Source organism: Coffea eugenioides, chromosome 9 (genome assembly GCF_003713205.1).
Source record: "Coffea eugenioides isolate CCC68of chromosome 9, Ceug_1.0, whole genome shotgun sequence".
Classification (NCBI taxonomy): domain Eukaryota; kingdom Viridiplantae; phylum Streptophyta; class Magnoliopsida; order Gentianales; family Rubiaceae; genus Coffea; species Coffea eugenioides.
The window spans coordinates 35,965,084-36,037,172 of NC_040043.1; the positions used below are offsets into that span (position 1 = coordinate 35,965,084).

Below are 72,089 nucleotides of genomic sequence, written 5' to 3' on the forward strand. Positions count from 1 at the left end.
GCCATCTAACTCATCTGACTCTGCATTGCTTGCATCTGTCCCATTTGCACTGCTTGTATCTGACCCATTTGACTTTGCAAGTCAGATTCCATCTTTTGTTGAAATTGCGCTTGGCTAGCAATTAACTGCTTCATCATTTCATCCAAAGACAGTCCTGAGCTTGGAGATGGTGGTGGTGCTGGCCAAGATTGGTATTGCTGATGATACCCTTGCTGTCTGATCGGTGCAAAATTTGATCGCCTATTCCCTCCATAACTGAGATTAGGGTGATCTCTCCAACCCGGATTATATGTATTCAAGTACGGGTCATATGACTTTCTTGGCACGGGCACATGGCCAGTCATGTTTACTTGCTCCGCACTCTCTTCTTGAGTCAATGGGCACATCTCTGTAGAGTGACCATAGCCGTGCAAATCCCTCACACCTTGGCTTGTGGGGCACTTCCTGTACCCAATTGCCTAACAAATGATGTTAACTCAGTCAACTGTTGTTGGATAGAGGATGTTTCTACCTTATTCACTCTACGTGTTGGGACATCCTCTCTTGTACTGAACTGTTGCGAGTTCTCAGCCATCCCTTCGATTAACTCCCACGCTTCTCAAGGAGTCTTGTTCACCAACGCCCCTCTACTTGCAGCATCAATTATACTCCTGTCTCTGAAAAGTAACCCTCGTAAAAATACTGACAGAGCAACTGCTCACTTATTTGGTGTTGAGGGCACTTGATACATATTTTCTTGAATCGCTCCCAATAATCGTAGAGAGACTTCCCCGGATGCTGTGTAATGCCGCATATTTCCTTTCTCAGACTGGCGACTCTTGACGCAGGGAAATATTTTTCCAAAAACCTCTTCTTTAACTGTCCCCAAGTTGTTATACTACCTGGTGGCAGATAGTAGAACCAATCTTTTGCCGCATTCTTGAGAGAAAAGGGAAATGCTCACATTTTTATCTGCTCCTCAGTAATCCCCAGAGGTTTCATATTTGTGCATACTACATCAAATTCGTGCAAGTGCCTGTAAGGATACTCACCCGAAAAACTATGAAAAGAAGGTAAAAGGTGAATTAGACCAGACTTTAATTCAAAAGGAGTTTCTTCATTTAAATTTGAAAAGGTAATGCATAATGACTGTTGATTTAAGTTTGGAGTAGCCAACTTCCTTAAAGTTCGAGCATTAGCCATGGCGTCGTCTTCTTGATCAGAATCGCTCGAGCTGACATTATGCGCAGTCTTCTTTATCTCATGGTCAAAAATTAACTCAGCTGCTCAAGAGGAACGGGGCATACACTAGAAAAGTACCAGAAAATTAAAACGAAAATGAACTTAAAAAGAAACAAATTAACTAACGCCAGTCGTCGGCAACGCGCCAAAAATTGACAGGTTGTCGATGCCTGTACAATAATAAAAATAAATCTAGTTGCCAACAAAAACAGTTTCGAGTCAATTCTAGTACTGAAGCAGGGATTCTAAATGTGCAATGGGTTATTCGATTCACCTTAGTTCCAAAGAGTTTACTAAATCTGATATACCAAAATTTATTCCCGAGAACTTGTTAATTTGTATATAGAGCAAGTAAGGTCGAATCCACAGGGACTGGAAGTAATTCGTTTCTACTAAAGTTCAAGTTATGAGGAGATTTTAGGGAAATTAACAATAAGCTACGCTAAAGAAATATTGCAGTTGAATAAGAAATAAATAACAATTAAATAGCAATAAGGTAAAAACTCAAATAGTATTAAACAGCTCTAGTCAAGAAGCAATTTCGGCAATGGTTCAACTAATTGATCATCAATGCAGAGATAACTCCAATTATTAAATAATAAATAGGTTATAACTGTCAAACAAGTGATGACAGTCAACTCCTCCTTACTGTATCGATGACTAAGGTACGCCCGTTAATCACTACTCTAATCGAGAAATAATTCTAAGTATGCCCGTAAGATTTAATTCTCCAATTACCTTACGTATTAGAGGAGCCCTATTCTAACCAAATAACACACTACCAGGGTTATTTTAGATTAGCCTGCGTATTCCCCTGACACAAACCTAATCATGCCAGTTGTCACTATTTTAGAGCAGTTAAACAATTACGCCCCAATTGACATTAGGTTGCTAAATTAATTCAACGTCCGGACCTAGGTATTCAATTAACAAAACAACCATAAACACTGCAAATAGAGAATATGCAAATACCAGTAAATAAGAGGAATAAATAAAATTAATTCAATCTCACAATTTTTAGATGAACCAAAACCTCCGTTGTTCCTTGACTAGAAAAAAGGATTTAGTTCATCCTTGATAAGAAAAACCCACACAAAGCTGTAGAACCAGTCGCAGCCATTGTCCTTGATCGAGAGAATTCAATTTGTACAAATTACAAAGGAAAGCAAGCTACAGCGAATGATTCATTGGTTTCTACTTGTCCCTGACATACGAGGGAAGAAAGCTACTAAAGACGAAAAGGAAAAGTCAAAAGCTAGAGACTCCCAAAAGTCCAAATTGTCTGCTATCTTTTCTATCTACCCTCTGCTACTTCTACGATGCGGCTTTCTTCAGGAGAAAAAGAAGACTCCTAGTCTCGTTCCATCTCTTCTCTCATCGGCAATTACCAAAAGAGGAAAAGTTCCCCTTTTTTAAAAGTGCCCCTGGATGCCGTATTTTTCCCCTTTTTATGATATTTGCATTCCACTCCCTGTAATAAATACAAATTACCAAAATGAGTAGAATTTGACAAGTAATCTACATCGGGTAAGGTAATAGGGGAAATTAATTATAAAATAAATGATAAAATTGCAACCTATCAGAGACTATAGCAAAATTATCCATCAATTGTTTAGAGGAGGAACGAGTCCTTACCTTTTCAGATGGATCACCTATAATAAGCTCTTTGGGATGATTTTGAACAAACTTTCAAACTTTTGAAAGATCTCTAGGTGTACCAACATCCTTATCATTTTCTTCCAATGCTTGATTCTCTTGAAGATCATCTTCCTTTGAATTTTCTTCTAGTGCAACATTGTCTTGATCATGAATCGTGAGTTTCTTGAATCCTTCTTGAACACCTACATCATCATCCTCACAACAACTCTTGAAAATATCATCATTAGATTCATCAAATGTAACATGTATGGCTTCTTCTATAACAAGCATATTTCTATTATAGACCCTAAATCCTCTTTTGTTTTCACAATAACCCAAGAAAATACCTTTATCGGATTTCTTATCAAATTTTTCAAGATGTTCCTTGATATTTTAAATAAAACATTTGCAACCAAAAATTTTGAAATATCCAACAATTGACTTTTTATCAAAAATCAACTCATAAGAGGTTATATTCAAAATTGGTCTCAAGAGAACTCTATTCATTGCATAACAAGCCGTATTTACGGTTTCGGCTCAAAAATATTTTGACAAGTTGGATTTACTTAACATGGTTCTTGCGACTTCTTGAAGAGTTGTATTCTTTCTTTCAACAACACCATTTTGTTGAGGAGTTCTTGCAATTGAAAATTCATGTGTAATTCCATTGTGATCACAAAATTTTAAAAAATCATAAAATTTAAATTCCGACCCATTGTCACTCCTAATTTTAACAATTTTCAACCCAATCAGATTTTGAACTTTTGTGAATAGGGAAACAAAATATTTGAAAGTATAATCCTTGTGCGCAAGAAACATCACCAAAGTGTTTCTAGAATAATCATCAACAATGACTAAGCAATATCTCTTACCACCCAATCTCGCAATTTGTGTAGGACCAAACAAATCAAGATGTAAAAACTCCAAAGATTTTGAAGTAGAAACATATTTTTTGGGTTTAAAAGAAACTTTGACTTGTTTTTTAAATTGACAAGCATCACAAATTTTGTTTTTTTCAAACTTAATTTCTGGCAAGTCTCTAACAAGATCCTTTTTGAAAATTTCTTTCAACAAATTCATGTTGAAATGACGAAACCTTCTATGCCACAACCAAGGATCTTCATTTGAAACTTTAAGACATTTAAAGTTAGAGGAATCAACATTTTCAAGAATAACTATATAGATGTCATTGATTCTTTTTCGTTTGAAAATGATATTAAATTTTGAGTCAAGAAAACACTCATGCCTTTTGAATAAAACAAACAAATTTCTATCACATAATTGACTAACACTTAGAAAGTTATAACTCAAAGTATCAACTAAAAGAACATTATGAACAAAAGTCTGACCATTCTTACCAACATCTCCTACTCCAATTGTTTTGGCTTTGTTGTCATTTCCAAATGTCACTTTTTCACTTGATTTTGGCTTGAGATTGATGAATTGTGATGGATCACCGGTCATGTGTCTTGAACATCCACTATTTATGAATCATTTTGATTCCTTAATGATATTCACCAAATTTACATACACAAAAGTTCACAAGATAACATTTGGTACCCTTTAATTTTTGGGTTCTCGAGAGTTAGCATCATATCTAACTATCCACATGCATTTTATGCCTTTTCGCATGTTCTTCCTCACATATCAATTACTTTTCATGTGACCTATTTGACAACAAAAACTATACATAGTCAACGAGTTACTTGTATGGACACGTTTAACAAATTTTACTTGCCTTCTCTTATAAATAGTAAATTCATTGCACTAGAATTTAAATTTTTCTCATGAATGCCAAGATGAGGCTTTGAGCTATTTCCTTGAAAACAGGTTTGTTTTTTGTGTTTGAACAACTCATTTAGATTGTCCATCTTTTTTTCAAATTATCTTGTTCCTTTTTGAATATTTCACAAAACTTTATTTTTCTATCAAACTTAATGTGTAGATCAGTCTCACCCTTTTTAAAGTAGTCATTTTCAGTTTTTGACTTTTTATTTTGTTGAAATAGATTGGCATTATCTTAAAGCAGAAAGTTAATTTTCTGTTTTAATTTCTTGTTCTAGCATAAGATTCTTTCAAGTTATCATGTAGTCTCTCAATGAAGGATTTACTAATGACCATGAAAGTCATTTGAACAGATTCCTCTTCCTCATCAACGTCACCATCTGAATTGCATTCATTCTATGTGATTTGAAAGTTGTTGAATTTTGATTTTCGTTCAACTTTTCCTTCTTTCTTCTTCTTCATTGGGCACTCACTCATATAGTGTCCAAGTTGGCCGCATTCATAGCGTTTGTCAGTTTGCTTTTAATTGGTTTCTTGCTTTTCTTTGTTTTTTGCATTATTGAATTGATTTGGAAATGAATTGCTAGGTCCTCTTTTTCTAAATCTCCTTTTGTTGAGAATTCTCTTGAAACTTCTTGTGATGAGAACAAAATCATTGTCGTCAACCTCCATGTCTTCTCCATCCAAGGAAGTCGAGTCATCTTCTTCTTGAGATACTTTTAGAGCAATGCTCCTTCTTATCTTTGCATCTTATTTTTCTTGTACCTTAGTTTTAAATTTCAGCTCATAAGAGGTTAGAGAATTAATAAGAGATTTAATAGGCATAGAATTCAAATCTTTAGCCTCTTCAATAGCAGTCACCTTACTCTCCCAATTCTTGGACAAAACATTCAAGATTTTTCTGTTTTTCTCTCCTAAGGAGTATTCCTTTTCTAACACCTCTAGTTCCTTAATAAAATCATTGAATTTATAATACATTTTATCAATATTTTTATGAGATTCCATCTTAAACGACTCATATTTAGTAACCAAGATAGATTTCTTTTGTTATCTAACATTTTCACTACCTTCATGAATTTCTCAAGATAGTAAATAATAAGGGAAGAATAGCAAACCAATTTGACTTTCAAACTCCTCTTGAGCTTGAATATCACTTTATAGAACAAATTTCTTCAAATTGATGAAATACAACAAATTTTTGTGTAGAAAGGAAGGATCAATTCCTCCTTGCCCCAAGTTACACTCGGTCAAGTTAAAAAGTTTTACTATCACTCAAGATAACCCTCACAAAACTACCCTATTGAAGTATTTTTCTCACACAAGAAAAGTTTACACAAATTTTATACAACACAGAGTACAAATCTTCCGTGTAGAGTGTTTTCTCCATAAAACTACTCTTAATCTTTCGTATTCTCAATGTGCAAAAGTTCTTTTGAAATTGTTGACCATGCACTATTTATATGAGACCAAAAAGTGCCCCATTAATGCTTAACGGATAGAAGGCAGTTGAAGAGTCAACTAGCCGTTGGGATTATCGGACGTCCGGTACTTCTGATACTTACATCTGACAGCAGACAGTGAATTTGAAAAATCTTTTTCATTTCTTTCGAACGTCCGGTATCTCTGATGCTTGCGTCCGAAAGTAGATGGTGAATTTGAAATTTTTCTTCAATTCTTTCGGACGTCCGGTACCTCTAATACTTTGCGTTCGAAAGCAGACAGTGTGTTTAGAGGGAATATCTTAATTCTTTCGGACGTCCGGTGATGGAGTTATTCATGTGTCCAAAGTGCTGGATTATTTATCGGACATCGGATGTTGTTTTCGCGAGATTCCGACAACTTTCAACTTCCTTTATCTCTTTCAAATGTTCTTGTTATTTGAATCAGATTTGCTTCATAGTAGAAAGTATTTTTTTGAAGAGATATTAGTATCATCCAATTGTTTTATAAACATCAAAAGTTAGGGACCAAGATCAACATTCTTCCCCTTTTTGATGATAACAAAATAATGGATGGAAGAAAGAACAAAAGATTGAGCATAAGCTCCCCTCACTCATTGTATCCAAAATTTTTAAGTGTCAAACTTATAATTTCAGAATAACTCTCCCTTACACAGAGCATCCATTTCTCCCCATTTTTGTCATCATAAGATGAGAGTAAAATCCAGTAACTATAATCCATAACAGAGAATCTAAAATACCAATAAAAAATAGAGAATCCAGAATTCGGCAATCACCAACATACTAACATTTAGCAATCATCAGCCAAAACCAGAGAATTAATACCAAAAGAAGTATCAAACAGAGAAATATCAACCAAAATACATTAGCAATTCAACTAGAAACCATCAATGTTAACCAAGATCCGTTAGTACAGAGTACTTGAAACATCAAAAGAGAAAATACAAAAGATGCATCCTAATATGAAGTGCAAATGCCCCTAGAGTGCCTAAATGATGATCTTGGATGATCCAGGCCTTCTTCTTGCCAGATGAAACTGAGATGGATCCAACTCATCTTCAGTTTTTTAATCATCTGCTTCACTAGCCTCAGTAGTTGGAGTCTTGCCTTTGTCTAAAGTCGAGGGATCATGAGGAGTAGGCTGAGAGTTCGAGGCATGGATTTCATGATTGGATGAGGTGGGTTGAGTAGAGGATCTTCTAGGATGAATGGAAAAGGGTGAAATTACGTGAGACTGTGTGGAAGGTCTAGGAGTGACTGAGGCCTCATGACGACTCTGGGTTCTAGACTCCAAGATAGATTCCTTATAACACCAGTGACCCTCAAAAAACCTAATACTTTTTCTCTCAAAATAAGTTTTGATGAAAATGGATGATAAAGATTCTTTTGGAGAGATTCCGGTGAAAGGAATTTTGAAATGAACAAAAATTGAAGTTAAAAACTTTTTATAGGAGAGTTTCCTACAGTTATCAGTGTTGAGTTTGAGCAAAAATTTACACATGTCAAAGCCAAAATCAATTCTGATTTTTTCAACAAAGCAATAGAACAGATAGAGTTACATTTTGTTAGCATGAGTTCTGTATCAATCAGTAGGAACCAACAAATTTGAAATGATTGTGAAAATAATCAGATTTTAAGGACTGCAATCCTCCAATTTGGTCTCAACAGGTGTGTTAAAGTGATTTTGAAAGTAGGCCATCAATTTTTCAAGATGAAAATGGTCATAAGTGGTCGGATATTCTCCATAAGAGAAAAAATTTACAATTTTACTCCTACAGCCATCTTCAATTTTGATTTTCAGAATTAAATTGACAATATCAAGAGTGAGTACAATGTCTACTGAATTGACACGCGAGATAAGTTCAGTGTGGGAACTACCCTTTCTGAAATTAGCAAAAAACTGGTATATGTGAGGACTCACAAAAATTTATTATTTTAAAATTCATTTCGAGGTTATTTAAATATTTAATTGCCCATTTATTCCGAATATTATTTTCTAACCTTTTTAGACTTAAATACATGGATTTATAGTTTCGTTATATTTTTAAAGTGACTCGATTCAAAATTTAATTTTTAGAAACTCGTTAATTGAAATTAATGAATACGCGTTTGGAGTCAATAATCGATTCGAGAATACAATGAATTTGAAAAATTAGAGATTTGCAGGATGGACTTAAAATAGGTATTTTTATATTTAAATACTCCAGTGAAAGTTATTAGTACTATCGATATAAGAAATTCTTGGAGGTTTCGCTTTATCGCGCTTAAATTGGAAATACGCGTTTTCACACGCGCGATTTAATTGAGGGACTTTAGACCCTTATTTTGGGATGATTAAGAGTGAATAATATTTATATGAATAGGGGTGCATTAAAGGTTTAGTGCACTAGTGAAATAAACTCGAGAGAAATCGAACACAAAACGCGCGCTACGCGCACTATTTGCGGTTGACTTTGGTGCACCAAACACTTAACCTTTAAGTTACCTCTAAGGAGCTAGTCCATCAGATTTTTTTTGCCCTCTCTTCCCTCTCTCATCAGCCGAGCAACACAAGAGAAAGGAACACTCCAAGCTCCAACTTTCTTCTTCAAATTCCTCCATCAAACTTCCTCCAATTCACTTCAAATTTTAATCACATCTAGCTTAACTTGGAGAGTTCAACTAGCTAAGAAAAGGGGGAGCTTTTCACGATTTTTCTTGGCCAAGAGAGGACCGAAAATTCTGCCTTTGTTCATCACACAAGTAGGTAACGATCCGACCATCAAATTTTGGTTTATGGAAGTAGAATTACACGTATAAACTCTTGCATGCATGTGGGTAGTCTTGTTTATGATGGATTTTTGTTTGGTGGGCTCTATGAACTCCCACCTTTGATGGAAGGACTGATTTGGTGATTGATGATGAAAATAATGTTGGTTTAGTGCTTATTATACTAGAAATGAGTGATGCTATGAGTAAAAACTCAAATGAGGTGCAATGGGAAAAAAGTGACCATTTTACCCCTGGTTTGTTCGACCACTTTTGTGTAAAATTTTGAGGTTTTAATGGCTTGTTTATGTTGTTTACATGTTATATTGATTGTGTAAAAATTTTTATGGAAAAATAATATGATTTGGTTGGTTAAATGAAGTGATTTCCAAAGTTTAGAAAACTGGAAAATGATTCCCGTCACTACCCAAACAGTCATCTTGTTTCGGCTATAATTCATCGCTTCGATGTCGGAATCCAGTTCCGTTTATGGCACTGGAAACTAGACATTCCCAGCTTTCATTTGGTATAAAATACACATTCTGGTTCCTCTCGAGTGAGCCAAAGCATTCGTTTAAAAATTGCTGTTCTGTTTGTTTTTCACTGGGAGGCAGATTATGAACTGCGATTTGATGCTCATGTATGAGCTGGTTATGGACAGATTTTGAAAGTGGTTTCTTCTGAGAAAATATAGCCTTATGAGTTTATTTTCTAACGCCACAAACCACGCTCAATTCTGAGTTGAATTGAGTGATTTATGATCAAAATTCAAAACTGACTTTGTGAACGAAAACAGTGTTTTGGACAAATTTGAAACTAACTATGGTTTGGGACTTGTTATCCGAAGCTTCTTAGTGTAAATCATCTATTGAATGTATCTTGAACACATTTTGGACATTTTCTACTGGAATGACCATGTTTGAGATGTCCCTTGACCAAATGTTTGGAAATGGCAAAATGGAAGTTCAAAGGCAGCTTAGCCTTAGAATTTCTTGTGATTTCAACGGTTTTGTTAAACCACTTTCCGTGCTTATTTCTCCATGAAATTTGGTAGAGGAACAACCCTTATATGATAGTATTATACTGCTAATTTTGGTGTTATTCCGAGGCCGTTTCATGATTCAACTAAATTTCCAAAGTTCATGACTTGATGTTGGAAAACCCTTGTTTAGCAAGGAAATTTGGGTAACTTTGAGCTACCGTATCTCGGTGCTCAAAACTCCGATTTTCATTCCGCTTACTTTGTTTTAAACCATGTTTGTAACTCTAATTGAGTTCCAAATTTCAAAGGCTGGTTTGCAATGGGTGAATTTTGCCGAATTTCCAAAGTTGGCCAAAAACCAATCCCGAAAGCTGTCTTCATGTTCAAAACAGCAACTTTGAGCCAATTTTTGAATACTTTCCGTATGAAATCATGAAAAAGTGTATTCTATAAACTTTTAGTACCTTGGAAGAAGTTTCCAACGGTATCAAGTTTTCCAATTTTTGACTAATGTATCATATCAAAACTGAAATTTTTCCGAATTCCAAGGAAATGGAGTTTTTCAAGTACTCCTTATTTCTTCGATATTACTTGAACGTTTTATACTTGATCTCCAAGATGAAAACTAAATTTCTCTTGTACTTTGAAACCCCACTTGAGAGCCTCGATTTAGGATAATTTAGGCTTGTTTCACGAGACTTTCTAAGATTGTACTATAGTACCTTTAATAGTAGGGGTTTGTGAATGATAGTCTATTATTATTTGCTCAGGCGCACACGAGGACCTTCAAGAGGATCCCACAGTGAACGACTAAAGCTCCGAGGGACATTTCTTCCTCATTACTTATATTGGTGAGTGTCAAGTGTATGAATACTTGATACAAATTTAATTGTTATGATTGTTTGGAGATTTTGAAAATAGAGGCGAGTGTGTACTTTACCGCACTCGTTCTTATTTGAAATAAATGACTCATGATTCAAATGTACTAAATGAATTATGAATGACTGAATTGAATGAAATTAGATGATTGAATGATTGAATGAAATGAAATGGTATGCTATGGCTGCATACGTCATTGGAGTGAATCTCCTCGACTCTCAAATGTAAATGGAGGACGCCCAAACTCATAGGCCGACCCTGGACTCGAGCCGGCATGGGTTTGGTCGGGAACCTTGGTAAGCCATGAGATAAATAAGCTCGACCTAATGAGAGGTCTTGCTTGGCATACTCGTGGAGTATCGCCTTATAATTGTCTTGCGGGCCCGGGAGGTGCACGGTGGACGGAGGGAAGTAAGTGGTGATCTACGGAATAGAATACCGACCCGGTTGACGGAGTGTCATCGCGGGAAGGTATACGAATAATATTGGCAAAGCAAGTGGAAATTAGCTCCTGAGAGCTCCAATATCCTTGAATTGTTTCTGTTTACTTTTCCGCTTGGATTGTTATTTATTGCAATATTGTTGCTTTACTTGTTAAATTTGGGTTGTTACTTGAACAATGTGCTTGCATGTGTGTTCTTGGCCTCACGACCGTTTTGCTCACCCTGTAGATTTGTTTTCCTTAACAGGATTTGAGTTTGGAATGAAATTCGGAGGAATTTCTCTTTTGTGTACTCTTGTAATAGGGTTCCAACTCTTTTGTCTAAACTTTTGGGATATTGTATATTTTGGACTGTATTATGGAAAACCGATGTAAGGATTAGATGATTGTTATATTTCGTTAAACTTGAACGCTTCCGCACTAATTGTATTTATTTTTTCTGGTTGTTGACTTCTAGCACCGCTATAAGCTTGAATGGTGATTACTTGAGCCCTGGCGAGAGTTGGGCAGGCGTCCCGCGGATACCCTTTGGTTCGCCTTAGGGAAAAGTGGGGGCGTCACAGTATAGCATTTCAGGGTAGTATGTATTTGGCAAAGACAGAATGTGAGATCACTTCTGAAATTCAAAAAGCTTAAGAACAGGCTCCAAGTCAAGCTTACGGAATTCGGAAGAAAGGATAGTTCTTTGAGTGATTAAGCCTTTTTGTGAAATCAACTCAAATTTGTCCCTGGCAGCGTCATCAATGAACTTGGGCAGTGTGGTGGATTGCTCCTCAGTTTGATCAATGCGTTTTCTTTTTCCACTGCGTTTCTCAAACGTACGAGTTGATTTTCTTGGTGAAGGCACAACAGTTTCTTCATCTCTGAGCCTGGTTGTGCGTCCGGTGCCGGCAGATCCTCCTCTCAAGTAGACCATAGTGAAATGTGGAATGATTTGTGTGCAGAATATGGTGATAATGTGTATGGAATGGACTACTTTTGCAATTTAGACTAAAATGAATGCTTGAATCTTCCAAAATGGGTGAATTTGAAGTAGTTAGGGTTTCTGATGCAATTTAGAATCGGTGGAATGGTTGACAGTTAGAAGAGTTTGTGAATGTCAATTAGTTCGCAAAGGAGTTGTGAGACAAATTGCAGAATCAATTTATAGACATTTGTCTTGAAAGGGCACGAATTTGAATTTTTTGCAGTTGGTGATGAAGAAAGGGGTGCGTCCGAAATGAAGGTGTGTTCAGAAGCAAATGAGAGAAAAGCTTCTTTATAACAGACTCTTTTTGAGTGTCGGACGGCCGAACGAAGAGAGCCGTCCGATACTACAGTCTGATAAAAAATTTTTTTGAAAAATAGTTTAGAACACTGTCGGACGTTCGTTTATCTGGTATCGGACGTCAGATAAAACTTGACTAGAGAATTTTTAGAGATTCTTTTCCAAAACGCCCAACTTTGTTCTGAAAAATATAAACTAATCCAGAAGTAAGGCTTTTGTAAGAATATCAATAATTTGATCTTTTGAATAAACATATTGTACACAAATTTCACCTTTTTGGATAAGATCACGAATGAAATGATACTTTATGTTTATATGTTTTGTCCTAGAATGTTGAAAGAAATTTTTTGTCAAATTTATGGCACTTATATTATCACAATACATTGGCACACAGTCATACACTAATCCAAAATCATTTAAGGTACTTTTCATTCACAACAATTGAGCACAACATGCACCGGCGGCAATATATTTCGCTTCGACCGTAGACAAGAAGATAGTACTTTGTTTCTTACTAAACCATGACATCAAACAATTACCAAGAAAGTGACATGTGCCACTAGTGCTTTTTCTATCTATTCTACATCCACCAAAATCAGCATCCGAAAAATCACATAAGCCAAATTCATGACATTTTGGATATCAAAGACCATAGTTCAAGGTTCCATTCAAATATCTAAAGATTCTTTTCACAGCAATTAAGTGGGATTCCTTTGAACAGGATTGGAAAAAAGCACATAAGTAAACAGCAAACATAATATCAGGTCTACTTGCGGTTAAATAAAGTAAACTACCAATCATACCTCTATACTTCTCAACAATTTTTATACTTTCTTCATCCTTGTCAAGTTTGGTAGATGTGCATATAGGTGTTCCAACTTGTTTTGAATCCTCCATTCCAAATCTTTTGAGAAGTTCTTTTGTATACTTATGTTGATTAATGAATGTACCTTCTCGGGTTTGAACCATTTGGAACCCAAGGAAGAAATTCAACTCTCCCATCATGCTCATCTCAAACTCATTTTGCGTAATAGTGAAAAAATCCTTGCACAAACACTCATTAATAGCACCAAAGATAATATCATCCACATATATTTGTACAATTAGAAAATCATTTGAACTTTGTTTTGTGAAAATAGTGGTATCCACAATATCTCTTTTAAAACCATTCTCAACTAAGAAACCACTTAACTGTTCATACCATACTCTTGGAACTTGTTTTAATCCATACAAATCTTTTAAAAGTTTAAACACATGATTTGGATATGTCTCATTTTCAAAACCGGGAGATTGATCAACATAAATCTCTTGATCAATAAAACCATTTAAGAAAGCACTTCCATTGGGAACAATTTAAAATCCTTGAAACATGCAAATGCCAAAAATATTCTAATTGATTCTAATCTAACTACGGGAGCAAATGTTTCATCAAAATCTATTCCTTCTTCTCGAGTATACCCTTTAACGACAAGTTTAGTCTTATTTCTTACAATTTCACCTTTATCATTCATTTTATTTTTGAAAATTCATTTTGTGCCAATAATAGGATGATTTTGAGACCTTTCAACTAGTGTCCAAACATTGTTTATTTCAAATTGATTTAGTTCCTCTTCCATGACTAAAATCCAATTTTCATCTCTCAAAACATCAATAACATTTTTAGGCTCAAAATGCGAGACTAAGACAAAATTATCCATCAATTGTTTAGAGGAGGAACGAGTTCTTATCTTTTCGAATGGATCACCTATAATAAGCTCCTAGAGATGATTTTGAACAACTTTCAAGTTTTTGGAAGATCTCTAAGTGTACCAACATCCTTGTCATTTTCTTCTAATGCTTGATTCTTTTGAAGATCATCTTCCTTTGAATTTTCTTCTAATAGAGTATTGTCTTGATCATGAATCGTGAGTTTCTTGAATCCTTCTTGAACACCTACATTATCATCCTCACAACAACTCTTGGAAATATCATCATTAGATTCATCAAATGTAACATGTATGGTTTCTTCTATAACAAGAGTCCTTCTATTATAGATCCTAAATCCTCTTTTATTTTCATAATAATCCAAGAAAATACCTTCATCGGATTTCTTATTAAATTTTTCATGATGTTCCTTGATATTTAAAATAAAACATTTGTAACCAAAAACTTTGAAATATTCAACAATTGGCTTTTTATAAAAAGTTAACTCATAAGAGGTTTTATTCAAAATTGGTCTCAAGAGAACCCTATTCATTGCATAACAAGCCGTATTTACGGTTTTGGCCCAAAAATATTTTGGTAAGTTACATTCACTTAACATCGTTCTTGCGACTTCTTGAAGAGTTCTATTCTTTCTTTCAACAACACCATTTTGTTGAGGAGTTCTTGCAATTGAAAATTCATGTCTAATTCCATTGTGATCACAAAATTCTAGAAAATCATAGAATTTAAATTCCGACCTATTGTCACTCTTAATGTTAACAATTTTTAACCCAATCAGATTTTGAACTTTTGTGAATAGGGAAACAAAATTTTTGAAAGTATCATCCTTGTGCGCAAGAAATATCACCAAAGTGTTTCTAGAATAATCATCAACAATGACTATATAATATCTCTTACCACCCAATCTCGCAATTTGTGTAGGACCAAACAAATTAAGATGTAAAAACTCCAAAGGTGTTGAAGTAGAAACATATTTTTTGGGTTTAAAAGAAACTTTGACTTGTTTTTCAAATTGACAAGTATCACAAATTTTGTCTTTTACAAACTTAATTTTTGGCAAGTCTCTAACAAGATATTTTTTGGAAATTTCTTTTAATAAATTCATGTTGAAATGACGAAACCTTCTATGCCACAACCAAAGAACTTCATTTGAAACTTTAAGACATTTAAAGTTAGAGGAATCAACATTTTCAAGAATAACTACATAGATGTCATTGATTCTTTTTTGTTTGAAAATGATATTAAACTTTGAGTCAAGAAGACACTCATGCTTTTTGAACAAAACAAACAAATTTCTATCACATAATTGACTAACACTTAACAAGTTATAACTCAAATTATCAACTAAAAGAACATTATGAACAAACGTCTGACCATTCTTATCAACATCTCCTACTCCAATTGTTTTGGCTTTGTTGTTATCTCCGAATGTCACTTTTTCACTTGATTTTGGCTTGAGATTACTGAATTGTGATGGATCACCGGTCATGTCTCTTGAACATCCACTATTTATGAACCATTTTGATTCCTTAATGATATTCACCAAGTTCACCTAAACAAAAGTTCACAAGATAACATTTGGTACCCTTTAATTTTTGGGTTCTTGAGAGTTAGCATCATATCTAACTTTCCACATGTATTTCATGCATTTTCTCATGTTCTTCCTCACATATCAATTACTTTTCATGTGACTTATTTGACAACAAAAACTACACATAGTCAACGAGTTACTTGTATGGGCAGGTTTGACAAACTTTACTTGCCTTCTCTTATAAATAGTAAATTCATTTGCACTATAATTTAACTTTTTCTCATAAATGTCAAGATAAGGCTTTGAGATATTTCCTTGACAACAGCTTTATTTTTTGTGTTTGAGCAACTCATTTAGATTGTTCATCCTTTTTTTTAAATCACCTTGTTCCTTTTTGAATATTTCAGAAAATTTTGTTTTCTATCAAACTTAACATGTAGATCAGCCTCACCCTTTTTGAAGTAGTCATTTTCAGTTTCAGTTTTTTGTTTTGTTGAAATAGATTTGCATTATCTTGAAGCAGAAAGCTAATTTTCTGTTTTAACTCCTTATTTCTAACATAAGATTCTTTCAAGTTATCATGCAGTGCCTCAATGAAAGATTCAATATCATCATCAAATTCATCATCACTAACAAGTTGAGAGTTGCAAGTAGTTACCTCATCATCACCAATGGCCATGAAAGCCATTTGAGCAGATTCCTCTTCCTCTTCAACGTCACCATCTGAGTTGCATTCATTCCATGTGATTTGAAAGTTGTTGAATTTTGGTTTTCGTTCAACTTTTCCTTCTTTCTTCTTCTTCATTGGGCACTCACTCATGTAGTGTCCAAGTTGGCCGTATTCATAGCATTTGTCAGCTTATTTTTTATTGGTCTCTTGCTTTCCTTTGCTTCTTACATTATTGAATTGATTTGAAAATGAATTGTTGGGTCCTCCTTTTCTAAATCTCGTTTTGTTGAGGATTCTCTTGAAACTTCTTGTGATGAGAGCAAGATCATTGTCGTCAACCTCCACATCTTTTCCATCCAGGGAAGCCAAGTCATCTTCATCTTGAGATGCTTTTAGAATAATGCTCCTTCTTACCTTTGCATCTTCTTCCTCTTATACCTTAGTCTTAAGTTTCAACTCATAAGAGGTTAGAGAATTAATAAGAGATTCAATAGGCATAGAATTCAAATCTTTAGCCTCTTCAATAGCAGTCACCTTACTCTTCCAATCCTTGGACAAAGCATTCAAGATTTTTCTATTTTTCTCTCCTAAAGAGTATTCCTTTTCTAGCACCTCTAGATCCTTAATAAAATCATTGAATCTACAATACATTTTATCAATATTTTCATGAGGTTCCATGTTAAACGACTCATACTTAGTAACTAAGATAGATTTCTTTTGTTCTCTAACATTTTCACTACTTTCATGAATTTCTCTCAAATTTCCTTAGCTGACTTACAGCCTTTGGCCCTAATAGATTCTTTGAGTCTAAAGCACTATATAACACATTCATAACCTTTGTCTTTAAGGTGAGGTGGGTTCTATCATCACCAGTCAATTCATTTCTGGTCTTTGGTCTTGGTCTATGAGTAAGTTCATCTATTATAAAGGTATCATATGGACATTCATTGACAATAAATCATAATTCAATATCAATCGATCGCAAGAAGATAATCATTCTTTCCTTCCAACTCACATAATTGGACCCATTAAATATTGGGGGTCTAGTGACAGATTGTCCTTAAAAAAATATGACATTGTTGGTTGTCATTTTTACTCCAAAATCGCTTGAGCTTAATCTCTAGGAGACCAAACTCTAATATCAATTGTAAGGATCGAAAACAACCTAAGAGAGGAGTGAATTAGGTTATTTAAAAACTAATCAGGTTATGAGACACTTTTTTGTTCAATATGAAGTTTACCCTCTTTTCTAGGTGACCACTCAATGAAATAATTTGTAAGAGAGCAAGATTGCTTGAGAGTAGAAGAGATAAGCAATTTAGGTTCACAAGATAGTAAATAATAAGAGAAGAATAGCAAACCAATTTGACTTCCAAACTCCTCTTGAGCTTGAATATCACTTTATAGAACAAGTTTCTTCAAGTTGATGAAATACAACCAATCTTTGTGTACAAAGAAAGGATCACTTTCTCCTTGCCCCAAGTTACACTCGGTCAAATTAGAAAGTTTTACTATCACTCAAGATAACCCTCACAAAGTTGCACTATTGAAATATTTTTCTCACACAAGAAAAGTTTACACAAATTTTACACAACAAAGAGTACAAATCTTCCTTGTAGAGTGTTTTCTCTCTAAAACTACTCTTGATCTTTCGTATTCTCAATGTGTAAAAGTCCTTTTGAAATTATTGACCATGCACTATTTATATGAGACCAAAAACTGCCCCATTAATACTTCCAACAGATAGAAGGCAGTTGAAGAGTCAACTAGCCGTTGGGATTATCGGACGTCCGATACTTCTGATACTTGCATCCGACAGCAGGCAGTGAGTTTGAAAAATCTTCTTCATTTTTTTCAGACGTCCGGTATCTCTGATGCTTGCGTCCGAAAGCAGATGGTGAATTTGAAACATTTTCTTCAATTCTTTCGGACGTCTGGTACCTCTAATGCTTTGCGTCCGAAAGCAGACAGTGAGCTTAAAGGGATATCTTAATTCTTTCAGACGTCCGGTGATGGAGTGCTTCATGCGTCCGAAGTTTTGCATTGTTTATCGGACGTCCGATGTTGTCTTCGCGAGCATCCGACAACTTTCAACTTCCTTTATCTCTTTCAAATGCTCCTGTTCTTTGAATTAGATTTGCTTCATAGGTGAAAGTATTTCTTGAAGAGATATTAATATCATCCAATTATTTTGTAAACATTAAAAGTTAGGGATCAAGATCAACATCCTTTGTCTCTTTAAAGCCTCTGAATCATCATCCTTTGGAGGAGGAATTTCTAGAAGATCTGGGTTCAACACATATGCCACCTTCAAGGCTGTCAAGAAGAAGAACATTTTGTCCTTCCACCTATTGAAATTGGTTCTGGTTCCATCCAAGCGGTCCAACTTGACAAAGTCTTGATTCATTATCTTGATAACATATTCTTGAGTAGACTCCATACCAATCTCAAATAACACCTTAAGATTGTTAGAGAAAATGAGGATTACAAGTGTATGGAACCTACTACAAAACTATTACAAGAATAATTTCAAGAATTGACTAAACTAATTTTTTTGGAGAATTCAAGGTATGTAATCACTCTCCTTAAGGTATTATTTGGCCCCACTATCTTGCTAACTAGGTTGAAATGACAAATTAGCTCTAGGATACAATGGAAACAAAAATTAGCCTATAGCAAGTTTAAACCTAGTTTTCACAAGAAAGGGATACAAGAAATTGATTTTGCAAATCTAAAATACCTTAAGCACAAGTTGCCACAAGAGAGGTTTAGACTACCTTTATTTATAGGCAATCTAAGAGCAAAAGTACATAAACTTCACTTAATTTCCATTTATGAGTATAGTACACCAAATACATGAACTAATGAACTTGAGAAGATGCAACAATGTATCTTCACTTAATAACCATTCATGAATTTAGTACTTCAAGTACATGAATTGAGTAGTTCCATGAACCAATGAACTTGAGAAAATACATCAATGTATCTTCACTTATTATCCATTTATGAATTTAGTACACCAAATGCATGAATTGTGTGGTTCCATAAATGAACAAATGAATTTAAGAAGATACATCAATGTACCAATGAATTGTGTAGAAAATTCATAAATCAAACTTCTAGATATGAAAAGAAAGATCATGTCACAAGTCATGATCAATTTTTATACTACAAACTAATTTCCAACAATTTGCACCAATGTACTTTTCTTGAATTGGTGTTAAGTTCATTTAGGACGAGACATGATCTAGTGCAATTTAATTTGTCATTAAATTTCAAAATATTTGCATTTGCATCGCAAGAAAGAATCGTTATTCAGGAGCTGGTGGAAAGTTGGAGAAAAATGGAAAAGGAACAAGTTGAATTAAAATAAATTGTACCTCAACATGAATAAAAAAAAAAGTTGCCAAGTTACATAATAAGAAAGATGAGAAGGAGAGTCAATGATAAAGATAAACAATGATAATCACGTTTAGATATATGATGGGATCAGACACATTTAAGGTAGGATGGGACCTTTCAAGTTTCATTTCAGATAAGTTTATTCTTGAATGTAACTAAATTGAGAGATAGTGTGCAGAAATTTAAACATGGTGTAATTAAATTCATATTTGGCATAATAAAATTGAAATGACCATTTTACTATGAAATGGAGTAAAATGGAACCTGTGATGCCCTGGATCATTGAGTCAGTAGATGCACATACTGTAATTCTAAAAAAATCAAAGAAACAGAACCAAGGTAGGTCAAGATGTGTCCGACGAGTAGAGAAACCTTAACTTCCACTTAAATACACATAGCAGCCTTTCACAACAAAAGTTGCCTGTGACATTGCAAGAAGCGAGGCATGTGTCTCGTACCATAGCAATTGCCAAGTCTCGAAATAAAATTGTTTCAAATGGCAACCAAGAAGGCAATGAAGGAAAAGATTATGATCCACAAAGCTAAACAACATTGAGCTCAAGGAGCCGAAAGGTTTTAGGCCATGTTTGATAATCCAATTTAGCACTTAAATTTAATGGCTTTAGATCTATTGAGAGGCGTTTAATAATCAGAACAAGAACATCTAAATTAATCAAATAGCACTGAATTTTCTAAAAAAAATTGCTTCAAACAATAAGTGATGAGCAACTCACTTATTACTAAATATGCTATACATTCAAATGTATCAGATTTAGTACTTAATAATTCAATAACTTAATGAATTCAAATTTCAAATTTCAAATTTTAGATTTCAAATTTTAGTTTTCAGATTTTAGTTTTTATCAAATATACTCTTAATTTAGCAATTAAGGTTGAGACTCTATAATTAGAGATTCTAAATTTAAATCCCTCTTTTCCTTCCCCCTTCTTAATTTTCACCTTTCTCTTATTAAAAATAAAATAAAAAGGAATTGGGCAAGGGCAGCACCCCTCTCACTCAAAGTTTTCTAAAACTTATATTGGCCCCATAAAATTTTTAAGACCAACATATGGAGTCTTAATTTAATTTTAAAATCAAATTTTATCACTTTGCCTCGACATTTAGCATTATTGCTGGGGATTTAGCTGCAACACTAGAGTTAAAGTAAGTTTTATTAATCTAGACTTTGTTACTTTCTCTTTATTTTGCTAATTTTATAGTTTCTATCTTTTAGTTGTAATTTTTATTATTTTTAGGTACTAAATTCTTCACCAAGAAAAAATTTGCCTTCAAGAATTAAGCACAGCGAGATGAGAAGAAGATGCACCCAACAAAAGCAAATTGAGGTGAAAAATATAGGTAAAAGTTTCGTTGAAATAGAGGAGCAAAGGCTAAGACTTTTGAGGGATTGTGCCATGCCAAATGAATCGGGAGCACAAACTAACATTGCAAGATCGGCAATTAATGCAAACAATTTTGAAATCAAGCCCTCACTCATCCAAATGGTTCAACAAAGTCAATTTGGAGGAAATACAACGGAGGATCCTAATACTTATCTAGATAATTTCATGGACTTATGTGGTACAATAAAAATAAATGGACATATGTGGTGCAATTAACTTAAGATTGTTTCCTTTTTCAATTTGTGATAAAGCGAATATATTGTTTAATTTTTATTCACCTAATACTTTCACTTCTTGGGGTGAGTTGACAAAAGCATTCTTAAATAAATATTTTTCTTCCGAAAAAATGGCTAAACTTCGTATAGATATCACAGGTTTTATTCAACATGAAAGTGAGTTGTTATATGAAATTTGAGAGAGATTCAAGAATCTTCAAAGAAGATCTCCCTACCATGGTCTCTCTGATTGATTGGTTATTTAAAATTTCTATAATGGACTCAACTACCCAACCAAGATCAACATAGATACTGCCACCGGTGGAGTTTTGATGAAAAAATCAACCAAGAATGCTCAAATTTTAATAAAGAAAATTGCCTCTAACAACTATCAATGGACAAATGAAAGAGATAATTCAAGAAGAGCAACTGGTATATATGAAATTGACACTCTCAACTTGTTAAGTGTTAAATTAGAAAATATATTTAATTCTCGTATGGATAACATTGAGAGGTTTCTAAGTAAACAAGGAGAAGGTGGTTCAAATTTTCATGTAAGTGTTGCTTATTGTTCAACATGTGGTGGTAATCATGATAGTGCTAATTGTTTTCATATGGAATAAGTTTATTGTGACAGCCCCACCTCACCCTAAGGCGAACCAAAGGGTTCGGCGGACCGCCTGCCCAACTCTCGTCGGGACTACGGATCGGGAACAAACGTAAACCCTACCAACTGCTCAAAGGAACTTCGAGAAGATGAACATTTAGAACCCAATTGAGCCGAACTAAAAGATACAATCAATCTTTGGTACAACGTTCCCACGAGAAATCAAAACGAAATGGAAGTGCCGCTGCCACGTCACAATTTGGCCGGAACCCAATCGAATACAGATAACGTTATATAACTCTAGAGAATAATATTTCCAAACCAAATAAAATGCACGAACATGATTAAACAATTTTATATACATACGTTTGTAATTTACAAATCAAAAGGGAAATATTTGGATTAAGGTACGTTTAGGATTTTCCAACTCCCGATGAGCTATACAAAAGAGTATTTATACTAGCTCATTTCATTCTTCAAAACATCGAAGTTCCAAAAGATGGTTCCCTGTAAGGAAAACAAGGATAACGGAACGGGGTGAGAAAGAAGCTCAATGAGGTACCAAAAGTATAAACAGTAGAAATCATGAGAAAACACTTTTAAGGCACATATACACATTAAATAAGATAAATGAACGAACACCACAATTTAAAGGATACAAGTGCCTCTCAGGAGCCAAATCACCCGTTGCAATACTTGATCCAACCTCGTTGACCCTCCATCAACGTTTAATGAAACACACATGTCCGTAAACCCCGCTTACGCCAAAATTCCGATCACCAAACATACCCCTTTCCGGGCCTGAACGCCAAACAAGAACAGGAATTGCAATACTCGAGTATACCGGAAATCTAGAGTCTCCAATACGCAAAGATTTCCCAAGAACAGGCACCCATGGATTGTCAAATTTTTCGACCAAGCCCTTGCTGGCTCGATCCAATTGACTCCCCATGAGGTTGAGCTCAGATTTAACAGGAAGGTCGTTGGATGCACTTCCAAACGACATTATAACAGGCGCAGGTAACAGATTCAAGTATATACATGAAACAAGTCACACAGGCCAGAGAACGAGTGCGATAAAGTACACACTCGTCTCGTACAAAATAAACAGTCGGTAAGGACATTCAAATAACAATTTGCAAGTACAAATAACCAGTTTAGCAATAATTCAGGGGAGTGGTACACTCACCAGTTAAAGCAAGGATACTTCAAAAGTTTCAACTAAAGTAGGGCTCTAATCACCAAGAAACCCTAGAATAACCAAGATAAACAATTATGGTTCCCACAGCCACAAATCCAGTAAATAAAATGCACAAATGAGGCTCGACTACAAGTCGTAGATCTCGCCAAATAATTACTCATGCAAGTGTGCAAAACATGATTTTGGGACGAAAAGGTAACATGAAGACCTAGGGCTCGAACAACCCCAAAAGCCCTTCTTATATATATCCCAAACCAAACCAAACTCAAAGAAATCCAACACTCCCAAAGTTTGGACAGCATATTCCCTACATTTCCTTACTTTTCCATCCTACAAGCAACACCAATTCATCTCAAATCAACTACATACACATCATAGACTATAAAATACACCTTTCGGCACAATAAGCACAACTGTAGCTACACTTATCGGATTGAAACGAATCTTATGGAGTTTCAAAGCCAAAACATATACCTACATTTCCTATGAAGGTCTCCAAAGCCAAATCATGCATTTTCATGGTAAAAAATGGAAATCCCCACGAAAACAGAAATCTGTCTGTGAAACAGGGCTCATGGGCAGTCAAGGGTATTTCGGTCATTTCACATGGTACAGAGCTCAGATTGAGCTGAAATTTTTCAGGCATCTAGTTAACACCATTTACTACAACTTTCATGTTTTAACCTAAGCCTGATTCGGCCTCTAACATGCACTAATAAAGCCGATCAGAACAAGGCAGATTGGAACCCTAAAACTGAAATTTTCCACACAAAACTGAAATTTTCCGCAATTAATGCACAAGGGATCCATTTAACACAATTTAGAGCTATCAATCCAAGGCCAAACATAACCATCATATGAAAATAGAAAAATCCCAAAAAAATCAGAAATTTAGCTAACTCCACTTTAATCCATGAAATCTTCCATAAAATAACCTAGTTAGCTACCATAAGTCACCAATTTACCATGATTAGGAACAAAGAGTGAGTTTCCAAGAAAAATACCTTAACTCCTCAAGAAAGGTAGTAGCTTAGGGGTTTCTCCTCCAAAACAACTCCACCAAGACCTTCAATCTTCCTTAGCAAGTCACTTTTGTGGACAAATTCAAGATTTAATCGGTTGGATTTCAAGATTTAAGCAAGAAATGGAAGAAGTAGTTGAAGCTTTCTTTTCTTTTCTCTCAAGGAGAGGTTCGGCCAAGAAGGGTACAAAATGAAGATGATTTGGGTCAAAATTGATCTATTAGTAAAGGTAAGAAAGTTAGGCAAGTCAACTTGAATAGGAAGGTGACACTTGGCACTTTGTTTTTGCTTAAAATTATCTTCTTGTCTCCCCATGGTTAATCCATCTAGGTAACCTCTAATTATTTCCTAGCACCTTGTAAAATAATATCTCTTAATACAAAATTCAATTAATCGCCAAAAATTTTATCGTACTAAGCGCACTAGCGGGTCCCACGCCTCTAATGCACTTCAAATTGAACGTACACTAACTTATTTTAGAAAAATGATTTAAAAACTGTACTTACTTATAACATATATAGAAAATGTAATATTTTAAAGGAAAGTAATAAAAATGTAGGCAAAGAAATAAAATAATGCCTGTAAAATGTGAAAATTTTCAGGTTCTCATATTTATAATATTAACAACTACAATCGGCCACTACAAAATAATCTTTTTTGAAAATTTACAATTTCAGTTGGAAGAATCATCCTAATTTAGCGTGAAGAGACTAAACAAATTCACAAAAATCTATCAACCTATCCAATTTTTCAACAAGGCCACTTAAGTCATGTTTTTTTTAACTTTGGAGGCCAATTTTGAAAAACATGTTTATGAAATAAAAGAAGATTTGATGATGTTAAAACAATCATGAACAGTATGATGACCGTGATTAGAGATATAGAATACCAATTGAGTAATATTGCTAATTCTATTAATTTGAGGTAACTAGACAAATTTTCAATTAAAATTGAGGTGAATTCTAGAGAACATGAGAATGCAATCACTCTTAGAAGCTGTAAATAATTAGAGGATAATCACCATAGTAAAAATGGAAAGAACGATGAAAATGGGGGTAATAATGAATAAGAAGGTAAAAGGGATCATGTTTCAAATAAATTTGATATGTTTTCTTCTCATATTTCTCACAAGAATACTACTAATTCTATTTCTTTTTCCAATAAGTTGAAGCGAAGCAATAAGGAGAAGGAATTTGAGAAATTTTCTAAAATGTTAAAGCAAATTAGAATTAATATTTCTTTTGTTGATACTATCTTACAAATTTCCTCTCATGCTCGTTTCTTGAAAGATATTATGTCAAGAAAGAGAAAAATTGAAAATCAAGACAATAGTATTAACGAAAGAATGCTCGGCATGCATTCAAATTAAACTTCCAACAAAGGTTAAAGATTTGGGAGTTTCACTATACCTTCTACCATTGACCATTTGAATTTCACTAATATTTTATGTGATTTAGGTACAAATGTACCATTGATGCCACTTTTCATTGTAAGGAAAATTGATTTGAAGAAGATGAAGAATACAAATGTTACTCTTCAATTGACGGATAGGTTCATAAAGCGTCCGATTGGTATAATTGAAAACGTCATCATTAAAGCGAAATCATTCTTTATACTGGTTGACTTTGGGATTGTTTCAAATATTTTTCTAAAATTCTTATATACATTGTGATCATACTAACTCTTCTTTGTTTGATGATAAGAATGATTTGGAGATAGGACAAACTCAAAACATGGTAAATGGAAAGAGAAGTTTTAACTCTTGAGAAAGAACTAGTTCTTTTTTCCCTCCAAAGTGAATTTTAAGAAGAAACACTTTTGAATTGAACCAACGACTATAAATAAAAGAGATAATTGGGAGGCAACCCAATGTTTTAAATCATTTCTTTTATTTTAGTGTGTTTTCATGTTTATTAGATGTATTAAGTTGTATTTATTATGTTTATTTTATAGGTTTCAAAAGTTGATGCAAAAATGACTTTTTGAAGGTTGGCGAGGAACAAGAAACATGAAGAACTCAACCCCTCAATTTGTGATTTAGATGTTTTTGATTCGTTATGAAGGGTTAGATTGCATGTTTAGATCATTTTAAACTTGTTTGAGGTATTACATTTTGTTAAACAATAATTAGATTCATGTTTTATAGAAGTTGAAAGTGTAGAGAGTAGTGAAAAAATGCAGAAATCTGCTCTTTAAAAGAAAAAATCCACAGATTCGTAAGGCTACCTCACGAATCCCTACACCTCACAGATCCTTGAGTGACTGCTGCAAGTTAATTCTGCAACTTGCACTGGTTTCACACTGTTTTGTGGACAAATTTTTCTCATAAAATCCAATTGAATCCAACTAAACTTGAGTTGAAAAAGTTAAAAATAACTTTATGATCACATGATGAGCACATTTTTTTTCACAAATATCTATAAATACCCTTTATATCTCATTAATTTGAGCATCTTGTAGCATCTTATAGTATGAAATAGAATAGAGTAGAAGTAGTTTTAACTCTAGTTTAGTATTGAGAGTTTCTTTCTTAGTTTAAAAGTTTTGGGAGGAAAGTGAGAGCACTCTTGTACCAATCTTATTTGAGAGATCAACTTGTGAAGGAATTCAAGAATTCAAGCTTCAAGACATTTTGTCTCGAGCCATGAATGCTTTAGTCACACAACGCCGATTCACTCCGTTTAAAGTCCCTCCTCGTTGTCCGGTCATAACGCACCTGGCGTATGCAGATGACATGATCATCTTCTCTAGTGAAGGGCGTCCCTCCCTAGATCGGCTCAAGAGGAGGCGTCGAGTCAACGGATCAACGCCCAAAAAAGTTGTTTTTTGACTCACCCGAGGTTTCCGCCACAGAAGGCTGCAGCAATTGGCCAGTTCCTTGGCTTCCAGAAGCGGGCCTTTCCAGTACGCTATCTCGGTTGTCCTTTGTACGTTGATAGGAGGAAAAAGGCCTATTTTGCGGATTTATATAATGCGGTGGCAGCTCGTATTCTGTCTTGGAAAAATAAGCTTTTATCAGTTGGAGGTAGAGTGGTATTGATTCAAAGTGTGCTGTCTTCAATGCCGATTCATTTGCTCGCTGCTTCCTCTCCTCCAAAAGGGACTCTTGTGGCCTTGGAAAAGTTGTTTGCGGACTTCTTATGGGGGTCATCAGACTTTGGCACTAACTTCCACTGGATTCGGTGGAAGGACCTGTGTCAACTGCGGGAAGATGGGGGTATTGGCTTGTGGGGTCTGAAAGGGGTACATGACTCGTTCTCGGTTAAGCTCTGGTGGAAGTTTTGGCAGCAGCAGTTGCTCTGGGTGGAATTCATGTCAAGGAAGTATTGTGCAGGTTTGCACTCGTGCCTGGTGGAGGGGAATCAGTGGAGCTCCCACACGTGGAAGAGGATGGTAACAGTGCAGCAAGTAGGGGACGACAACATCGGCTGGGTCGTACGTCAGGGGTCGATGGATTTTTGGCATGACAACTGGATGGGCACCGGGGCGCTCTGTGGCAAGGTGGAGATCTTCTCTGACCATGTGGTAGCTGATTTCGTGGCTGGGGGGACCTGGAATGTTGTCATGTTTCGTCAGCATTTGGACGCAGAGCTAGTTGGGCGAGTGCTGCAGGTTGCTCCTCCAACCTTTCGGGGGCCAGATCACATGGTTTGGACTCGTACAGCTTCGAGCACTTTTTCCACGTCCTCGGCCTACTCCTTAGTTCGCCAGGGCAATAACCGATCTTGGATCTCTGCTTATGTCTGGCAACTGGGCCTCCCCATCAAGATCTCTTTCTGCATGATGAGGTTGCTGCAGGGCAGGCTCTCTACCATGGACAAACTAAGGAGGTTTGGGGTATGTGGCCCCTCGAGGTGTTGGTGCTGCCGGGATCCTCAGGAGGAGGATCTGGACAATGTTTTTGGCTCAAGGGAGGGGGCAAGATTAGTCTGGCGGTATTTCAAGATCCGCCCAGAACGACTGCTGCTACCACACGTGGAAGAGGATGGTGGCAGTGCAGCAGGTAGGGGACGACAACATCGGCTAGGTCGTACGTCAGGGGTCGATGGATTTTTGGCATGACAACTGGATGGGCACCGGGGCGCTCTGTGGCAAGGTGGAGATCTTCTCTGACCATGTGGTAGCTGATTTCGTGGCTGGGGGGACCTGGAATGTTGTCATGTTTCGTCAGCATTTGGACGCCGAGCTAGTTGGGCGAGTGCTGCAGGTTGCTCCTCCAACCTTTCGGGGGCCAGATCACATGGTTTGGACTCGTACAACTTCGAGCACTTTTTCCACGTCCTCGGCCTACTCCTTAGTTCGCCAGGGCAATAACCGATCCTGGATCTCTGCTTATGTCTGGCAATCGGGCCTCCCCATCAAGATCTCTTTCTGCATGATGAGGTTGCTGCAGGGTAGGCTCCCTACCATGGACAAACTAAGGAGGTTTGGGGTATGTGGCCCATCGAGGTGTTAGTGCTGCCGGGATCCTCAGGAGGAGGTTCTGGACTATGTTTTTTGCTCAAGGGAGAGGGCAAGATTAGTCTGGCTGTATTTCGAGATTCAGGCTGGAGAAATGGAAGGAATGCACACGGTACGTCACCTGGTATGGTTTTGGTGGTTGAGGAGAGGGAACAATATGTTTTTGAAGTTCTTGTATAGGATTCTCCCATCAGTTATTTGTTGGGAATTGTGGACGGCAAGGAATAGGGGGTGTTTGACGGACAGAGGTTGCGGGTCAGGAAGTCGGTGAATCGGATCATCCAATGTTTGTTTGAGATCTTTCAAGCGCAATTCCCGAGAATGCGGTGGTCGCAAGGTTCGTAGGAAGGGTTACTACGTGAGGTGGCTAGCCATAATGAGAAGTTGACCCTTCAACCTGTGCGATGGGTGTCGCCGCAGGTTGGGTGGAAGTTAAATTCAGATGGGTGTTCTCGAGGGAACCCGAGGTCGAGTGGAGGGGGAGGGCTGGTGAGGGATTGTCATGGGGACTTTGTATTTGGCTACTCGAAGCATTTTGGTATAAGGAATAGTTTGCAGGCTGAGTTCCGAGCGCTCCTGTTGGGAGTCAAATACTGCATTGCCCGAGGTTATTTGGTTTTACACTTGGAGGCAGATTCACTGACCCTCATTCGGATCATTCAAGGGGCTTGTGCGTGTCCGTGGGAGTTGCAGAGGGAGCTAGACGAGTTGCTTGTGTTTCAACAACATTTTCACACGATCTCGCACTGCTACAGGGTAGCGAATTCGCCGGCAGATCGTCTAGCAAATGTCGGTGCCGAGTCGGAGGTAGGACAGCTATTTCATAGATTCTCTGATCTTCCGCGGCTAGTCAGGGGGGATGTTCGCATGGATAAGCTGGGTTTCCCATCGTTTCGTAGAAGGGTGGTTGGATACGGGTGATATAATGTACGCATGTTTCATTTTAATAAAAGTTTCTTTTAATGAAAAAAAAACCCTAATTATAAGAACTATGAAAATCGGCTAGAGAGAGGGGGAGAGAGAGAGAGAGAGAGGGGATAATTTTCTCTCTCTACCTTCTAATACAATTCTTGTTATATATAAAAAAAAAAGCTTCAAGACATTGAATAAGAATTCTTCTTCCTAAATTTGTCTCTTGTTCTTATTTCTCATGCTTTGTTACAAGTTTGTTTCATATTTAGATGTTCTTAATATGATATTTATCTAAACTTCTTTTTCATATCCTAGGGTGAAGATGAATTTGTTGTAGTTTTGATTTGAAATAATTAGGGAATGATTATACTTTTTCTTGATTTGTTATTTTAAAAACTTGTACTTATACTTTGTAGTTGCTTGGCCATCAACTATGAATGATTTGATTATTGTTGAGCAATGAAAGTTGCCTTCAAATAGATCTAAATTCTTAAACATTAGTTTTATTCTCATGAAAGTCGTGTTGGTTCGATTCATGCAATAAATTCATTGAGTTTATTTAACTTGTTTCTTATTTGTTTTTATATGAAAATAGGTGAGGGATGATTCAATGAGTTAATGTTCATTGGCGAAAGCGATGACATACATTTAGAAGTTATTCTTTGACAAATCATGAAAGCATAAAGTATAATCACTTTAACTAATTTCTAATCTTGACACAACAAGGGATTCTAATCCCTAGGATCCTCTTACTTAATTTTAAAAGTAATCCTCATCTAACTTGTTCTTTACTTTTATTTATTTTCTTGCAACATAACGCTTACATGGTTGGTTTTACCACCTAATGGCCAGTATTATATTTATTACTTATATCATATGACTGATTGTACTGTCTAAACTAACATCTTCTATGATCGGTTGTACCACCTAGTTAACTTTCTTGATTTTTACTTCCTTAAACTTTTATTGTCTAGATAATAAAGCAAGTAATTAAATTCAAGCGATTGCCATATTCTAACTTCCTGTGGGATCGACACCTATTATCCCTATACTCAATAAGCGAACTGTGCACTTACGAAAATAGGGTAATAAGATTTTAAAATTTGTAGTGTAGTAAGAATACCTTATCAATTATCATTTTTAAATATCAAATAAGAGACCTCCTTTAATTTCTTTTTGTAACAACCAACTCTTAACTTCTTTATATTAGTTTACGATACAAAATTAATTTTACTATACAATTAGTATTTAATATAATTTTTAATTATCAATGAAGGAATTATCTTTAATTTCTCTTTATAAAAATGTAATATAGCAATCCAACTCTTAATTTTCTTGTATTAGTAAATAGATCATGATTAATTTAATGTTAGTATACCATTAGTAGTTAGTATAACTCTCAATTACCAACTAAGGAAATACTAATTTCTTTATTAGATATTAGGGTAAAATACAAGGAACCCTCTTATGGTTTCGCGAAAAGACACCTTACCCCCCTATCGTTTAGAAATATGCACATAAACACCCTAAACTTTATAATTAAAGTGGAAATTACTTTTTGAACCGGCTGAGTTACCGGCAACACGTCGAATACCCAAAATACCCTCATTTATAATAGAGAGGGAAAGAGAATCAAGAACTGACTCAGCTTATTAGCTAGATTTGACAGAGTGGATCGCCTAGGCTCTTTGTTCTGGTCTTGTCTTGGGTTAAGAGGAAATTTCTTCGCCGGAATTCTCTGTGGTAGGTGGACAAGCCTAAAGACTCTGATTCGGTCTTCGTATATGATCCGAATCAGAGATGATGTAATGGATACAATTTGCTATCAAATTGGAGACGGAACCTCGGTAAGTTTTTGGCATCATCCTTGGCTTACGAATGGCCCCTTATCCCTATAGTCGACTGCAGTATAAGGTCTATCTCTCGTATTCCAGAAGCTGCTCGCCTTTCGGACCTTCTTGGTAAGAAGAGGCGGATTCCTCCTCAAGTAAGAAAAGATTTTCTGGAGGACATATGGCAAGTGATTACGGCATTGGAAATTCTCCCAGTACCTTTGCGACAGGATCTCTGCACTACTCCTCCTCTTCCTCCTGTGTTGCAATCGGAGATTCTTCAATCATGCATCGTACAATTAGCTCATCGGGTTCACTGATAGAGGAGGCTCGGACGAGCTCGACAACAAGCACGCTTCACATTATAGGCACTAGCTCCACCTCCACCTCCTCCACCACCACCACCACCAACTCAGTCAACAAAGGTGGAATCAATGATTCAACAACAACGGCAAGTGACGATGATGACGGTGGAGAGGGAGACGTGAACGAAGTGCTAAACCCTGAAGATTTTATCACAGTTTTGAAATATTCCGTCAGCCCTTATGATGATTTCAAGAAATGATTGAAGTACTAAACCATGAAATGATTGACGCAAGACTGCATCACAATGGGAAAATTGATTAGGAATTCATGGAAGAGCTCTTGTTTTGCTACTTGAACTTAAATGATAAGAAATCATACAGGTTCATCCTCAGAGCATTTGTGGACCTGATTGTTGTCTTACGTGAAAATTCGAGTGGAGCCCCTGCAAAGTCGAGGAGTGCTCGATCCGATAGGAAAGAAACCGAAAGCGAAGGTTTCCACCAGCCCCACCCCACACCCCACCATCCTCATCATCATCATCCCCACCATGCCCATCACCAGTTTTCACCAACTTACTCTTTCCGCTCCCCCCATCCTTCCGGCTACCTCCACGTCACTCCACCTTCTCATCATCATCACCAGAGGCCCTTACCGCTTCCCTCGACTTCGAGGGAAGACAAAGACGTGTTGAATCCTAGTAGTGGCGAAGGAGGAGGTGGAGGGGGCAGTGGAGGAGCCGGGGGATCGAAGAAGAGATTTAGGACCAAGTTCACTCAGGACCAGAAGGAGAAGATGTTGGCCTTTGCCGAAAGGCTTGGGTGGCGCATTTAGCTGACTAGTTGACTAGTTGAGCACCTCCTATTTTCATCTTTCTTTGTCTCTTAATGAGCTGTTATGGTGCGTGCTAATTTCATCATTCAACTCAGTCACTTCAATATATCAACTGAAGGGTAACTTGGGAATGAAACTCAAGGTCTTTTCAAAGGAACCTCGCATACCCATCGTCAGTAGATTGCACATCCGGTTATAGGTCAATTTCCACTTTAGTTATGAAGTTTAGGGTGTTTATGTGCATGTTTCTAAACGATAGGGGGGTAAGGTGTCTTTTCGCGAAACCACAAGGGAGGTCCTTGTATTTTACCCTAGATATTATCACTATAACTTCAAAATAGTAACCAATGAAATATGGCAGTTACAATTTATTGATACTAAATTAACTTGAATTTAAATAAAAAAAGAAAAGGAGTATTAGTCAAAAATAAACACCAAAAGTTTCGTCATTTGTCTCTGACTAAGTATCGATCTTCCCTAACTCTATTGTACCTAGCTCAAACATAGATCTTCTATGTAATGATAGTGCATATACTATCGCCCATTAGATATATGAACGATCTAACTTTGAATTTAAAATTTAAATTTTGCAAATGTGTGATGCATCTTACTCTAATAATGTATAAATTGTTAATATATAAGTGTAGACAAAAGTATTCGCATATGACACCAACATGATAGGCTAGTATCATAGAAACCATAGTTATTAAACTCGATCCGAAACTTGACTCGAAGAGTTGACCGGGTCATCTGTTCAATTGCGGATTAAGCGATTCAACCACGGATTACACAATAATTATATTATATGATATAATAATATGTTTTAAATTATAAAAATAATAAAAATTCGATGGTTCAATTGGTGCTTTTTTTTATTCACCGTTAAACCACCAGGTCATTGACTGGTCAATGGGTTTCTTGCTTGACCGATCTAATTAGCAACCCAACTCGATTCTATGGCCGGTTCACCGAGTTAACTAATTCGATCACTGGATTAGGTCAGGTTTTATAATTATGATTGAAACTTGATTATATTTGCAAATTGAAATTATGTATGGTATAAGTTATTAAATTCATATGCAAATTTGAGTGTCTTGTGTATTTATCCATAAATTACATTTATAATCTAAAACTATAACAAACTATAAGTAAATGAAGTTATATTATATTGGTACAATCTATATACATTCATAGCTTGAAGTACAACTAATTCATACTCTATAGTTTGTAGTATAAATTTTAATTAAAAAATATGTTTAATTTGGTTATTATATCTTGAGGTGTGCATGTTACAAAATCGGAACCTTTGATATAATGAAATCGGTGCTATCAGTTATTTGAGCCAATTATGTACTGAGAGTGCAATTATGTATCAATGCATACATCAAATAGCAATATAATAAGATTCAAATATTGAAAGTTAACATGACATCAATTTTCAAAGAACCCATCAAGATTATCCTAATTGGTTGATGAGCTTCTTGCTACCATGAAAAGCAAAAGCTCTTGTGATCCCACTTAGGAGAGATTGGCAAGTTTTATCCTAGTCAATGGCCAACTACCGGACAAGTCTAATAGTTGGTCATTGACCAATGAACAAACTCCAAATAGGATTAAAAGACTTATCATTTTCCATGTTATATGTATTTATTTACTAATAGTGGACTTTCACTTCCTTTCTTTTCATCCCAATTTTAGGAAGAAAAGTTCTTAAGTTTGGAGAGATCTGCAGCCATTCAATTCCTTGCTTTTCTCTCCTACATATCCAAGCCTAAAATAAATAGGTAAATTTGGGCAAAGGGAAGGGGGAAGATTTAAAAACTGAGAAAATTTGTCAAAATAGTCACATTTTTGGGAAAAAATTCTTTTAGTCATTAATATTTAAAATCAGTCAAAATAGTCCCTTAGATATAAAAAAATGTATCTATTTGGTCTTACAGCTCATTTTGTTAAATCTATTCTCCAACCAAAAAATGCAAGCTTACCTCACATACCCACAATTTTAAGGGTAAAAGAATTCGTTTCCCACCAGAGAAAAACCATGTGATATCTTTGTAATATTACATAATACATGCAGCAAATCATGATATTACACTATATAAAACAAGATTTTTACATTGTACATTTGTTTATCAAAGTGTTGGAAAAACTCACCATAATCAGATAGATTGAAGCTTTACTTTCCTTCTTCATTTGGCATTTTGTAAAATTATCCAATAAGGTAATTTCTTAATAGTTGTTAATCATTCTTTAATCTGATCCCCACACCCTCTTCATCGCTCTCATGCAGGTGACCTTGCTCTTTTGTGTTGGATTATGAGTTTGGTGGATAAGAATTAGGCTTTCCTACTAAGGAGGTAGTCCTGTGTTTTTTCTTTTTTTTTAGGGAAATAATTATGTTCCTATTTTGTCCTTGAAATTATGGGCATGTGAAGGAAACATGCATTTTTAGGCTTGAAAATTGATTAAAAATGAGCTCCGAGACCAAAGGGGCACCTTTTTTTTTTTTACATCTAATAGGCTATTTTGGTTGATTTTGAAAATGAGAGACTAAAAAAGTTCATTAGAAAATGTGGGGGATCATTTTAACAATTTTAAGGAGTTCAAAGTTGAAAAACACCTATATAACTATTTTTAAAAAGTTTTGTTGAGTACCTCAAAAAATATCCAAGACGTTATAGTTTTCCCTCATATGTTTTGAGGTAACTTACTTCAAACCGAAAACAATTTACCACTTCAATCTCCCATGTATACTTTGACTATTATGCCCATTCTTTTGCCAAATGCAATCAAATCTTGTTTTACTTAATGTAGTTAACCATTGGAGTATGTTTGTGGATCAACTGAATCCAAATAGTTATTGCTTTTCAAAACTTTTTGTCTTATTCTAATATGATTTTATTTTGTATAATAGTTTGCGATGATTAAGCATGAAATTAGTTAATTAGGATTTAGAACTTTTTACATGAAATCTCATTTTATATTACATTATAAATTGATGGCTGGCAGTTAACAAAATACTTGAAAAAAATTACTTCAAAATATTTATGAGTTCAAAAAATATTTTAAAAAATAAACCAAAAGCAATATTGTATGTCCATTTGTTTATATCCATATGAAATTAGTTATTATCTTATTTGTTGCAATCTCAACTGTGAAAAGAGTTTTCGGTGATGAAAATTATTAAAAGACGGCTGCATCATTGATAAAAGATCAATTGTTGTATGACAGTTTAGTTATTCACATTGAAAATATTTTTTTTTAACAAAATCAATAAAAAATTAATTTTGTAATGTTTTTAAAGGATAACTACCTATAGGAGATTCATAAAATGTAATATCCCACCATTCCAACATTAGAGTCATTTTTTTAGAAATTCAAATTTTTGTAGAAATATAGTAATATAATGTCCAGATGATGTGACATTGGTGAATTTTACATATGTATTTTTTGAATTCAAAATATTTCCTTGTTAAATGTGCATTAGGATTTTAAAATGTTATATTTCAAATGACAAGATTGAAAGACATGTGTTAAATCTGAAATAATGACATTTATTTTATGACATCAATAAAGTGAAAATATGACATTAATATTGAGATGGAGGAAGTAGTTTTTATTTTGTGAAAGTATGTTGTGTCAAAATTTAAGCACCTTTAGTATATAGTCTTTGGCTTTACCACTATGATAAAAGGTATTCATCAGTCATTTTTCTTATTTTCATTTCTTATTAAGTCATATAATCTAGTATAACATAGTGTCAAATTTTTTTTGAACAGTAAGTTAGTTTGTGACTAATTTGATATGCCCAAATTGTATGTATGAATACTAGATAAGTGTTACTTAAACACTGATAAGTACATTGACATATGATGATTTGTGTTCACCTTCTAGCTATAAAAAAATTGAACAATGAACTAATGAGATGTCTTGACAAGAGCATTGCTATAGTGAGTTGAATATTATTATATTTTATTTTCACTTAAAATTTTATCATTGTCACTTACGTGTATCACGATTTGATACATGTGTAAGTTTCTTTGAAACAATTGTATGATAAAATGCATGAACCAACAACTAGCATCCTATTTTCTAAACCTAATCTATAGCATGGGGAGATCTTATATCTAACTAAAATCCATATCAACCACCACTAATATATATGTACGATCGGATAGTTAGTTAATGTAAAATTATCTAACTTTTGGTATTAGTTAGGTTAGAATTGACAAGATATCAAAATATCAAAATATACACAATTTGCACATGATAAGCTATTTTTCATGTACTCTACATTTTAAACATTAACTGGAGTGTGTTGAAAAATTTTAGCTTTAAGAGGGGAAACATAAATATTTAACTAATTTTTTGCCTTTGCCTTGTGGCTGCGTAGTAAATTTGCAAGTACCTTCATGTTTATAACAGTTATGACATTATTATAGTTTGGATTCTTTTTTCTTTTGATATCTATAATAGATCATATGAAAATTAAAATTTGTTCAATTATATTTACTAGCTGAATTTAAATTATTGCAGAAAAAGACTGAAATGAAGTATGTATTTGATAATTATCACCCTATCCAATTGACAAACATGTTTGCATCTTGTATATAAGTAATTAGTCTAAACCATTACATGATAGCAATTACGTTAGCCATTAGTGATGAGTTGGAATGTCTTCTTCAGACTATGTATGACAATGATGTTGACGTTCTTTCTACAATCAGTAAGCTAAATTAGAAAAGTTAAAAAGGTGATTAGGGTTCCATCAAGTTAGAAAGTGATAGCTTATGATTCAATACAATATATCACTGCTATCACTTCTAAGTGGTTCTTCAGTAGACATTACACTGTTGGACATAAATATGTTTCATATGGTACATATGAAAAGTTCAAGTGCCATACATCTTCAAACAAGAAATGCGCTTTGTCATTGGTTGTTAAATTTGATGAAGTTGAGGAAGGTTGTATGTGATTTTAGAATTTGGGATTGGCTATTTAGATTGAATATTCATAGGATAGTTTCAAGAATAGAGAACTAAATTTGTTAGAATCTATAACCTCATTTATCGATGTAAAAAAAACAGTTCCATGATACCTGAATGCCTTTATGATGAGTTTCTTTTTTATGAATAGCTAGATATCATCATCATCATTATTATTATTATTATTATTATTATTCTATTTGATGTGTTGTATGATTAAGAAAAGCAACTACCGGACCCCATACAGGAAAAAGAAAATGGAGGTCGACACATCCTTCCTCATATATTGTCCAATGACCAGTCTGAAACATTCTAGTTGACTACTACTAACTACTAACTAGTGGCCCATACAAAAGAACTAACAATCCCTAGTGGCCGTTGTTGCAATCACTAGTAACTACTAATCAGTTGACTACTTCTGTGGCTGTGGCTGTGACTTTGGCAGCTGTGGTTTTGGTAGCTGTGGCTTTGGTGGTTGTGGTTTTGGCGGCTATGGCTACTGTGGCTTTAGCTATGACTGCTTTGGCTTTGGTTTTGGCTTTGGGTGATTGGCCTTGCATGGGAGCTTCAACGTATCGTCTTCATAATGGCCGTAATAGTTAGGATTAAATGGAACCCCCTACTTTCAAGTTGATGGTCCTTGACTTTTCAAACAAATTGTCACAGTTGCTGCACCGCTTCAAATCATAAAGGTTTTGTTTGGATCTACTCTATCCGAACCCATAATGTTCATCTAATACCCTCATGTGCTTGGCCGATACATCTTTGTAGTAGTGCCTCATCAGCTTATCAATGGAGGGATTGCCCTGATAAGAGCAGCGGTAACACTGAAATACTTTTCAAATTCTATCTCCAAATCCCTTCTTTTTCTCATTTTCAGATTTCCCCTTCTTTTTCTCATTTTTAGATTCCTTTTTGTTCTCATTTTCTAATTCCTTTTTCCTTTCTTGAGCAAGGGTTTCTCAGCTTTTTTCTTCGGCATGACTTTGTGTTTGATTCCCCTCCCTTTCAGAAGCAGATTCCCCTTTAGATGTAGATCCTAGAACCTTTCCATAGGGAAACTGTAGATGAATGATGGCAGGCCACTGGCAAAAATAAACCACTATCAGATTTCCCTGCAAATGGTTTCTCAGCTTTCTTCTCATTTTTTGATCCTTTTCTCTTTCCTTGAGCAAAGGGTTTCTCAACTTTTTTCTTCAGCATGACTTTGTGTTTGACTCCCGTAGCATAATTTGTAGAGCTCGAAGATTTTTGCACCACCTTTATGATGAGTTTGCTCTCATCTATCTTTGCTTAAAAGAAGCAACAACATACATGTACAAGCAGAGTTATCTAGTTCCAAATCTTATAGCTGACATAGAAAGAATGTCAGTAGAAGGCATACAATCTCATATCTTCCATAGCCTGATTATGAAGAGATATGACTTTTGATACTAATTCTTTGGATCATATGGATTCCACCACATCCTTTAAATTGGTGTATGATGACTTTTATAGGGTCTGATATTAGGATATTAGATTGTTTAATTTTCATTACTTTTCTTGAATAATTAATTATGTAAAATTCTAGATAATTGTTAGACGTATTAGTTATGTATTTTTTCGTATTTATGCTATATTGTTCCTTGGAGTGGTAGGCGTGAAGTTGGCATTTTAAATTTTTAGTTTAACATTAGTACACATACGATATAAATAACTAAGTGCTACTCTCTCAATAAAACTTGAGTATTTTAAATTTTTATTCCAATCAAGCCATGTGGTTGTTTTTTGAACAGGCTTTCCTCAATTTGGGAGCATTGATTTTGTTATCATGATTATACTTTCTTGATTTACAAAATTTAAACAACTTTACAAGTAAATCATCTATAAGGTTGAAGGCATCGGTTCCTTTGGATGAATAGACTATTTGTATTTCAACTGTAATGCTGACTGGCTATATTAAATGTTATGTTTATGAAACTAAGCTAACTTAGTAAGATTACCAGTAGCATTTCTTCATTGGGCTATACAAATCTTAATAGTGACTATTTATGATTTAACTATCTTGTTATGATAGCTAGAGACAAAGAAATAATGAAATAAACTACAAAAACTAGTTAAGGATTGAGATTACTATTCAACTTTGAAAGAAACCAATTTTGTAAATTGAACTTTAAAATAATTAATATTTTTTTGTTCTACTTCCAATCCAAATCTAATCCCGATCTTCTTTAGAACAAAACAATGCTGAAATAGAAGGAATTAACAAATCATCATATCATATGTTTCCCCACAATTTTGTGCATTATAGTGAAAGAAAACATATTGTACAAATTCATCAAAATATTGGACATTGATAAAGGGGGGATATTGTTAGAGGATTGAACTGGTTGTGCAGAAAATTCAAGTGAGCAAGCAATTGTCCTTTGTTACATCAATAGTCAAAGAAGTGGCAAATATAACTAACATCAAAAGTAAATTTTGTAAAGCAATATTGACACATTTTACCATAACCTTTTTTATTTTGATTTTAACATTTAAAGATTTCTCTCGAAAATTCAAATATCAGTCTCATGCTGCCTGACGTGACTTAAGTGAATAAGCTACCTCTTCCAGCTACAACATTGTCTATAAGACATGATTTATTTTAGTTGTTAATCTACCTTGTTTGTTTTGATGATAACAAAACCAATAAAGGATGAGCTCACAATTTGTCTAAGTGTTCAGGATGTTCAAGTTATAGAACTACTTTTCGAACAAAATTTGGACAGATGAACAATATTCTCTAACGTTCTATTTATAAGAGGAAGTTTTACAAAAAGTGAAAATTTGAACTATTTGAACACAGGATCGGACACATCAACAAAGCCTTTGGGTATTCAAAATATACTCGTGGAAGATGAGTTATATGCTGCAACAGGATGTTTTAACAGATGAAAATTTGGATAAGAAGCAACCATCTGAACGGAGCAGTGTCGAAAAATGTCAAAACATAACTATATGGCCAAATATTTGGACAGATGTAGAAATTCTAAAACTGTCCTAAAAGTACTGTCAAGAGGAACCAACTCTACAACCCTGAAGAAGAAGTAGGAAACAACCTCAATTGTCCTATGAATTAGACTCTATGCTTGAAAAAGATAGGATGCAAATTTGAATATAGTATATTCATTCGAAAGTACTAACGACTAGCTGCTCCTGATTTATTACAGAAGTAATTGAGAATTTTGAAGGCACCTTTTGTCTTGTATAAATAACTAGTGTTCCTAATCATGAAAGAAGGAGTTAGACAATGGATAAGTAGAGAGAATAATGGTTATAATCACAAGATTACTCGGTGTAATAGTGATTTGTGATTATTCAAAGGGTTTTGAATGAGTGCTCTTCATCGTGAGACAGATAAGTTCTTTTATAACTTGGATAGGTTAGTGGTGATTGTAAAACTTTTGGCTCAACAAGTGTGTGATTGTGCGTGAGCAAAAGTGAGCCTAATCCTTATATAAAATGAAGCTAATTCACCTACTTTGAAGGAATATTGGGGGTGTAGACACTAAAATTTTGCCATTTTAGTTTTCATTTTATTCCTATTTTTGTTCATTTTTTTAGTTAAATTTTATTTATTTTAATTTATTTTGTTTCATTTCTATTTATTGAGAACAATCATGTTTTTTAGAAAAATCGGAGAAAGAAAATAAAAGCAGAAAAGTAAAGAAAACAAAAATCAAAATTAGTTTTTGTAAAAAAAAAAAAAACCACACCGCGTGTAAGCCACGTGCGCATCATCTTCCAGCAGTACAAAGCCATGAGCGAGGCATCAGTATAGCAAAATTGCAGCTCCATTTCTCCTCCCAATTCCACTCATTTTTCTTTCATTTTTTCCTCCATTCGATCACTCCAGTACATGGCCACCTGGCCCTAATCCAAAACATCAAGAATCTTCTGGAATCAGGCCAATCTAATGGCTCAAAGATTGCCAAGAAGGTGCAGCAAAATATGCACCATTGATCCTAGGTTTTGAGAGAGGTTTTGTTCCTATAAAAAGGCTCCAAATGCAGCCATTAGGTAACAAAAGAACAAGAAGGAAAGAGAGGTGGCGAACAAAGAAAACAGGTGGCGAACAAAGAAAACAGAGAGAAAACAGAGGAAAAAGAAGAAGAAAAAAGTGCAGAAATTTTTCTGGAAAAACTTGAGCCAGGGTTGAGCAGGAAGCCCTATCCAGAGACCATTTTATTCTTCTTCTTGACGTTTTTTGGATCGATTCTTAATTTCTAGATACTCTATAGATGTAGGAGAAGAACTTTTGTGTTGGAAATTTTCAGAGAAAACATCTCTAAGATCATCGAATCTGGGCTCGAAGTCACAGCATTGTCAACTCTTGAAGCCAATTTCCAAGAAATTTTCAACTTCACCTTTCCACCATTGGATCCATCTCTCTCTGAGGTTTCCGCTCCAAAGGCTATCAAAGGGTAACTCCAAACCCTCCTCTTGTTCATTTCAATGTTAGGGCGGTAATTTATATTAACTTTTGGTGAAAATCATCACCTATTAAACCCAAAATCTATATGGCGATTATTAAGAAATAAATTAACAAGAAAAATTGTGGAAGCGTACCTGGATTCATATTGACAAACTGATATATGAATCTCCAAAGATATTGGAGTAGCATTCCAAGTCAACACGTATTTACCGATCCTTTGAGAGAGCTCTTTAGTATCTCTCTGGTATCTTTCCTGACGATGGGATATCAGGGAAGAGGTATTTTGTGGTATTAGGAAATACGACAACTGAAAAAATACGTGTGACCTGGGGACCATAACCCTATTTATAGGTAACATTCAGTTACCTTTTGGAGCCCTATTTCAACCCATCATAGAAATAAGAGCCCTTAAGTCTCTACACATTAAAGGCCCACATCCTATTAGATACATTAAGCCCAAACTATATTTGATCATTTTAATTGGATTTAACCTTAATCGACAGTTTGCAATACATAATTATTCACATATAAGTCCAGTATTGGATTAAGGATCCAACAATCTCCCACTTGGACTATATGTGTAACCTTATAATTATGTTTTGCAATTAACCGTATGAGCTCAACTTTACTGTCATTATCACAATGTATCTATAACCAATTCGGTTCATCAATTACACCAATATAGGATCAAAGCGGCCTTTGTTACAATTTCGTATTTCGACCCATCAATGGTCACATATATCGATGCAATTGAATGACATGAATCATGATGTGGATGTGTAGTATAGAAATTTCATTTAATGTGATCAGAACATGTCTATTTCCAACTGGTCCACCTTAAATTTTCATGAGATCAAACCATACCAAAGTCAGAGTGTAAATAAATCTAAACTTTATTTATGCATAAAATATCCTCAAATTCTTAATAACTGAAAAATATCATAAGGGCGTTCAAAATAACAAAGTCCCACTAAAACTGACATCATTTAACAACACAACACCCATATGAGCAGTATGCTCATGAAACATTTTGGATGGTAATCCCTTAGTGAGCGAATTCGCAACCATGGAGTTTGTCCCGATATGCTCTATCGATAACTGTCCATTTGCACTTTTTCTTTAACAGCCAGGAACTTGATATCTATATGTTTAGATTTCGTCGAGCTCCTGTTATTATTGGAATACAGGACTGCTGACTTATTGTCACAAAATAATTTGAATGGTCTTTCAATACTATCCACTACACGTAATCCTGTGACAAAATTTCGCAGTCAAATTCCTTGGTTGGATGCCTCATAACAAGTTATAAACTCTGCAGTCATAGTAGAAGATGCTATGAGGGACTGTTTAGCACTCTTCCAAGATATGGCACCTCCAGCCAACAAGTAGATATAGCCTAACGTTGACTTCATAGTATCTTGGCATCCAGCATAATCGGAATCAGTATACCCAATGATCTCTAACTCATCTGACTTCCGATACGTGAGTATGTAGTCTTTTGTTTTCTGTAGATACCGTAAGACCTGTTTGGTTGCTTTCCAATGATCTAATTCTGGATTACTTAAATATCTACCCAACATTCCAGTAATGTACGTAATATCCGGACGCGTACATATTTGAGCATACATTAGACTCCCTATTGCTGACGCATAAGGAATTTTTTGCATATCTTTTTCCTCAAAAGCATTCTTGGGACACTGCTCAAAACTAAATTTGTCTCCTTTTGCCACAGGAGTGTCACCTGATTTACAATTTTGCATGCCATATCTTTTGAGAACCTTTTCGATATAGCCCTTTTGTGATAGTCCTAAAATACCCTGAGATCGATCTCGGTGTATTTGTATATCTAGCACAAAAGATGCATCACCAAGATCTTTCATCTCAAAATTCTTAGTCAAAAATTTCTTGATTTCATGCAATAGACTAATATCGTTGCTGGCAAGCAAAATGTCATCAACATACAATACCAGAAAAATATACTTGCTCCCACAGAACTTATGGTATACGTAATCATCTACTAAATTTATCTCAAAACCAAATGAGATGATCACTTGATGAAATTTGAAATACCATTGTCGAGACGCTTGTTTGAGCCTATAGATGGATTTTTTAAGTTTGCAAATCATATTTTTTGGATCTTCCGATACAAAATTTTCTGGTTGCACCATATAAATCGTCTCATCAATGTTACCATTGAGAAACGCTGTCTTTACATCCATCTGATGTAACTCAAGATCGAAATGTGCCACTAGTGCCATGATAATTCTAAAAGAGTCCTTTGAAGAGACCGGAGAGAAGGTTTCTTTATAGTCGATACCTTCTTTTTGTGTAAATCCCTTAGCGACATTGCCTTTCGAATCCCTCTTGATTTTAAATATCCATTTACAACCAATAGGTTTCGCACCTTCTGGCAATGGGACAAGATCCCAAACATCATTGTCCTTCATGAATTTAATCTCTTCATTCATAGCATCGATCCACTTTTGAGAATTTGAACTTTCCATGGCTTGACGGAAGTTGATTGGATCATGTTCCATCAATCCAATGTCATCCTCATATTCTTGGAGAAAAACAATGTAATCATCTGGCACTGCACTTCTCCTTTCTTTAGTGGATCTTCTTAATGGCACTGGTTCTTGGAGAGGGAGAGTTTGAACTTCTGTAACAGTTTATTTTTCGACATTGTCTTGATTTGTCATGTCATGATCTTATTCATGAATAGGATCCTGAACAAAATCAATGACACCTGTGGGAATATTAATATATTCCTCTTTAAAGACAATGTTCTTACTATATTTTCTCCCCCAAACTCGACATCCTCAAAGAACCGAGCATTTCCTGTCTCAAAAATTGATTTGGTTGTGGGATCATAAAACTTGTAATCTCTGGATCTTTTAGAATATCCAATAAAATAACAACTAATCGTTCTTGAGTCCAATTTCTTTTCATTTGGCCTGTAAGGCCTTGCCTCAGTTGGACACCCCCAAACATGCATATGCTTTAAACTGGGTTTTTCTCCTGTCCAAATCTCATAAGGGGTTTAGATAGTTGTTTTAGTTGGAACTCTATTAAGGATATATGCTGCAGTCTTAAGTGCTTCACTCCAGAGTGACTCTGGTAAAGTAGAATGACATATCATACTCCTTACCATGTCTTTAAGTGTTCTATTTCATCTTTCAGCTACATCATTCATAGTGGGTGAACCCGGCATAGTATACTGTGGGACGATACCGTACTCCTCTAGGTATTTAGCAAATGGTCCTGGACGTTGTTCACCTGAACCGTCATATCTACCATAGTACTCACCACCACGGTCAGATCTGACGCTTTTAATTCTTTTGTTGACTTGATTCTCAACTTCAACCTTAAAATTTTTGAACACGTCCAGTGACTGTGACTTTTCAGAAATGAGATATATGTAACCATATTTTGAAAAATCGTCTATAAACGTTATAAAATAGTGTTGACCATTCCAAGCAGATGTAGAAAATGGCCCACAAATATCCGTATGTATAAGTTCTAAGACGTCTGAAGACCTATTGGCTTCAAATCTCCTTTGATTAGTTTGTTTCCCCTTTATACAGTTAATACAATCATTAAAATCTGTAAAATTCAAGAGGTCGAGAATTTCATTTGACACAAGTCTTTCCATTCTCCGTTTGGAGATATGTCCCAATCTCTTGTGCCATAATGCAGCTGAATTCTCATTGGTTAATTTTCTCTTTACTCCTCTAGTACTCAAATGCAGAGATTCATTAAATGAGACAATCGTATCAATTAAATATAGATTATCGTAATGTATTAAAGAACCAGAACCAACCAATTTTAAATCATGAAACAATTCAAATTTTCCATATCCAAATGAACAACAATAACCAAATTTGTCCAAAATAGAAATAGAAATTAAATTCCGTCTAAAAGACGGTATAACAAATGTCTCATAGAAATCCAAATAAAATCCAATTTTTAACAATAATCTAAAAACTCCAATTGTCTCAATTTGAACTGTTTTGCCATCGCCCACGTAGATATATCTTTCATTATCATTAGGGTTTCGGCAATTCAGGCAACCCTGCATAGGCACACTGATGTGAGTTGTTGCACCAGAATCTAACCACCATGTGTGTCTAGATACCGAAATTAAATTAACCTCAGAACAAACCAAATTAAGAAGCATACCTTTCTTAGCACGCCAGGCGTGATAGTTGGTGCAATACTTCTTTTGATGCCCTTCAACTCCACAGAAGAAACAACTATTTTTTCCCTGATCATTTGATTTCTTTTGTTGTTTCTTTTGTGACGCTGTACCTGCAGTTCCTTTTTCCTTTTTCTCTTAAGTCCCTTGCTTTTATTATTAGTGATTGACACCAGATGAGCACTTTCTGTCTGCTCTTGTTCCAACCTTTTCTCTTCCTCTACACAGTGTGAGATGAGTTCATTTAGAAATCAAGTCTCTTTTTGACAGTTATAACTCACCTTAAACTGGCTAAACTGTGTAGGAAGAGATATTAAAATCAAATGCACTAGTAACTCTTCAGATAGTTTCAACTTAAGTGCATTTAATTTCGAAGCAAGATGAGACATCTCCATGATGTACTCTCTGATATTGCCTTTACCACTATATTTCATTGAAATTAGGCGTGTCAAGAGCCTACTAATTTCAGCATTTTCGTTCTTGACAAACCTTTTTTCAATGTTCTGAAGGAACTCTTTAGCGGTTACAGTCGTTTCTGACATTGTTCCCCTGAATGCTTCTGGAACAACCTTTTTAATGATCATCAGACACAAGCAATTTGATCTCTCCCACCTCTCATTATTTCTCTTTTCATCAGAGGTACTCTGATCTGTAAGAGGTGGGGAAGAATCATCCCTTAATGCAAGGTCGAGATCCATTACTCCAAGTACTATCAAGAGATTTTCTTTCTAGAATTTGAAGTTTGTGTCATTCAACATAGGAATATTATTGATGTTGGCAGTAATATTTGTAAGATCATTCGCAACTGAACAGAAAACATAAAATAATTAAAACTATACTCACATAAATCAAAACAATAATAAATTCAAATAATGGTAGTCTCATCTCAAGATACCGATATTCCATTAATATTTTATCTTTGGACAAAAATATTAACTTCTAAGTGATATCTTGGTGCAGTAATAAACACTGATAATAATAACATGTCAAAAATAAATTTTTCTTTGGGCCAATTTATAAATCACATGTAAAATCCAAATAATTATCACGTATTTATTACCACAAGTGCACATGTAATTTCATTAAATATTGACCTTCCTTTGGGCCGATCAATATTCATAAAATTACAAGTACCCAACTAGTTATATTTTAAAATAAATTAATTTCCATAATAGAGGTCACTTTGGTGGCATATTATTTCAATTAATTTATTCCAAAATATATATATTAATAACAATATTCAAATTTAAAATTATCCAAATTAAATAAAAATTTTGATCAAAATCAACTTTGGTCAAAACGTGGTCAAACATGGTCAAATCAATCAAATTAAATCATGACTTATTGGACCAAAAGTCCATATCCATAATTTGACCCAAATTTAACATTCAAGCCCAAAAATTTTCTTGAAATCCATAAGTACTTTATAAAAAAACTACATGTTTAATGGGCCACACATATGAATTTTATAGGGCTTAAATGTCTTATTTAACTTTATTAGGGTTCACTTAAATTAAAGAAACCCTAATTACTTAACATATAAATATGTGTATCAGCTCTTAAACAGAAGATGCAAGCCAAAAGAAAATAGAAACAATTGACCGGTCACACATAGAAAATTAGCCAACTAAGTATCTTAGTAAAATATTATGGCCAAAGTTTGACCACTGTAGGGTCCATTAGAATGTCATAGCAAGCAAACGTTTCGTGTGTTAATTGAAAACAATGGATTGGCCAGTACATGTGAAAGACACTGGGACCACGGAAACAATGTCTTGCTACCATAACTTGATTCAAAAACTCGAAAGTCAAAGTACGGGACAACCCCGATCCGAATTGCGGAAGCAAATAAAACCATGAACTAAAAATTGTTAACATGAAACAAAATTAACTTGTCCATAATGGTGGGATCCACAGATTCACATGATAATCATTAAGGAAGCACGTTAATGACTTTAGCAAACAAGTAGTCTTGATTTATTGGCCATGCAACAAAACCAAAAGTGATTGCAATTCTTTTACGGATTATAAAAGCCAAAACATGAAACTGAACCATAAAGCCAAATCATGAACATGACTGCAACCACGGAACAAAATTAGCCGCACAAATAAAAAAAAACTAAAATTAATCATAGTTTTTTTTTTTTTTTACCGATTCTTTACAACCAAAACAGGGGTAGGACATCATTCATAATTTACAATCTTTAAGATGAAACTTTCAAAGACTACAAATTATTTCCTAATAATCAACCATAAGGGGCTCTGATACCACTTGTTAGGGCGGTAATTTATATTAACTTTTAGTGAAAATCATCACCTATTAAACCCAAAATCTATATGGCGATTATTAAGAAATAAATTAACAAGAAAAATTGCGGAAGCGGACCTGGATTCATATTGACAAACTGATATATGAATCTCCAAAGATATTGGGGTGGCCTTCCAGGTCAACACGTATTTACCGATCCTTTGAGAGAGCCCTTTAGTATCTCTCTGGTATCTTTCCTGACGATGGGATATCTGGGAAGAGGTATTTTGTGATATTAGCAAATACGACAATTGAAAAGATACGTGTGACCTGGGGACCAAAACCCTATTTATAGGTAACATTTAGTTACCTTTTGGAGCCCTATTTCAGCCCATCATAGAAATAGGAGCCCTTAAGTCTCTACACATTAAAGGCCCACATCCTATTAGATACATTAAGTCCAAACTATATTTGATCACTTTAATTGGGTTTAACCTTAATCGACAGTTTGGAATACATAATTATTCACATATAAGTCCAATGTTGGATTAAGGATCCAACATTCAATTCCTATGCGAATTCAAATCCTCTAAACCTGAGCATTGGATTCTTGCTTATTTGCTTGGTTTGGTATCTTGGCTATGCAGGCTGCGTTTTTTTTTGGTTAATCAGGGCTGCGTTTTAATAAGTTCAATCTTTGCTTTTTTGTTGTAAAAAAGGGAGGGCAAGACATGTGAATGATTTGACTAGTGTTAGGTTTCCTTTAGTTGAGCAAGTTTGCTGCTTTTCGTTCTTTCTTCTGGTTCCTAGAATGTGCTTTCTTCAACCGAAGTTGGGAAACCTGGCTAATGTTTTGGATGATTTTGCTAGGAGTTTTTGGAAAGGATTTTGACTTGATTTGTTCCCTAGAATAAGGTCTTGATTGTCTTCCTTTTCATGATGCAATAGGCGTGTGAATGTTGGCTAGTTAAATGAACTTCCATAGCAAACCTAGAAACTGTAGAGGAAAGCTTCAAAGGAGATGCACAGAAATTTCCAAAAATTGCACTTTGGCTCCTAGATTTTTACATAATTCTATTGTGGCCCAAAATCTGGAAAAATTAATCAATTTTGCCCCCCTTTAAACTTTAATCCTCTTTTTCATATTTTAAGTGGTTTTTGGGCAGATTAATTCTGGATTTCAATGCATAATTAGGGTTTAATGATTTTTTAGTTGATTTAATATTTTGTTGGGTTTTGTAAGAAGCTAGTTTTTGGGTTAGGTTTATTTTGGCTGGGTTATACATAACGGGTTGTTGGTTATTTTGGTTGGATTTTGACATGGGCTTGGAATGATTAAACCCAATGTATTTCGGTTAGGTTTGTTTGGACCAAAAGCCGGGCCGGCCCGCCCTTTTCTTTTGGACTTTCGACTGGGCTTAGGGAATCCTGACCCAAAAAGTAAGAAAAATGGCCCAGTGGCCTGATTTGTCAAGAAACCAGAAAATGTTTTTGCAGATTTGTCCCTGTACTTTTGGGTAATTTTATTATGGCCCTACAAACTTTGGATTTATTTCAATTAGGTCCCTAATTTAATTACATTTTGATCCCTAGACTTTATTTTTATTTAATTTTGACCCCTAATTTTTGTAATAATTATCATTTGACCTCAAAAACATTCTTAATTTTTGCAATTAGATTCCTGACAGTTTTGATTTCTTAAATACAAGTTGCTTTTATTTTGATCCCTAAATTTTATTTTTCTTTAATTTTGACCCCTAATTTTTGTAATAATTATCATTTGACCTCAAAAACATTCTTAATTTTTGCAATTAGATTCCTGACAGTTTTGATTTCTTAAATACAAGTTGCTTTTCTTCCTTAATTGTTAATTATACTTCATTTTAGTACTTTAATCGGTAGATTTTATGATTATTTCCATTTTTTAAATTGATGCCTTGATCATTTTGTTGATTTTGAAGCATAAATAGGGCAAATTTCACCCATTTAACCACAACTTCAAGGAAGGTAACTTCTTTTATTATTTTAAATTCTTTTATGTGCTCCAATGTATTTTTATGTGTAATTGCATGTTTCGAGTGCTCTTTCTTTTAATTATTCATTTTATTCTTTTTTAAGTTTCATTTATTTAATTTTGATGATTATTTGAGAGGCATTTAAATATCAAATTGTAATAGATAGATGCTCAAGACATGTATTTAATTAGGCTATGTAATAGATAGGTTTTAATTTTTGCCAAAAATGTAATTAGTTAGATAAATGTAATAGTTAGGTTATTATTATTTTAATTTCCCCCTTAGATTGTAGTTAGAGCCCCAAATATAATAGTTAGGTTTTTATTTGCATTTATTTGCTTGTGTGCTTGCATGCTTATGTGCTTACGTGTTTATTCGCTTTCACTAGGACTTTGCATCTAGAAAATTATGCCTATGTGTTATGTGTTCAATGTGCATTATGTGTTTACTTGCTTTATATGATTTATTTAGTTATAATAAATGCATAACATCACCACACTAGTTCAACGCTCTTTGTGGCCATTCTCCCCAATTTCTCACTAGTCCAACTCTAATGAAGACTTGTAGAGATGGGTTAATCCAACGCTAGACCCTTTAGGCCGTTCTTGCGCTAGATTCACATTCTTAACATGACATTCATCGCATTTCATACATGTTTTTTTTTCCATTTTTAGGCTCTTTTCTCATCTTACATGATATTCCCTCTATATATTATTTCTCTTATCCCTATGTGTGTGAAACATGATATTTAGACTTGCATTTCATTTAGGAAATTAGAAGTATGTTAGTTCATTTGCTTAATTAGGTTAAGAGAGTCATCCTTCAAATATGGGAAATGAACGTGTGTGGCTTCTTAAGCTTAGCACACTCGTATCTCACCTATAATAAGGAAATTTGAGTCACGAATTTTAGTCCCCCGTACCCGTTATATTTCATTTCTCTCATTTAGGTCACGTATATCTATATATTATAATTCTTCTTTTCTTCGAGTCTCACTTTTGCATATTCGTTACCTCTTCTAAGAATCATTTTGGGCATCATAATTAATGTGATTTGCACCAATTAAACTTTGAAGAGATACTTCGACCCTCTCGATATCCTTTTGGTCTAGATTTGTATCCATGTAGAAACATCCAAATGTGATAAGTTTTATAGGTTGCACTAAGAAAATTTTCGACTAAATCCCGCAACTAGTCTTGGTTAAGTTGAAAGAGTGCCTTAGGTTTGATTCTGTCAAGTTTTTGCCTTCCCTTTCTTCAACCATGACTCCCAAACTTTTTTCTCTTATTTTCAAAGATCTGGAGTCGTTTAAGAAGGATTTTATCTATTTTTTTTTTATTAAAAATACAGTTTTATGTGACTTGGTGCACCAAAACTCAATACCAAGCGGCGACTCCTATTTTTTCTTAAAAACCCTTTTTAAACTATTATTTTGGGACCAAATCGTCACACTTTTTAAGTCCCATTTTAGGCCCGTTTTCTTTTGTTTATTCTTTAAAATAAAAAACTCATTTTTCACTCGTCACTTTCAAATAAACTCAAATTTTCTCAATAGCGCATAAATAAATTTTATTATTTTTCAAAAAAATGGGGTGCGATAGGGGGAATACAAGTTGAAGTTTGATTCAAACTTGTGTTATTGTGGTTCGCTTGATTCTTCATTTATTTTTCTGTTTAACTTGTTGAACTTATAATTTCATATATCCTTTTAGAACATATTGATGTCTTGCTTTACGAAAAGTACTTGCAGAATTGTAGGTTGCCACTGGGCCTGACAGTAGTTCTTAGTTCATTTTAGGTTCCAAGTAAGTAGAATTAGTAATGCTTGATACTGCAAGTGGATTGCAATACTGATGTTGAGAAAATAATAGTTGGATTTGAATATTTGCTATATATTTAAAAAGGTATATTACTATCATGTATAAAAGTACATTATTAGTGGCAGATCCAGCAGTGACAAGGTAATCGCTCCTCAAGTTTCAACATATTTCTTTTTGTTCCTAGAAAATTATTAAAAAAAGTTATTGAAAGTCTTTCTTTCTTCCCTTTTGTCCTCTTAAGATTTTGACAAAGTTCTATTGTCCTACCCTATCTAGCTTTTGCTTTATGAAAAAAAATTAAACTTTTACTCCCTTTTAAAACTTTTGACCTTGCTAATTAGTTAATTGATTATAATATTCAATCTGTAATTAACATCTTTATCATTACATATTGACTAGTTAAAAAATAATTCATTATATCAAAAAAAATTTGGAACTAAAATGCATATACCTTTGAAATAATTATTGCATTTTGCTTCATTTTTATCTGCCAAATCTCATATTTAAGTACTTGATTCTACATACACACGATCTTTTATATGTAAAATATAAACTAATAAAATTATGTAGTTCCAAATGTTCTTTTTGAAAATATATAAAATCAAGATTTACATCTAATTGGCAATGTTATTTGTGTACTTCCAAACTGCACAAAGTGTTTCATGCATTCGTTGGGCCTCTAATTCGCATAGACTAAGGTTGAACGGATTGAAATGTGATTACTTTTAAATTTTGATACTATATAAGAGTTAAGTTATACTTTTCCTCTTAGGACAATATTTTCAAACTTAGACCGGCCAGTTTGACTGGTTAAATCGGAAACAGTCTCCAGTCTGGTTCGATGCAAAAGCAGAAAACTGAAAAAAAAAAAAAAAAAAAATCGCTAAATCGTTAAAGAACTATTTGAATCGTGAAACGTCGATTTTAAATTTTACATAAGAAACCAAACGCTAAGCTACACAAAACCTTAGATTAACTCTGCAACTGTCATCTCTAACTCTCTTGTTCCTCTTTTCTTTCTTCCCTAACTCTCGTCTCTCTTTCTTCTCCAACTCTCCATTTCTTCATCATTATTTTGTTGTTATGTACTTTGTGGGCTAATATCAACGGAAAGGAATAAACATCCCAAAATCTCATCTTCTCTATTGGCCACACTACTCTCCTCCACCTCCACTCCTAGTGACACCATAAGCCATTTACTATGGCCGTCCACTACCCACTGCGCGCCCCTATTACCACCACCGGTCTTCTATTTTTTTCTGGTTTTATTTCTTTAGTTGTATTTTATGTGGTGACTATGATGATAAAAGTGATGATGTTATAGATCTAGAGATTTTATGCATAACAGATAAGAAAATATTTAGGATAATATTGATATCTAGTGGAAGATGAGATGTCGATGATGATGTTTCTGGTGACGATGTTTGATTTTATGTGATCTATGGCCCTGATAATTTATTTTGAAGCTAGCCAACTTTTTCCTAATTGTTTTATATTGATTTTTTCCTTATTCAATCTAATGTAAATATTTTGATTTTTTTTCTCCCTCTTAACATGGTTCTTGAATGGGTAAAAATTTTCAGCCATCAATTAAATATTAAATCTTAAAATGGCAATGGATGAATATTTTAAAATTTTATTACCATGTGATGAATTTCTTTAATGATGAATATTTTCTTTTATTCTAGTGAAGTTTGCATTTCTTTTGATTTTCCCAAGAGTTGTTCATTGTTTTAAAATTTATAAGTGTAATTAGGTATTTAATTATTATTAGCCATTTTTTTGTTTTAAAAAATTACAAAAATTAAGGAACCAGTGAATCGGCTAATCGAATCAGACATTCAACCGATTCATCCATCACCGAGTTTAAAAACACTATCTTAGATTTGTAAGAATGAGAAAGAAGAGAAATGGATAGTTATGTTAACAAGTACATTAATGTATATTTTGATGTAATAATGAATGTATAGCTTACCTATTATGTTTCACAAACTTAAATCATTTTTTTATTAAAATAATCTTGTGATAATGAAGAAAAATTTAATTAAAAACTTTTTCCTTTGAGTTGCAATTAGACAAAATAAAAAAGCAAACCATAATTTTAAAATTGCACCCATAAACTGCCAATTTTCTGTACATATAAGTCCCGTTCTCCCAGAACCAAAAATCTTGTCTTGCCACTACACGTGGTCTAATTTAACCTCTTGTGTTTTGCTTTTATATTTCTCTACATAAAAAAATGCTAAATAGAAACCTTTTTGTACATTTAGTTTAGTTTTGGTTTCATTTTTTCCTTGAGCACCTTATGCAAATGACTCAAAATTAACTAACACCTATCCCGTTAATGCCTTAGTAGAAGAGAATTTTTTTTAACTTGAAATACTAATCAAGTATGGCATAATAGAATGCATAGCGTTGAACAAGTAAAGACTAGTGAAGAGATCTTCAAGATGAATTAAAACAATGATTATAATTATACGTTATAAATTGAAAATACGTTATCGTGACAGTTTATCAAATTTCATCCGGGTGGAGACTAAACTTGCAAGATATTTTAGTTATTTTATGAGACATATACTTCAAACACGTTCTGCGAGAACCTTTAATCCAATATAAAAATTAAACAACAAAAGAAGAGAAAACAATCAGAGAATTGAAAAAAAATAAAATAAATGATGTCCATTCATTGCTATAGTGGTGGCCAAAGTTTCAGAACAAATTATAAGAAAAAGAAATTACAAAGGACTTGAGGGTTCTCTGTGCAGAAGCAATACTAATAATTAAAGGGAGTTTGGAGTGTTTTGCTGTTTAATTATCCCGTGATCTATGTTTATATCTTGACAAAAGAGTCCTTCTAATGTTTATATCTTGGCATAATACCACAAATTTAAAAATAATTTGAACACTTTCATTTGTTAATAATAATATGCATTAAGAATATATTGCCTTCAGAAAAAATTTGTTAGTTTATAAATCTATAGAAGAGATAACACAATGATAATAATTTGGCACCATCAAAGATAGAAACTAAATACCATTTCTTTACCATGATAGTAGTGTTGTTAATCCAATCAACATGATATGGTTCAACATGATATGGTTGTGGATATTTTTTGCAAAAATCTTTTCAGTTACTGTACTTGAGATCTTTATTCGTTCAACTTGCACTATCATCAGCTTTAACAATTATTTTTCTTGAATTATGAGTTTTTAGAAGATTGTAATCCTCCAATCTTCCTCTTTAGTCTTGGAATAGTAAGAGTGTGATGAACTACATAAGTATTGCAAGTGATTACTCAAATTCAGTAAGCTTATGCAATTATATAGTGATGCAAATTGGCCTATATGCACACACACACACATATACATACATACATGCATTGATATATATATATATATATATATATTGGGGTCAAAAAAATGAAATTGAGATATGACTTGCAAATGGATGTTCTTTACACATATATAAAAGAATCTAATACATGCTATGTACATTTTAGATGTGTATTAAATATCACTCTATATTAAATGATTCCAAATCTCATCACAATTTTTGAACTCTAAGGTAAATCTCAATTCTTAACAAAATTTAAGATTAATTTCATAATTTTGAACTTTTGAGGTTAGTTCAATTTAAAATTTATGGTTTATTTATTTTGTTGACTAGTTGGTGATCGATTCATGGAACTTTTATAATAGTTTTTTCTGTTCTTTTTATCTTATTTTATTATGACCTTATTTTGTTTAATAGTTTGTGATGATTAAGTGTGAATATAATTAATTAGTACTTAGGTATTTTTTATTTAGAAAATTATTTTATACAAAAAATTTATTTTATATTATGTTGTAAATAAATTTCTTAAACAAAAAGTTCAGATGGCTGGTAGTTGACAAAATATTTGAAAAAAAAATTACTTCAAAATATTTTAAGAGTTTAAAACATATTTCAAAAAATAAACCAAAAGGAATATTATATATCCATATGTGTACATCTCTATGTAATTAGTCATTATCTTATTTAGCAATCATAGTTTTGAATTATTAAACAAATGGCATTAATCAATTATTATCTTTCTATTGTTTTCTTATTAGATTATATAATCCATGTGACAGCCCCACCTTCCCCTAAGGCGAACCAAAGGGGTTAGCAGACTGCCTGCCCAACTCTCGTCAGGACTCACGATGCAGTTAAACACGATCTAAAACGTTCCGGAACATAAAAGCGCACCCAAACGAGTCAGGAAATCACAAAAACAAAAACGAAAATCGGAGCCGAAATGAACAGTGACGTACACGTCAGAATCCGGCCGGAATCTGGCCGGATTTCCTGCCGGATTCCTGGCCGGATATAGGCCAGAGAGCAACTGGCCGGATGCCAAAATTTCCAGGGGCAATCCGGCCAATTTCTGGCCGAATTCTTGGCCGGATTCGACCCTGTCCTTTCCTGCCAAAAATTTTTTTCCGCCATTTGAAATCCGAATCTGTCCGAAATCCATCCAAACATCAACCAAGCATATACACCTTGAAATTAAATATTTACAAGCCAAAATAGCATACAAAAGTTATCCAACAAACTTATACATGTACGGTTTTACAAATTACAACTCAAAAGAAAAGGTTGGATCAAAATGCACTTAGGGTTTCATTCATTGAGGAGCTATACAAAAGAGTATTTAAAACTAGCTCAACTCGGCAACCAACTATCATAGCCTTTCAAAAGGTGTTCAAACTCCTGTAAGGAAAACAAAAGGAATAGGGTGAGCTTTCGCCCAATGAGGTACCATCACTCAAGCAGTGAAGTTCATATAAGCATAAAACCCTTCATTCCAAATTCATTCCACAAGGGAGTATACTAATAGCACACATCAATAAAATTGGTAAAAGGATACGAACGGCTCTCAAGAGCCTCTTTCCTCGCTTGCCATACTTGATCTTACCTCATTGACCCTCCGTCAATGTTCAAAGAGTAACCAAACGTAGACTCCACTTTACTCCCATTCCTTCCACCTCACATACCCCTACCGGGCCCGAACTCCAAACAGTTTAGAATTGGTAATACTCGAGTATACCGGAATCGAAAGTCTCATACTCCAAGATTCCATATAACAGTCCCCATGGCTCGTCAATTTTCACGACCAAGCCCTTGCCGGCTCGATTCAATCGACCACCAATGGGGTTGAACTCAGTGATAACAGTAATGGTCGTTGGATACTCGTCCAAACGACACCAATTCAAGTATATTCATGTAGAATTCAATTGATGCAGTAAACAGTCATAGAAGACATAGAGTACGAGGGAGATAAAGTACACCTTCGTCTCATTCAATAACAACAATATACATAAACATTCAAAGCATAGATTGCACATATAACAAAGCCATGTAGTAACAACCAAGTGAGTAGTACACTCACCAAGCAAGCAAAGGAAGTTTCACAAATTTCCGCCCGAAGAGCGTCTCGTATCACCGTCACGCCCTAAAACATTCAAACAAGCACAATGAGACTCGATTACGAGTCATAAATCTCAGCCACAAGTCACTAATGTCAAACCAAAGGAACTTGCAAATAAAATAATAAACACTCGACACTAAGGGTTTAGACAACCCTAAGGTCTCTAACGACCCCTAAAGAAACCCAAATCCAATAAAACACAAGAACCCCAATTTGGACAGCATTTCCCCTTAAAATTCCAAGTTTCCAACCTACAAACATTCACCCATACTTTCCAAGCACAATCACCATTACCACTATAAGTCATAAACCCTTCAATACCCCCTTATTAGAGTCACAAAGGCCTTCAATCAAAGCCAATTCAAGTGCTATATAGAAACCCTAGAAAAGCCCCAAAACCAAACCCTAAATCTGAAATTTTCCGTATAATGCGGAAATTTTTCGCAAATAGCCACAATTTACGCACTATAGTTTCATTCTAGACCATTCCCAACCATCATCCATGGCTAACCAACAATAATCATACAAAAACAGAAAAATCATGAATAAATATAAAAATGCACCAATCTCCACCAAAAGGCACAAAATCTTTCACAAAATCACCTCTATGACTACCACAAACCACTAATTACACATTATGAAGAACAAAAGAGAGATTTCTTAGTTACTCACCTTACCAACTCAAGAAAGGAGCCAACTTAGTACCACTTTCTTCCCAACCACTTCACCAACAACCTCACAACCACTAAACTAAGGGTTTTTATGGAGGAATTCCAAGTTTAATCGGTTAGATTTGAAGATTGAGTAAGGTTAGGATGAAGAAAGTTGAAGGCTTTTCTTTTCTTTCCCCTTGAGATGGCCGGCCAAAGAAACTTGCAAATGAGGATAATTTTGGGTCAATTTTTGATTAATTGGTAAAGTGATGAATAGTGGTCAAAGTCCAAGAGTAAATGACAAAGTGACACTTGTCACTCTCATTAATGCAAAGCTATCATTTTGTCTCTCCCACACTAATCCATTTGGTAACCTCTAATTATCTCCTAACACTTAGTACATTAACCCTATATACAAAACTTAACCTAACTGACCGAATTTTACTGAATTTTTCGCACTAGCGGGTCCCACGCCCGGTATACACTCCTAATATCACATGGACCAACTTATACTAGAAAAATGAGTTAAAAACCATATTTACGCATAAAAATTATCCAGGAAATTTTTCTAATATAGAAAATAGGGAAAAGCATGCAATAAAATAAAACCTAGAAAATAAGAAAATTTACGGGTTCTCACACTCTCTCCCCCTTAAAAGAATTTCGCCCTTGAAATTTCTCACCTTGACTCACAAACAGTTCAGGGTATTTCCTTTGCATTTCTTCTTCCACCTCCCAAGTAGCCTTCTCTACCCCATGATTTCTCCATAATATCTTTGCCAACGGAATCTGTTTGTTTCTCAGTTCCTTAACTTTTCGGTCTAGCAACTGTACAGGTTTCTCTTCATAAGTGAGCGATTCATCTACTTCGATTTCCTCCGGTTGTAAGATATGAGATGGGTTGGGATAATACTTCTTAAACATCGAGACGTGGAAGACGTCGTGAATTCTGGATAGACTGGACGGTAGTTCAAGGCGATAGGCTACTTTACCAACCCTTTGGAGAATCGTAAAAGGTCCGACGAACCTCGGTTGCAATTTCTTTCCTCTACCTGCTGTGATGCTCCGTAATGGTGTGACCTTGAGGAAAACACGGTCTCCAACTTCGAACTCTAGATTTTTTTTTCGATTATCCGCGTAGCTCTTTTGTCGGCTTTGAGCTGTTTAGAGTCTTTGTCGTATCAACTTGACCTTGTCTCGTGCCTCCTCCATCCATGGAATAGACGTTGGATCTAGAACTTTCCTCTCGCCGACTTCATCCCAGTAAATCGATGACCGGCATTTCCTCCCATAAAGTGCCTCGTATGGAGCCATTTGAATTGACGAATGATAGCTGTTAAGTACGCAAACTCCACTAAGGTCATGTGTTGACCCCAGTTACCCCCAAAATCCAGAATGCAGGTGCTTAACATGTCCTCGAGAGTTTGGATTGTTCACTCCGATTGTCCATCCGTCTGAGGGTGATAGGTGGTGCTTAAGTTGAGTTTAGTCCCCAGAGTCTCTTGGAATTTTTGCCAAAACCAGATACAAAGCGGGGATCTCTGTTGGAGACGATGCTCACAGGAACGCCATGTAACCTTACGATTTCGTCCATGTACACCTGAGCCAATTTGTCCATGGAATACTTCATGTTTACCGGCAAGAAATGAGCCGATTTGGTTAATCGATCAACGATTACCCACACGGCATCGTGTCCTCGTTGGGTTCGCAGCAACCCCGATACGAAGTCCATGGTGACGTTTTCCCACTTCCATTCGGGTATCTCAAGAGGTTGTAGTAAGCCTGATGATTTTTGATACTCCGCCTTCACTTGTTGGCAAACGAGACATTTCTGCACATACAGAGCAATTTCTTTTTTCATATTGTCCCACCATTATGCTCCTTTTAGGTCTTGATACATCTTGCTACTACCCGGATGGATCGTATACTTGGACCGATGAACTTCCTCTAAGATCTCTGTTTTTAACGTTTCATCTTTAGACACCACCACTCGGTTTCGGTATTTTAAAATACCCTCAGGACTAAAGTTGAAGTCGGTCGATTCCCCTTTTTCCACCTTTTCTCCCTACTTCCGCACCATCAAATCCTCCTTTTGCGCTTCTTTAATGCGTTCCAATAGGGTGGAGGTTATCTTAATATTACCAAAAACCACCTTATGACTCCCAAGGCAGGGTTTCTACTCACAAACGGATTCTAACAAATCCCACTCTTTGATCATTAACCCTGCTACTTGAGCCTTGCGACTTAAGGCATCGACCACCACGTTCACCTTTCCCGGATGATAGTTGATAGTGCAGTCGTAATCTTCCAGAAATTCCATCCACCGTCGCTGCCTCATATTCAATTCCTTTTGGGAGAAGAGGTACCTAAGACTCTTATGGTCTGAGTACACCTCGAACGTTACCCCGTATAGATAATGTCTCCACTTTTGCAGAGTAAAATCAACCGCGGCTAACTCCAAATCATGGGTTGGGTAGTTCTGCTCGTGGGGTTTCAACTTCCTAGAGGCAAAAGATATCACATACCGGTTCTGCACTAACACACAATAAATATGTTAGGAATTGTACTGGAAATTAAAGGAAAATTGTATCCTTGAAATTGGATTGTATCAAGAAAGGCTAGGGTAATTGATGCAGACTTACGTTAATTAAAATAATGTTTATGCAAAACTTATCAAAATCATGTCTCCAATTTGTTTTCCCAGTCAAGTTCTAACATTTTGGATTATTCTCTAAGGATTAGATATGGATTTATATTTGCTATGATAAGAGCTACAAGTTCTGAGTTGAAAGAAGTATCACATGATGTGGGTGCCAACAAAATCTATCTCTCGAATATATGTGTAGACTTTATCAATTTTTTAAAAAAATGCTTAGCATTCCTATGTCTACTCTTCTAGAGAAGTATGAGTCTTTTCAGTATGACATCTCTTAAAATATGGAGGTAGATCCCAGTTCAACAAAGAAGAAATGTCATATTGGTGGTTCTGCTATATTCTAAAACGGGAAATAAGAGTTCGTGGACCATATAATTATAAAATGGACTCATACATTCAATAATGGGGATAAGAAACTATCAAAGAATGGAAACTATTTTTTGAGATTTACATTACTGAAAATATTACTGCTGCACAATAAAAATAATGTAGGTTCAAAAAATAGAATTTAGTTGGACCGAATGAAAAGCCTTTTGAGTATGGACAAGGTAGATTATGCATTTCTTATATTTTGTATGATTCTTTTGTACGGGTCCACAAACTATTGTAGCTGACTAATAAGATCGCTGTCTCTCTAGAGTAAGGAGAGAGTTATTATGTTCTACATAGTGAAGTAGATAGGCTAAGAATGTCACATCATGATCCATCAAGAGTTTTTGAAAAAACGGCTGTGGTCTATGATCTGATGTCTTCCTTGAAATTCTTGGGATACAGTAGATTTGATATTCTTGTAAAATTTTAATACTTCTATAGGATTTGGATGATTTTGTTGGATTTGTTTTGATTTGATATGCTTGTGTCTTTTTTATACTTCAATTGCTTTGGAAACATTGATAGTTCTTTTATTTAGTATTGGTGAAATTTGGATACTTCTACTAGATTTGAAAATGTTAAGAAAAGAATAACCCTAAAATGATAAAAACTTATAAGGATTCATATGGGCTATTACATGCTCTATAAAGGAAAAGGCTAATGTCAATAACTCTATAGAGGAAGAGGCTAATGTCATAAATTGCCTTGATTGGTAATAATGTTAGAATAGTTAATATAGTGAATGATATTGAGGAGACCTTTCAATTTTGTATAGTACATTTGTGCACATTTGCTTGAAGTTGAAGGATACTGAATTCTTCGTGTTCGAACATAAACATAGACGAAAAAAACATATTCATATTTGTTCGCAAAGGTTTTATGAGGGAATTAATTTTTATTGAAGGATGAAGACAACATCTTGGAATACATGATTTCTGAAGAAAAAATGATTTGCAAAGCAAAATGTTGGATAAATGTCATTCCGCTTGAGAACCTCATCATTTGTCCTAAGCAAGACTTTTTGAATGATGTAGTTTTCTCTGAGAGATACAACTTTCAAATAAATTTTCTTTACACATAAATAAAAAATGTGATACATGCTATGCACTTTTTAGACAAGTATTAAACGAGTCCAAATCTGATCTCATATTTTTGAACTTTAAAATTTATACAATTCTAGTATCAATTCCTAAAAAATTTAAGATTAATCTCATGTATTTAAACTTTTAGTTTAGTGCAACTTAAAATTTAGAGTTTATTTATTTTGTTTACTACATGGCGATAAATCATAGATCCATACAACTTTTATAATACCTGTTGCTTTTCTTTTTGTCTTATTTCAATATAACCTTATTTTGTTTAATTATTTGTGATGATTAAGTATAAAGGTAATTAATTAGGATTTAGCCCTTTCTGTATCAATTTTATTTTACATTATATTGTAAATAGATTTTTTAAGCAAAAAGTTTGTCAATGATTTGTTTTGAACACTTGCTTTTGTGATTGTTACTCATAGTGGGTTTGTCAATTATATTGTGATAAAAGTTTGTCAATATGTGTTAACCACTACAGTCATTATTGGTTCTATTTTTATTTTAGCATTATCAATAATTACATGCTATTTCTTGAGGACATTTGAATATTTTTAGTTTTTATTTCAACCAAATCATGTTGTTTAGTTTAGTGGAACATTTTGTTTTTTGAGTAATAGTTCTGAACTTTTGGACCAACATGATTATGCTTTCTTGATTTAAAAATGATTAACAAAATTTTAAAAGTAAATTATGTATTGAGGTTAAGGCCTTAAGGGCATTGATATCATTGTTGCATAGAGTATCCTTTTAGTATAAAAAAAAATGGGGCTATTGTTGTAATGCACATAATTTATGTATTCAAATTGTAATACATTTGAATACAGACCCACTCATTTTTCATTTTTTTTTTGGCAAAGGGGAGGGACGCCACCCCCACTTTTATTCATAATAAGCAGAGATACAATGGGCTCAAAGTTGAACAATTTCTGTTTCTAAAATTAAGGTAGTTTCATGTTCTTAATAGAAGGCATTCCAATGAAATCTAGTCGAATTCCCCCACGAGCCAGTCGTGGCCAGTCATTCCAATGCTCATACAATTTGATATCCAGGTGAGGTGAGCTACTCCAACATTTTCCAGAGTATCCGCCACCTTGTTAGCCTCCCTAAAACAGTGGGAGATCCTAGTAGGTACGTCAATCAATTTCCATATCTACTGGACCTGTAACCGAATACACCATGGGCAATTGATTCGACGTTGCAGAATTCCCACCAATAGTAGGGAGTCTACCTGGACGTTAATATTTGTAATTCCCCTCTGATCACATAATCGGAGTCCTGTCAAGAGAGCCAATGCCTCAGCCTGGATACTGGATGCCTCTCCGAAGAAAGCTGAGAAACCTACCAAGGGGCGCCCTACCGCATCCCGTATAACTCCGCCTCCACCAGAAGTCCCAGGATTACCTTTGGAACATCCATCAGTATTCAAAGTTAAATATTCCTCCCCTTCTCCTGGTTTCCATTGAACGAGTTTGAAGCCAAACTTCCGTTTTGTTTGATGGGACCAGTCATACAACTGCGTAAATGACTGACATCTAATATTCTCTTTAAAATGACCTTCAATTAGCAGTTTAGTCTCCAAAAAGATTGCCCGACAGATAGAAGCAGTGTGCAGTATAATTGCTTCGAAGATTGCTTTATTCCGAGCTTTCCAAATATGCCAACATATAAGGCTCGGAAGGGTATAATATATCACCTTCTGCCTCTCCGAAGTAGGGGAGGACAACCACCAAGAGGCTAGATGGGCTCGAACAGATGAGCCTAAGCTAGTGCCACACAGCCCTCCGAAGTATGCCCAAACCTCCTTTACAACCTGGTCCGTTGAGAAAACATGCTCAAACGTTTCAACCGACGTGTACGGACAACACCAACATTTGGAAGGACCATGAATTCCCAGCGTATGAAGAACATTATGTAATGGCAGGCGTCCTGAGAGTAGTCGAACCATGAAGAAGGACACTTTCAACGGAATTGGATTTTGCCAGACTGTAGCAAACATAAGTGAAGTGTTACGTACTTGACGTACCTCATGAAAAGCCGATGCCAAGGAGAACTCCCAGACGTCGCAGCTATCCACACCACCTCATCCGATTGGTGCTCTGTTGGGACCGGCTTATCCAAAATAGCCGGGATAATATTTTGTGGGAGAGTTTGTGATAATGATTACACATTCCAATGACCCTGAGTGATGAAATTATGAAATGAGAGATTGGCTGATATTGGACCATGAAGAAATAGCGCACCGCTACCCAACCAATTGTCGAACCAAAAATTACACGACCCATCTTGTATCAACCACAGCATAGAGAGTTCAACTTGTCGACTGACGTTAAGCATCCGTCTCCATGTTGCTGAAGAAAACGGATTGAGCTCAACCTGACAAGGGTGGACTCCCCGACAATACTTCTGTTGTATAAACACAGTCCAAAGCGAAGAACCTGTTCGAAACTTCCACCACAACTTCTAAGAGAAAGCTGTATAAATATCTCTTAGCCGTCTGAAGCCCAATCCTCCTTCCTCCGGTGGAAAACACAAATTTGACCATCCGATCCAATGGTACCTTAGACCCAAGTCCGAGGCACCCCACAGAAAGTTGGCACATGCTTGTTCAATAGAGCGGAAAACAGCTTTGGGCATCACTGCAGCTGAAAGCAAATGAGTTGGGATAGCCGAAAGTACATGTTTAATCAAGGTGATTCTCCCCCCTGAAGTTAAAAACTTCGATTTCCATGACAAAATTTTTCCAAGAATATTTTGACATACCTCAGCAAAGTAGACCGTCTTACATCTCCCAACATAAAGGGGGAAGCCTAGATATCGAGTGGGAAACATCTGGCGGGAGAACCCCGTAATCCGCTCAATGATTCAATGTCTTGAACTGGGTAAAGAATGGTGAACCAAGTAGCCACTCTTCTGAACGTTGAGCAATTAATCGGAGGATTGTTGGTACAATTCCAAAATCCTCATAATTCAACGAAGAGAAGCAGTGGACCCATTAGCCAAGATTAGCACATCGTCTGCAAATGCCAGATGAGTTACCGCAGGACATCCCTGAGGAACGTTAAACCCATGGAAGCCCATTTGATATGCAAGGCTATTCAACCCTCGCGATAGAACCTCCGCTCCTATGACAAATAAGGTAGGGGATAATGGATCCCCCTGGCGAAGCCCCCTACTTGATTTAAAGAAGCCATACGACGCCCCATTAACCATAATGGACAACCAAACATTTGACACCAATCGCCAGGTCATATCAATAAATCGCTCACTAAAGCCAAATTTTCGCAACACCGTAGTCAAATGAATCCAAGATACCCGGTCATAAACCTTAGACATATCTAGCTTTAGCACTACATTCCCTCCTCGAGACTTTTTACCAATACCTGAAATAATCTCTTGAGCTAACAGGTAGTTCTCTGTGATATTTCGACCCCTGACAAACCCTGACTACTGGGGAGAGATAATTTTTGGCAGCAAAGCGGCCATTCTATCAGACAAAAGGCGTGAAATCACCTTATTTATGAAATTACTAAGGCTTATAGGTCAAAACTTAGAGAAACCATTCGGATTTAGAATTTTCGGAATCAGAACAATGGAGGTCGAGATAATAAACCGCGGTAGCCCCGCCACACAGAAAAAACTCACTACAGCATTATGTACATCATTGGCAATGATGTCCCATGCAAAGGTGAAAAACATACCAGCGAATCTATCTGGCCCTGCCGCACTGTCTCCATCCATGGCATATACCACCCGTTTTACCTCTTGCATCGAAGGGATATCCTCCAGGGTAAGATTGTCCTGTCTCGAGATCAAAGATGGGATAAACTGAAGCAGTACAGAGTTAACCGACCCGGTCTCAGAGTATAAATCAGAGAAAAATCGTATAGCCTCAGAGGCAATATTCTCATCCCCTTCAACCCAAGACCCGTCAACCGTTTTGATTCGATGAATCGTACTTTGAACTCGTTTTTGTTTGACCGTTGCATGGAAGAACTTGGAATTTCGGTCGCCCTGTGAAAGCTATTTAACGTGAGCTTTTTGACTCCAAAACTGCTCCTCTATAGCCAACGCATGCCGATACTCTGCCTGAGCCTTTTGTAGCTCAATCTGAGCCCTGTCCGAGTCATCACTCTCTGCCTACAATTCTGCCTGTGCCATTTGAAACTCTACGCCTTTAACAGACTCAAAAATATCCCTAAAGGAGGATTTATTCCATTGCTGGATAGCTCTTCACGTGGCTAGGAGTTTGGCAAATAACACTCGCCAAGGGGAACCATTAATAGGCGTGTCCCATGCATTGTGGATTGTTTCCAACAATGAGGATTTTGTCGTCCAAACATTCAAGAATCGAAAAGGACGTGGTTTAGTATCATGGCGAGGGGTAAATTTGATTTTCAGAGGCGTATGATCTGACGGATGTCTAGCCAAATGGACAACCGATGTGGAAGTTGATAGATATGAAAATTCACCATTGACTAGAAAACGATCTAGTCGTTTCCATATCCGAGATCTTCCTCATCTGTTGTTACACCAAGTAAAGGAGGAACCCGAAAATCCTGCGACAAAAACTTCGGCTTCTTCCATGAATGTCATAAAATCCACTCCTTCAGCAGCCATGAAAGGACGCCCCCTCGCTTTTTGGACAGCGCTATGATGACATTGAAATCCCCCGCGATACACCATGGCCGAATCTGGTGTCATGTCATTTGTAGGAATCATCACCTCATGCTGAACAACTTCTTCAGCAATCTCTAGCGATGTGAGAGGAGCCTCCAGCCCATCGTCTTTAGTGTGTGAAGATTGAGGTTTAGTAGATCTTTTTTTGGGTGTAGCTTGCTGCTGATGGAAGGAGCCGATATTATCCTTATGACACTTATCAATAGAGTGTCCAAGCCTCCAACATGATGAACAATAGGAAGGCAGTTTCTCCACTTCAATGGGTTGCCAAAAACCCGTCTCCCCTTCCACTGTAATCCAAACCTGCGAGCAGATGGGAGATAAAATATCCACTTCCACACAAACTCTGGCCACGCTAGGCCGTATGCCTGAAGCAGTGGCCGAATCCAGAAATAAAGGTACGCCAACCAGTGATAGAATGGAAAAGAGTGAATGCTTGTCAAAATAGTGGATGGGTAACGCCGGCAACGCAACCCAAACCGGCACCAGCGATGATTCTCTGTGGACATGAAAATCTCTAGTCCATCGAAAAACTCTCATGGTAAACTTCCCTAGATGCCAAACAGTACGTGTCCAAATACGGTTGAAGTCAGCTTCAGCCGAGCATTTTAACAGCACATGCCTGTAGTCTAATAATCCTACCGAGATGGTGTCCTTCAGATTCAATGTGGAAAAAAAATTTCGTATTACCTCCAGCGATGGTCTTCCATGTGAGAACTTGCCGACAAGAGCCCAACGGAAGGGGGCAGCAAGTTTATCAGCTTCCTCCTTGGAGAAGATAACCGCCGCCTCCCCTTTGTGTGTCGTTGATGGGTGCAAGGAGATTGGTGAAACCGCTGGCTGCGAAAAGAGTTGAGAGAATGATTTCTTAGCAGTTAGAGAGGTAACCTGTTTCTTACCAGGCGGCGGAGGGGCGGTCATGGAGCTAGCCGCCCACTAAACCCTATTGTTTTCCAAAAAAGCATTTCAGTACCGCATGCAGCAAATTTTGACTATTGTACTACAGTCAGCACACACCAGCGACAGAGGAGAGAGAAAGGTCTTGGAGGATGATTAGGTGATGGTTTTGGGTGGTGGGAGAGGTGTTGGAGATGAAGCAGGTGTTGGCTTAGATGGAGGTTGTGGAATAGGTGGCAGTGTATATGGAGGTATGTCAGGTCTCGGTGGTGTCGGTGATAGTGGAGGTCGGATCTCTGCACTTGTCGAAGTAGAGGTCAGGTCGCTGCATTTGAAGATCAGATCGGCTTCATGGGAGAGAAGTGGAGCTGGAAGTGAGCTGTAGCTAGAGCAGGAGGTGTCGGTGGTGGTGGTGGTGGAGGTCAGGTCAGGTCGCTGCACTTGGAGGTCAGATCGGCTTCATGGGAGAGAAATGGAGCTGGAGGTGAGCTGTAGCTGGAGTTGGAGGTGTCGGTGGAGGAGCTGGTAAGGGTGGAAGATTTAAAAGAGGTGATGGTGGTGATGGAGGTGATGCTGGCGGTGACTTTGGAGGTGGAGCAGGAGGTGACCTTAGAGGTGGTGGTACTGATGGAGTCTTAGATAGCGGTGGCGTTGTCCGTTGCCGGAGCAGATCCGCCACCGAGCTGGAGCATTAATTTGATCCAAACTCAAAAAGGTTCGTTGTCGTAGTTTTCAATTCACCCCACTCATTTTTCAATTATTATACGGACCCACTATATTAATAACATGGTATAATATTCTAGTCATAATTGTCACTGTTCCATATTCCATATTGGTTACTCTGTTAGGGTTATGGTTATGACAAGATGCATATTCACCATATAAATTGTTGACAAAAAATACATGTATTGGGTCTTGCAAGTTTTTCGTTATATTTTTTTAGCAAAAAAGAAGTACTTTTAACTTATCTTAGAGCACATTAATGTCTAATAACTATACATATTCTTGTTAGTCTACAGAGAATTAGGAAGTATCAAGTGAAGATTTTTGTGTTTTTCTTTTTTTTTTCTTTTTTTTGATCACTCGTTATTAACCATCAAGATTTTAATCAATATTTTAACAATCATGGTGTAATTCAAACCAAAATAATTATTAAGAAAGTATATTTTTGTGTGCCAAATATTATGCATGCATGTGTACTCATAATTGTAAGGTGAGCTCATAGATAAACTTCAAATACAAATTTATATTAATAAATTTGTCAACTAAAAAGCTATAATTTATAAACTGTAGTACATTTTTATTTTTTGAGTTTGTCCTTATTTCACCTCTTTGGAAAAAATTCTTTTTATTAGTATGTGAAAAATATTAGATTGTTACTCTTGTTAGTATTTTTAATAGATATCTTAGAACTTGTTTGGTTTGCTCAATTTATTTTGTTTTCTCCACTTGCAAATTAGAGGAGCAATTTTTATTATCTTTTTCAAAAAATTTGAAGGTGAATCTAGATCTCAAGTTTCATACATAAAATTCATAACATCCACTACTATAATTGCGTGAGAACTTGGAATATTGATTAGGATCTTCTGTATATTGCAGGATTTTGCAAACTTGGAAAAGCAATGGTTTTTAATGCTCTTAGATACTTTTCATATGAACATATATATCAATATTTATTGTACATTTAAACTACCAAAAATTAACACCTGAGAAATCTTTGGTGCACTTCCAAACTCATAATGATAATAAGAAATAGGGATAACAAATATCGATTGGATCTTACCTCATAAAGATTTTTTAATTCTTCATTTTTTAATTAATTATTTTCGATTCATTGGATCTTACTTCTGTAAAAGGGATCAATAAAAATAATGATATGGACTTAAATTAAAATAATTTAATAGAATTTTAGAATCTCTCTCTCTCTCTCTCTCACATGTTCACATGCAAATGTACCCCAATTGATATATAAATTGGTAGGTGGAATCTTTATATGCTGACATAAAACTCTCCCGTTGGTTCTGGACCAATTACTAAGCATGTCTAATAGTTAGTATGGATCAACATAAAATTTCTCAGTACCGACTATATCTAAAATAGATGCATCACACCTAGAGATGTTCGTGACCATACAACAAGGGAACCTTCAAAATAAAACTGTGCACTAATCATTCATTATTGGACAATTGGTATTGCATATCTTCCTAAACCTATAACAGCTATAAACAAATAGTTGGTTCTTGAATAGCAAGCAAGTAAAAAGTTTCAGGTGCTACAAAAGGATACAACCAACATATAACATCTTGACTGACACAGTAATGAATTAGTTATTAGTTCATATTATTGAGCCCAAACATCAATAGCTTCCAATGATTAAGAAAATTCAAATCTTTTAAGATAAGTACTCAAAAGTAACAGAACAATCTAGTGTGCCATCCTAAATCAAGGAACTGCAAATTAATTTTTAGGAAATAAACTTTTAAATGCTATGAAAATTTCAAAGAAGAATATGGAAAGAAAATCTCTCAAAAGAACTCCATATACGGTTCTTACTACTCAATCTAAATATTTTTTACTAGACATAGAAACGTCAATGCAAAAGGGATGTCTATGCTTTAAAAACCTAATTTTGGAAAGTTTTGTAAGCAAATCCTTTATTCATTAAAATGAAAATACTTAATCCAACTAGAAACCCACATCCTTGAGTTTCTCATCCCTAATATCTCTAGAAAATTTTGCAATCTAGAGGACTATATATGACATTCAATACAATAACCAGGATGTAGTGTCACGTGTCTAATTTTCAGATATAATTTTTCGCACATTTGTAGAACTTTTGAACCGTACAGTGCCTTTAGTTATGCCAATTAAAGGGCAACCCACTTCACCCCCTTCCAAGTATTCGCTGAACATCTCTTAGCATCACTAAACACTAATGTTAACTCCTTGATGCTTCACAGCATTAGCTCTTACGTGCATAGAACTCGCCCGTGAAAGAGGCTCTCCCCAGGGGTTAAGAACTTGGATCTCCAACACAAAGCCCCTAAGAAGGCTTCATAGCACTTAGCGTGCTCATCCATTGTTAAACTTGTCTTCAAGACACCTTTCCCTTGGTTAGCATACACGATTAACACTTGAAACTACTTGGTCAAACCTCGGTCACATTTATGTGCCCATCAAACAATCTTTGTGCCTTTGCATTCGTTCACAAGTCCTATCAACAAGGATTGCCTAGAACACTGTCCTTAGTGCTTGACTCGAGTTGGGGCACATTTAGTCCAAGACTCATTTGATAGTCATCACTATATGATCTATGCCATAACATGCATAGCTCTTGGTTAAGGCCTTGAGCATACCATAGCAGCACAAACATGCACCGTTTATCCAATCTCAGCAATTATACAACATGACTCCTACTGCATACTCTTAGTCAAGGACTCCCATAGTCTAAGGTTAGAATCCATAGGGATAAAAATGTCTCTCGATTTGTAAAAGTTAGATCATAAGGCATAACAGACACACAATATATAACCTCTACCCGACCTAGTGCCCAACACAAGCATGTAGGCAAAATGCCATTTATGATGTTCTCTTTCCTCAACAAAGACTCTAGTACTCCTTTAAGCATACCAAAGCCAGCTCCCAGGATTTTCCCTGCTCACCTAGTACTCCCAGTTACCTAAGACGTGCAGGGAAAGCTAGTAGCTCGCACACTATTTGCTTGCCCTCCTTCACTTTGCCCAACAAGAAAAATATCCAACTAGCAGGAAGAGCACCTCTTTCCCTAGCAGATGCAATGATCATAATTCTTTGCTTCGGACTCCAAATCAAGCTCAATCAGTAGTGTTGAACTTCATATATTTTTGCCAACCGTTTCATTCAATATCAAGACCATTAGACAATTGAGCTCTGGGCATGCCTATACATGCACCTACCATGCACAATTGTGTAGTCTTGGTGGCCAGGAGTTGTCATTGTTGTTTCTAATCCAAACAACCTTAAAACCATCTCCATTTTTAACAAGGAACTCTCTCGCATCTCAAGTTAGGAT

The 72,089-nt window shown here is 35.4% G+C and overlaps 2 protein-coding genes and 2 non-coding genes across 4 annotated transcripts; 3 read left to right on the forward strand and 1 right to left on the reverse strand.

Annotated features, from left to right (window-relative positions):
• The first annotated feature begins 703 nt into the window (after nucleotides 1–703).
• LOC113748480 lies at nucleotides 704–810 on the forward strand. The gene has a single exon (XR_003464338.1). It is a non-coding gene; the product is annotated as a small nucleolar RNA R71 (small nucleolar RNA).
• Nucleotides 811–21,485: 20,675 nt separating this feature from the next.
• Nucleotides 21,486–21,592, reverse strand: LOC113748477. Its single transcript, XR_003464335.1, has one exon. It is a non-coding gene; the product is annotated as a small nucleolar RNA R71 (small nucleolar RNA).
• Nucleotides 21,593–32,016: 10,424 nt separating this feature from the next.
• LOC113782487 (zinc-finger homeodomain protein 2-like) lies at nucleotides 32,017–32,520 on the forward strand. Its single transcript, XM_027328378.1, has one exon. The coding sequence runs from the start codon at nucleotides 32,017–32,019 to the stop codon at nucleotides 32,518–32,520; it is 504 nt and encodes a 167-aa protein (XP_027184179.1).
• A 35,681-nt stretch (nucleotides 32,521–68,201) lies between these two features.
• Nucleotides 68,202–68,733, forward strand: LOC113782488 (glycine-rich protein 5-like). Its single transcript, XM_027328379.1, has 2 exons — nucleotides 68,202–68,412; nucleotides 68,534–68,733. The coding sequence occupies exons 1-2, from the start codon at nucleotides 68,202–68,204 to the stop codon at nucleotides 68,731–68,733; spliced, it is 411 nt and encodes a 136-aa protein (XP_027184180.1).
• Nucleotides 68,734–72,089: the final 3,356 nt, after the last annotated feature.

Bases quoted from the DNA above. Each gene is read 5' to 3' on its own strand.
- LOC113782487 (XM_027328378.1), top strand. From the start codon at position 32,017: ATGGAAGAGCTCTTGTTTTGCTACTTGAACTTAAATGATAAGAAATCA.
- LOC113782488 (XM_027328379.1), top strand. From the start codon at position 68,202: ATGGTTTTGGGTGGTGGGAGAGGTGTTGGAGATGAAGCAGGTGTTGGC. The intron at 68,413-68,533 runs GTGAGCTGTAGC...GGTGAGCTGTAG, and splicing joins GGAGAGAAGTGGAGCTGGAA to CTGGAGTTGGAGGTGTCGGT.